The following is a 72,089-nucleotide window of genomic DNA, read 5'->3' on the forward strand; positions in this document are numbered from 1 at the left end:
CATGATCTCCACCCCGGTCATCATGCTAGCGAGAGGCACTTATTTTTCCTTGGTCTTGGCATTGGTGGCCTCGATCTCTAGCATCTTGGCTTGCTTCTCCGCCTTCATCTCAGGAATCCTCGTTTGCTTCTCCGCGTCCATCTCAAGCCTCCTCCTTTGGATCTCCATGAAGCCATTCTTTGATCTTTCTTGTCTTGCCGGCGCTTCTCCTCCCTTGAGTCCTTCTCGGTCATCGTGCCCTCCACGGTTGTGATCAAGGCGATGTACACCGCATCCCGCTTGTCCTTCTTCTTGGAGTTGGTCTTCCCCTGCGGCCTTGGCTTCCCGCCCTCCCCAACTTCCTCCATGGCTTTCTTCTCCCCATGCACCATGAGGGCAACATATTGCGCCTTGAACTTCTACTCCCATTGATGACCCTCCAACAATGGGAGAGATTAAAGGACTTGCCTTCATCTTGTACCTTGAAAGCCTCCAAAGCTTGGAACGCCTACAAGTGGATAGCATGCAAGCATATGGGCAAATGGGCATGCAAATGGACATGCAAGCATAAACGAAATGAAAACAAAGAGGACCGCATGCATACCATGTCTTGCATGCTGATGCCGCTCATGGGGCGCGCCTTGATGCTCCCAAGAGTGGCACAAAACTTGTTGCACTCTTGTTGGATCACCCTCCATCGCTTTGAAATGGACACCCACGCGCGCGTGCTTTGCATTTGGTATGGCGCAAACTTCTTGCACTCATGGTACTCACGGTAGACACGAATCCAAAAGGTTGATGCCTTTTGTTCGGCGCCAACCTTGGGGTCTTGCCCAATGTCCCTCCAACACTCACAAAGGGGCTTGTCTTCGGCCACCATGTATGCCTTCGTCCGCTTGCTCTTGCGCTCCGGCTTCGCCCCGGTGACTTGGTTGGCAAGATTGTCCTCGAACAAAGGCTCCCTGTCGATGTCCAACTCATCCTCTTCCTCTTGGCCGTGGTCCTCCGGAAACTCGTGGTCCAGCAGGAAGCCGTCCAGGTCCAGGCCGACCTAATCTTGCATGAAGGCGTCGTGCATGCTAGCTTGATCATAGGTTGCCGGCGTGAATGGCCCTCAGTCTTCCTGGCTTTGGGTCTCATCGGGGTCATAGCCAGCCGCGGTGGCAGCGCCAGCGGTCGCCGCACCACCCTCGAAGATGATGTTCTCCATGAAATGGTTGGCCGTCTCGCCGGCGGCGGCCGCCGGCATTCTGTCGAATAGGTTGCGGGCGCCGGCGAGCACATCGGCTCGCATCTCCCGCGCGCGTTTCCTGGTCCCTCCGGACGACGAGGAACCGGCCACCGGTGTGTGATATGTCTCCAACGTATTTATATTTTTTTATTGTTCCATGCTGTTCTATTATCATTCTTTGATGTTTTATATTCATTTTATAGCAACTTCAAATTATTTTTTGGGACTAACCTATTGACATAGTGCCAAGTGTCAGTCGCTGTTTTTTGCTTGTTTTTTACTTCGCGGAATATCCATATCAAACAGAGTCCAAACACGGCGAAATTTTTTGGAGATTTTTTTCTGCCCAGAAGACAACTTGGGAGCCAAAAAAGTGCCAGAGGGGAGGCCCATGGGGCCCACAAGGCACCAGGGCGCGCCAGAGGCCCCAGGCGCGCCCTGGTGGGTAGTGGGGCCCACAGGAGTCCTTTCTACCGCCTCTCAGCTCTATAAATACCCAAATATTCCAGAAACCCTAGGGGATTCAACGAAACACAATTCCAGCCGCCGCAAGTTCAAGAACCACAACATCCAATCTAGAGCCCTATTCCGGCACCTTGCTGGAGGGGAACACGATCACGGAGGGGTTCATCATCCTCATTGGTGCTCCTCCGATGATGCGTGAGTAGTTAACCATAGACCTACGGGTCCATAGGCAGTAGCTAGATCTATTCTTCTATCTTTTTTGATTCTCAATACAATGTTCTCCTCGATGTTCTTGAAGATCTATTTGATGTAATGACTTTTTGTGGTGTGTTTGTTGGGATCGGATGAGTTGCGAGTTTATGATCAGTTTTATCTATGAATATTATTTGAGTCTTCTTTGATCTCTTATATGCATGATTATTATAGCCTCGTATTTCTTCTCCGAAACTTTGGTTTGGTCAGGCCAACTAGATTGCTTTTTTCTTGCAATGGGAAGAGGTGCTTTGTGATGGGTTCAATTTTGCAGTGCTCAATCTCAGTGACAGAAGGAGAAGTGACGTGCATGTATCGTTGCCGTTAAGGATGAAAAGATGCGGTCTATTCCTACATGAATAGATCTTGTCTACATCATGTCATCATTTTTATTGCATTACTCCATTTCTCCATGAACTTAATACACTATATGTATGCTGGATAGCGATCGATGTGTGGAGTAATAGTAGTAGATGCAGAATCGTTTCGGTCTACTAATCTTGGATGTGATGCCTATATACATCATCATTGCCTTGGATATCATCATAATTATTTGTTCGTATATCAATTGCCCAACAGTAATTTGTTTACCCACCGTATGCCATTTTCTCGAGAGAAGCCACTAGTGAAATTTTTGGCCCCCGAGTCTATTTTCTATCATATTGTTTTAAGATCTATTATTCCAAAAACCCAAAAATACCTTGCTGCATTTTTTTCTTTATTTATTTTATTTTGTGCTTTTGTCAGATCTATTTATCCAATCTCATACAATTTAATCTATCTCAATACCGAGGAGGGATTGACAACCCCTCTTACGTGTTGGGTTGCAAGTATTTGTTATTTGTGTGCACTATTTACATAGTGTTGCTTGGTTCTCCTACTGGATTGATAACCTTGGTTTCATAACTGAGGGGAATATTTACCATTGTTGTGCAGCAGCATCCTCTCCTCTTTGGGGAAATACCAACGCACATACAAGCAATCAGGAAGAATTTCTGGTGCCGTTGACGGGGAGACATCATCAACATCTATCAGGTACCCAATCACAAATCTCATCTCCTTGCAATTTACATTATTTGCCATTTGCCTCTCGTTTTCATCTCCCCAACTTCTAAAACGTTTTTTTGCGAAAAGCACAAAAATATTTGCCTTTTATTTGCCCTCTTTTCGTTTGTCTTTTTCTCGTTCGATCTTTTGCTTGCTTTGAACCTATCATCACGAGTGATTTTGGTATGGCAGAAACAGATGATGGCAGAACTCAAAAAATTGGGCGTTTTGATAATCTAGATGATAAAACTTTTGTTTTGGGACAAGGGAATATTATGGGAAAAGAAGCCATCCAAGAATTCTTTAATTGTGTTGGAACCTTGACTTGTGATGATGCTCCTGTACTTCAAAGAACTAAAACATATGCGGAAGCTATTTTAGCACTATTTCCGAAACTTGAAAGTAGATTTATCCGTATTCATCCTACCATGCAAAGATTGTTCTATGAATTACCTGTTATAAAAGATTCTAGAGCTAAAAATATAGACACCCTTGTTCTTATGAATGAATTTTATCACATAGTACGGAAAGCTAGAGAGATTTTTGATTTTTATGGTATGAACCGTGAAACCGGTAATAGATGAGATCCTTTACAATAGTGATTATGTATTAGGCCAACCCCACCATGCGACCCAATTCTGTCTAGCCCCGTCCGTTTGGGGTAAAAGGGACAAACCGATCGGCCCAGCGTGCGACGGTCCGGATTCATCCTGTCCGTTTTGTGTCCAGGCCGACCCATCTCGAGCGCAAACATGCGCCAGTTTTGGGTCGCGGCGAACAGCAAATGGACGCGCGCTCGTTCGCGTCGAGGCCGCGTGGCAGGCGGCCACCTACCTCCCACCCACCCACATCAATGCGCACACGCGGCCGGGCCCGCCTGTCATCCACCCAGGGAAACGTCGCGGTTGTACTTAAATGCGGAAGCCGTGGACCGGTCGTCGTCCACACTCCCCACTCCACCCCGCGGCCTCCTCGAAACCCGACACCTCCAAACCCTAGGCCTCGAACTCGCCGACCGGCCGCCTCGCAGCCATGGGCCTGTGGAACTGCGGCCGCAAGAGGAAGCATGACCGCGAGGCCGGCTCCTCCCCGGGCCGCCGCCGCAGCTCCGTGAAGAAGGAGGAGCCCGCGTCACCGCCGCCCTCCTCCCATCGATCCCCTGCGCCGGCCCCCTTCACCATCACCCCTAGGCCCACCGGCGAGCGCGACCGGCAGTACCTCAGCGCCGACATGTGACGGCGGTACTGGGAGACGAGGACACCGGTCCCGTAGAGCGACGTCCACCTCCCCAACAACTGGCACCTCAGCGTCGACCGGGTCCCGATCCCGCCGGTGCCGATGGCGGCCGTGTGCGCCGCGATGAGATCGAGCGCCGCCGCCGCCTCCTCCCCGACGACCTCTACTACGACGACAGGTGCACCCTCGATTCCGTGCTCTGGGACACGTGTCTCCAAGACGAGCACGACGTGCGGCGCGCGTCCTACTTCGCCGGCACAGTGTCGGGGCCGCGGCGATCACGTCGAGAGGTGCGCGGGCGTACGTGGGTGCGCGGCCTCACGCCCATGCCGTCGCCGTCCCCTTCTCCGTCACCACCTCCACCTCCTCGCATGACAGTGGAGGAGGAGGCCCGGCTCATGCAGCGTGTCATGGAGGACTCCATGAACATGCACGACGAGCGCCAATGGGACGGCTTGGAGGAGGCGCTGGCACTCTCTGCCGCCGGCGACGTCGCCTTCCCCGAGCTGGAGATGGTGGCCGTCAAGGAGGAAGAGAGGAGGGAGGAGGTGCTAGAGGAGGAGCCCGTCGCCGCGTTTCACCCGGGCCTGGTAGGCCAGCGGTGGAGCTGGTCGTGCACGGTTCCGGACGTGGCCGACGCCGTGGGGGGCGTGAACTGGTGCCCCACGCCGCCGCGGTCACTGGAGCGGGAGGCCTCGCCACGGGAGGAGGTGGTGCAGGCACCTCCGGCCTTCCAGGCCGCCTCCGTGTACCACGCATCGCCGTCCCACCTCTGGATGCCGCCGGCCTACGTCGACCTCGTCAGCGACGACGACGACACCGGCGGCCACTGAAGACGGCGAGGGCCATGGCATCGACGGGCGCGGCAGGATCGCGCTGCGGCGTTAAGTGAACTGCTAAACTGGGTCATTTTGTGGCCGTGACCCCTAACTAAATTTTATGTTTTTTAAACTGCATTTATTTACTTTTTAGCCATTTTATTTACGTTTTTCTTTTTTTTAAATCATGTCCAACGCGAACGTGATTTGGGATGCGGCCGCGCGATGGGCGCACGCACGACCCAACGGACATGACCGGACACGGGCGAACCTATCGCCGCCCCAAAGGGACAAAATCCGGCCAAACCGAACGTCCGTTTGGGGTCGTGCGGTGGAGTTGGCCTTAAGACATTTGCTTGGTAATAATAAAAAAGGGGCCGAGAATTGGTCGGTGGGCGGACAAAAAGCATATGCGTGTCTGTCTGGGTCGGCACGTTGGGCCGACTTTTCTGTCCGCCGCGGCTCAAACGGACACATGCGGATGAAATGGGTCGGCGCGGTGGAGTTGGCCTAAGCACATACGCCTTTTTGTGGGTGCCAACATGTCACGATTATTTGACCTGGAACAAAACAGTCTGGTCCTCTGTTTGTAGTACATGGTGATTGAGGTTTGGGTGGCTACGTAGGAAGAATATCACAACAACCAACCAAACAAACCTAAAGCTAGTCAGTCAATCAGTTCTTCCCCCGTCACGGCGTGATCAGGTGGGGGCGTCGCCCCAACAAGGGTATATATATGTATCCGTGCCATGAAAACCGGACCGCCCGCCCGCCCACATTCGGCGCTGACAATAGACATCCTCTGCTGCTGATTTTGTTGTGTTGCTGCGAGGATCTTGTATCCATCGCAACCACTCCTCGACGACCCGAACCACGACCCGCCGTGTCACTGCCTTTTTCTATCTTTTATTTATTTAGACGGTGCAGTAGATACAAGAGGGGAGGGTGAGGAAGAGGCAGAGACAGCAAGTAATCCATATTTGCTTTCTTGGTCTGTTGTTTTGTTTTCTCCTTGTTACCAAGACAAATTTCATCATCCTTTAGGAGACCAAGCAAAAGCATCATCATCCCTCTCCAAAATCCGTCCCCTCCCTCCCTCTAAAAAAACACGTAATCACCAACCTTTACCACCTTTGATCCATTGCCTTTACCTTTCCTCGCCTCTTCTTTTTCCCTTTATTCCCTGCCTAGTTGCTACTACTACTCCTACTGCTTTGCGAGCAGCCAGCGAGCATTGCTTGCACTCCGCTCACACACGGCACTGCCATTGCACCACCAAGAACCCGACCGTAGGTCAGTCAGTAGGCAGGCAGGTAGCAACACGCCAAGAGCATGAAGGAGTTTTCCTACCATGAGATCGGGGCGGCGACCGGCGGCTTCGCGGCCAAGAACGTCGTCGGCAAGGGCAGCCACGGCTGCGTCTACAGGGCCAGGCTCAGGGGCGGCGCTGGCCACGGCAGGAGGCTCCTCACCGTCGCCGTCAAGAAGGCGTCGCACCCGCAGGGGGAGGCCAAGCTCGCCAACGAGATCGCCGTGCTCACGGCCGCGTGCCACCACCCGGGCGTCGTGAGCCTCGTCGGCGCGGTAGCAGCGGGGCGGTCGCCGCTTCTCGTCATGGAGTTCATGCCCAACGGCTCGCTGCACGACCTGCTGCACCGGTCCCCGAGGCCGCCGCCGTGGCCGCGCCGCGTGGAGATCGCGCTCGACGTGGCGCGGGCCATGCGCGCGCTGCACGGCGCCGCGCCCCGCGTCATACACCGGGACGTCAAGACGGCCAACGTCCTGCTCGGCCGCGACGGCCGCGCCCGCCTCGCCGACTTCAGCCTCGCGGTCAGGGTCGCGGCCGCGGGCGCGCCGAGGCCGGCGCCGGCGGGCACGATGGGGTACCTGGACCCGAGCTACACGGAGCCGGGCCGGCTGGGGCCCGAGAGCGACGTGTTCAGCTTCGGCGTGGTGCTCCTTGAGCTCATCAGCGGGCGCAAGGTGATGGACGTGAACGCCTCCCCGTCGTCCATCGTCGCGTGGGCGCTGCCGCTGATCGGCGCCGGGCTGGCGCGCCAGGTGTTCGACGGGAGGGTGGCCGCTCCCCGTCCCGGCACCGACGCCGAGGCCGCGATCGCCAGGTCCTGTCCGTGGCAGCGCGGTGCGTGTCGGAGAGCGTGGAGCGCCGGCCAGCGATGGCGGAGGTGGCCGGAGCTGCGCGGCGCCCTGGAGAGCGGCAGGTGGCACCGCCGCGGGAGGGACGTGGTGGAAAGGGTGTGCAGGCGCGTCGTGTCATGGGGGATACAAGTGCGCGTGAAGACGACGCGGCGGAGCAAGGTCGAGTGCACCGAGCTGTCGGGGTCGTCGGAGGGGGGCGTGATAGATTGAGATATTGGAGAAGTAATTGTTGTATTGATCGGGGCCTCAAGGGCTATTTATATAGATTACAAAGCTTGGGCTCCAAGACTAGACTAATAGAGATAGAGTACAATTTGAACTACCAAATATACAAACCGAAGATATACTCTAATACCCCCCGCAGTGTCAACATCCGGTGTAACAATGTTGAGACTGGATCGAATGCCAGTGAATGCTGCAGTAGGGAGCCCCTTGGTGAAAATATCAGCAAATTGCGCAGTGGTAGGAACATGAAGCACACGGACCTCACCAAGAGCCACTTTTTCACGAACAAAATGAATATCAATCTCGATGTGCTTGGTGCGTCGATGCTGAACAGGATTGGACGCCATGTAGACTGCAGAAATATTGTCGCAATACACAATAGTTGCACGCTCGATTGGTCGATGAAGCTCAACCAAAAGCTGACGGAGCCACGCTGCCTCGGCCACTGAATGAGCAACAGACCTGTATTCAGCTTCTGCAGACGATCTGGAAACTGTAACCTGCCTTTTGGAAGACCAAGAAACAAGATTGTCACCCAAATAAACACAAAAGCCGGATGTAGATCGTCGAGTATCTGAGCAACCCACCCAGTCTGCATCAGAATAAACTGTCAAGCTTGTTGGAGAGGAAGAATTAAGAAGAAGACCATGATCAATAGTACCTTTGAGATACCGAAGTATTCTCTTGACATGAGAATAATGAGGAACACGAGGATCATGCATATATAAGCAGGCTTGTTGAACAGAATAAGATATATCAGGGCGAGTGAGGGTGGCATACTGGAGAGCACCAGTGATACTGCGATATAGAGTAGGATCAGAAAAGGGTTCACCGTCGGCCGACAGCTTAGTACCAACGTCGACCGGCGTACGACAAGGTTGACAGTCAGTCATCCCTGCACGAGAGAGTAAATCAAGAATGTACTGACGTTGAGATAGAAAGAGTGTAGATGAAGTGCGGGAAACAGTGATCCCAAGAAAGTGATGAAGAGGACCGAGATCAGTCATGGAAAATTCACGATTAAGAGAAGATATAATGTGTTGTAAAAAGGAATCAGAAGAGGCAGTGAGAATTATGTCATCAACATATAAGAGAAGATAGGCAGTATGGGAGGAGGAATGAAAAATGAAGAGAGATGAATCAGATTTAGACGCGGTAAAACCTATTGTGTGAATAAAGGTGGTGAAGCGATGAAACCAAGCACGAGGTGCTTGTTTAAGACCGTACAGAGATTTGTGAAGAAGACAAACAAAATCAGGAGAAGAGGAATTCTCAAAACCCGAAGGTTGTTGACAATAGACAGTTTCATTGAGAGTGCCATGGAGAAAAGCATTTTTAACATCAAGTTGATGAATAGGCCAAGAAGAGGAAACAGCAAGACTAAGAACAACACGAATAGTGCTTGGTTTAACAACAGGAGAAAAAGTCTCATCAAAGTCAATACCATGCTGCTGGGAGAAACCACGACACACCCAACGAGCTTTGTAACGAGCGAGAGTGCCATCGGAATGAAATTTATGACGAAAAACCCATTTGCCAGAAACAATGTTAACACCAGAAGGTTTGGGAACAAGAGTCCATGTATTATTTTGCTGAAGAGCTTCAAATTCATCACGCATAGCGGAAAGCCAGAGAGGGTCAAGAAGAGCTCGCTTATAACTGGTTGGAATAGGAGAGATGGTTGGGGTGGCGGTAAGATTGAGACGTTTGGTGGGGAGAAGAAATCCTCGTTTTCCACGGGTGCACATGACATGATCATTGGTGAGCGGTGGTATAAGAACGGCATTGGGTGGCAGTGGGTTTTCGGTTAAAGAAGACGGTGAGGAAGAAGAATCAGAGGTGGTGGGTGTTGAGGTGGTTGCCGTGGTAGGATGTGGTGAGGGAAAGACGGATGGGGTAGAGGATGCAGTTGCGGGAGAGGTGGGGGATGGGGCAGGAGGGTGGCTGACGGTGGGCGATTCCGGCGGAGAGACGGAACAAGATTCCATGGCAGCAGAGATGACTGAAGGACGAACTAGGGAAGGGGTTTTGGTGGTGGCGGATTGTGGTGGAATTGGTTTTGTGGTTGTAGTGACGGAAAAAGGAAAAGTATTTTCATCGAATGTGACGACGAGAGAGAATGATACGACCAGAAGATGGATCGAAACAACGATATCCTTTGTGACCATCAGAAAGACCAAGGTGAATGCAAGGTAGTGAGCGTGGTTCTAGTTTGTTGGAGGCGGTAGAGGCAATGTTGGGAAAGCATAGACAGCCAAAAACACGCAGAAAAGAATAGTCGGGGTGGGAGAGAAAAAGAGATTGGAAAGGCGAATAAAGAGGGCAAGTTTTAGTTGGTCGAATATTAAGAAGTAGTGTGGCGGTGCGAAGGGCTTCAACCCAAAAACGGGAAGGAAGAGAAGCTTGTAAAAGCAATGTGCGAAGAACATCATTAATAGAGCGAAGACAGCGTTCAGCTTTACCATTTTGAGAAGATGTATAAGGGCATGAAAAACGAAGAAGGATGCCTTGAGAGAGAAAGAAGGTGCGGTTTTGGGTGTTATCAAATTCACGACCATTATCACATTGAATAAATCGAATTGGCAAGCCAAAGTGTGTGATTACATATTGTCGAAAGTTGAGAAAGATTGCAGGTACTTCAGATTTAGCGCGAAGAGGAAAGGTCCAAGTATAGTGAGAATAATCATCCAGGATCACAAGATAATATTTATAACCAGAAACACTAGGGACTGGAGAGGTCCATAAATCATAGTGAAGTAACTCAAAAGGAAAAGTACTAATGGTAGTAGAGGTTCCAAAAGGTAATCTAACATGTTTGCCACATTGACATGCATTACAGAGAGAGGGATTATGAGGACTGCTAGAACTAGGGATACAAAATTCTTGGAGTAAAGACGTCAAAGTGTTTTTGCTGGGGTGACCGAGACGACGATGCCATAGATCAACAGAGGCGAGCATGGCACGAGAGGTGGATGTGGGCGCGCCATGAAGAGGATAAAGATCGCCCGTGCTATTGTACCGAGCGAGGACCGCCCCCGTTGTCAGATCTTTCACAGACAAACCAAAAGGGTCAAAGGCCAGGATAACTTTGTTGTCAATGCAAAATTGTCTAACAGAGATAAGATTTTTGATGATGGAAGGAACCACAAGAATATTGCGTAGAAGAAAATTGGCATGAGAGGAAGGGATGTAAGAGTGACCAGTGCATGAAACAGGGATGGTGGAGCCATCGCCAATGGTGATAGTGGAAAAAGCAGAAGGAAAACAAGCTGACAATAAATTCATATTTGAAGACATATGCATTGATGCACCAGAATCGAAAATCCAATCCGTACCTGCGTCGTTGAGGACAAAATTGTTCATGGCGTTGATGAAGGCGGCTTGGTCCCAAGCCGGCTGTTGGGGAGGAGCAGAGGGGCCAGGAGCTTGCATGTTGACGTAGGGGATAGCGGATGGGTAGTATGCGATTGGGGCCTGCATGTTGCCGTAGAAGGCCGGCATGGTGTTGTAGGGCGACGGTGGTCCTGGCGTGCTGGTAGGCGGAGTAGGAGTGGCGGTGTAGACGTGCGCCGGCGGCCTGGGTCCAAGGAGTCCCGGAGAGCCTGTGGCTGGACGAAGACCGGGGCTCCACGTGCCCGTGTACGCAGGAGGAGCACCATACGGCGAGGGGGCCGACCATGGCATCGACCAAGCCTGGACGAGGCCAGTCCAAGGATCATGCTGAGGAGGCCATGGCGACGGAGCTGGTGGCGCGGGAGCGGTGGATGACGAGGCTGGTGCAGGTCCGGCAGGAGGAGATGCAGGAGGCCGGTAGACGGGATTCTTGCCCTTGTAGTTGTGGATGCCGAGGTCTAATGAGATTGGTATGAAGGGAGAGACGTCGGTAATGGTGTCGGCTAGGGAGAACATAGGGTTTGGAGGGGGAGGTGTTTGAGTAGTTGTAGAGGTGGAGGTAGGGGGTGGTGCACCGGCGGCGCGGAAGTCGGCCATGGAGAAGAGGGGCTGAATCGGCCGGGGCGGCGGCGTAGGTGGCGGAGCCATACCAGGTGCGGAAAATCTAGGCGTCGGATACCATGATAGATTGAGATATTGGAGAAGTAATTGTTGTATTGATCGGGGCCTCAAGGGCTATTTATATAGATTACAAAGCTTGGGCTCGAAGGCTAGACTAATAGAGATAGAGTATAATTTGAACTACCAAATATACAAACCGAAGATATACTCTAATAGGGCGGCGCACCAAGCCGCGCGGACTCGTGCCATCTACCATCGCGGTCCAACAACAATGCATACGAGTCAGATAGGCTGACCCAGCAAAACTCAATGCTTTAGGTGCCCGTTCCACAATATTTTTTCTACAAACCGTGCAAGACTTGGATTGTTTCGCGTGATCAGTTTACTGGGATTGCTGTTGTTAGTTAGGTTAATTATTCTCGGAGTAGTTCATCTACTCATCTGCTGGATTAATTAATGTATGACTGTTTGACTGGGCATGCACATACACACTGCCTTGGAATTTGCTGATGAGATAACTTGTAAAGAGAACCCACCCACACATGTTTGAATCTCCGGGCCTCCAGATTTTGACTTCATTTCTTCATCTCTGAATGCGTCACATAAGTCTAAAGAACCCTTTGCGAAACTCTCGAAGCAGGAGTATTGTTTCTCTGTGTGACAAAAACATGGTAGTATCTGGCTAGCTGGGCTAGTACTGCATGTCAAACTAGGGCAGGTTCTGCTGGAAGCTGGAAAATTGGGCACGGGAAGCTCATGGATTCAGGTTAACCCAGGGTTGGGCAGTAGCAGGCAGCTAGTAGACTTTTGCTTTGGCCATGCATGAGATGGAGGCGGATCCTCTAACTTAGAGAAGCAAAGTCACGGTGCTACAGTATAATTATAGTGTAAAATAAAGAAGGAATGTTAGAAGCGTTTAGCGGATTATTTACTATTCATATTTACTGTAGATATAAATAATTTATAATTAATTTTATTTCACCATCAAATTGTTTGTATGTAATAATTATGAATGTACACATTAAATCTGTAATTTGCATATTAATTTAAATTATTTTAGCCTTAATCATATGGGTTGCAAGAAGGAAAGTTAAGAGATTGTAGCTTCTCTAACTTTCCTTTTTAATGTTAGAGGATCCGGTTCCGCATGAGATGGCCATTATTTTGCTCCAACTGCAGGCACAGTGCGCATACTGTACATGTGTAACTACAAAAGCTGACTGCATGCACTTCTTGGCCTGATACGCTCCCAAAGATGATGGAGTTAATCTAGTCTGATCGAGGCACTGCCCACCCGTTAAAGTTTGCCTATTAAGTAGTAGGAGTATATATAATACTGCTGAGGGTCTGCTTTTCTTAATGCAATCTGCTTTCTCTTTCTTACAATTTTCTGCTACATTTCTCGAAGAAAATGAGTTTATTATCTCAAAACGTCCCGTCGAGGAGACGCAACTGACAAGAGATTATACCAATCGAGAATAATAGATGCATGCCACCATTTTCGGTGAGAAATGGGATGATTTCTTCTTGTTGGATTAAGGGTGGAGCTAATGACATTGAGGAAATGTACATGGACATCATGTAAAATCCATCAGAGTTATACTTGTTTTTGTGTGTGATCAGAGGACAAATGAGTGTTCCAGATAAGATGGAATAAATTACAGGGAATGGAACTTATAACTAGGTTCGCTGTGATTGAAAAAACACTGCAAATGGGCGTGTAAAATGGATTCCCTCTTAGAAAAGAAATTTGACAAGCCTTTCCGTGCAGGTGCATCTTATTTTGTTTTGTTTAATAGCTATAATATTATAATCTACTACTCATTTGGTTTGTCCATTATTTGTTTATCCAAGGTTGAAAAGTATTTTATTTGCTGGGGAGAAAAATAAAGGCGGGAACTCCGTAGATGATTCGGTCGGCAGGACATAATTGATTTGACAAATTCCTACTAGTTGAATAATGCTTGCTTGAGATTTCTTGCGCTCTTTTTGTACGAAGGAAAAATCAGTGACTGTCGTTTTCCAGCAACTGTTCTTTAGAAAACAAGAGAACCAACGCGAATTCCAGCATTATTCCCACCTTTTCCAATTTAATACAGGTGACCGAATTTTAAATCGCGAGATGCAACAGGGACAGAAGAGCCATACTAAATCGCTGGAGAAGATGTAGAATAGAATGCACAGATTGATCTTTTGCAAAAGAGGAAAGGCAAGAGAAGCAAAGTAGTCGTATATGTGAAGAAGACTGGCTAAGGCATAATTTCGACGAAATGCGCAATCACGATATCTGCAGTCAGCTTTTCAAACAAAAACTCCATGACCGAGCATTTATGTGAGATGTACTACATTGTCTACATCATTACTGGTAAACCACAACGAAATCCTGCACCCCAAGGAGTTGATAACACACACGCACACAAAAATATCAGACATCCATGCAACTTGATACAATGAAAGAATAAGCTAGAGCAAATTCATGATCTCAATTTGGAAGGAAAGCTACATTGTACAAAGGTAATACAACTGCAAGAAAATCCAAACGAAATTCTCAACATCCCTGAGAAGGAAGCACGCGCAATATGTTCATTCACTGGACTTAACAGTAGTACCGAGTGCTGTCAGTTTTCAAGGCTAAACTAGCTGCTAACATCAAGAGAGAACTAGCTTAGTTCATCTAAAAAGAGAGAACTAGCTTAGTATGGCAGCTCACTTGGCCATCATCACCTTCACAAACTCTTCGTAATTGATCTGGCCGTCACCATCCACGTCAGCCTCACGGATCATCTCATCCACCTCCTCGTCTGTCAGCTTCTCACCAAGGTTGGTCATGACATGGCGGAGTTCAGCTGCCGAGATGAAACCATTCTGGTCCTTGTCAAACACACGGAAAGCCTCCTTAAGCTCCTCCTCGGAATCAGTGTCCTTCATCTTACGTGCCATCAGGTTGAGGAACTCAGGAAAGTCAATCGTTCCATTGCCATCAGCATCCACTTCATTGATCATATCCTGAAGCTCTGCCTCAGTGGGGTTCTGCCCCAGCGAGCGCATCACAGTTCCAAGCTCCTTGGTGGTGATGCAGCCTGTTCAGGAGGCCAACAGTTTTTTAGTCTAATAACTTAAACTGCTTCTACAAATATACATAGAATGGTAATACTGTGCAAGAATGAAATGCCCCAGAGATTTATGTAAGCAATTCACTTCTGTATGCAATATAAGAGGTCTTAACACGGACTATAGGAATGTTTTGTTTGCAGCCAAATCAACCCTACTGATTGTTTCAGTCATGACTGAAATTTTGGTTCTTGCTTGGATGTCTGACAAAAATTTGGTATGACCTTGCTCCTTAGCCCACTTTCAATTTTCTTGCCAACAGTGTCCAAAACATAGGCAGGCAAAACCTAAGCCAAATTTTTGGTGGGGTTTGGCTTGGGCTCAAACCAGACACACTAAGTATGACTCGAAAACCTATTGCCAGCCTGTCTAAATGCCCTGACTAGCAGGCCTGGCTAATTGTCAAATAGACAGCATCTAGAGTAGTCAGACTACCTGGCCACAGTCAGGTGCAACTTGATTTGACTTGCCCGCTTGAAACACTGACTATTAGGTGGGAATACAAAAACCCACAAGGATGCAGAAAAACACAAGCAGCAATAAAATCGTCATATCATATGTGCCAGTAATGGGCGAATCTTCAAAATGATCTTGTAGAAATTTATAGAAGTAATGAACACATCATGAAGCCACATTTGCACATGCATGTGCAGTACAAGAACATAACTAACTTTCGGGTTTTCAAAGGACACAAATATTATTTACATTTATCTAACCTTTAGAGATCATTTCAGCTATGCTAATGCAAAAGACAGTAATGGACCAATGATTGGGTCCGTCAGAACAAATCTTACAGTCTCTTTCTTCATCTGGAATTTTGGGTGCATGGAATCATTAAAGGGTAGCAAACAAACACAAATACAGTTTAAGTGGACAATGATGCAATTTCATAAGAACATTCAAGGCTTGAATACTTGAAATACAACTATCCAGAAAAGTATTTACGTAAACATTCCATGGACTTGATCAGTACCAAAAGCCCAAACAGATAGAAGAATAAGACATGTGGCCTATTACAGCAAAGATTTGTTTTGACTTGCAAGTACTCCCTCCGTCCCATAATGTAAGACGTTTTTTTGGCACTAGAAGAACATTCAAGGCTTGAGTACTTGAAATACAACTATCCAGAAAAGTATTTACGTAAACATTCCATCGACTTGATCAGTACCAAAGCCCAAACAGATAGAAGAATAAGACATGTGGCCTATTGCAGCAAAGATTTGTTTTGACTTGCAAGTACTCCCTCCGTCCCATAATGTAAGATGTTTTTTTGGCACTAGTGTAGTGCCAAAAAAACATCTTACATTATGGGACGGAGGGAGTACTTCATAAATCAGTTGCATGGTTTTCTATTGCAAGAAAAACATTTTCACAGTTTCAAGACTAGAAACATATTTGAGAATCCTCTTCAAATTTACAACAGGTATTGCTTTTCATCATACAAGAGAAGATATATGGATCCTAGAAAGTTCATGTGTCATGCCTTTAACATAATCAGCAAGTTTACAAAAGGAAATCATTAGTGAATATTTCAAATATTCAAATCTACACAATCAAAGTAGCAGAGGACATTTCTTTAGACCTTCCCTACAATAAACATATGTCCTCATACACATGCCAACAAACACATTCAACAAGCTAGTGATCATGGATTTCGAGTCGCTCGACTAGTCGCGACTAGTCGACGACTAGTCTATGAGTCGCAAAAATATGGTCGACTCAGCTTAGTGTCGACTCGCGACTCTGAGTCGTGACTAGTCACAACGCAGGCTCGACTTCTTCCGAGTCGCTGCCCCATAGCGACTCGCATGAGTCGTGACTCGAAAACCATGCTAGTGATACCACAACTACCATGGGCAGCCCAGTGCACATAGCTCCTGCTTGTGCAGGGTCCAGGGAAGGGTCGGACCACTTTGGGTCTTCTGTACGCAGCCTCTAGAATAATGGTGGTGTTTTTGGAGGATCAAGGACCATCGTTGATGCATCTGATCAGCTCCTTCAAGCATTTTGGTCCTTGGCTAGGTACTTTTGCATAACCAAAATGCAATTTGGCAATGTTTTCATGGAAGAGAAATAAGAAAACCATGTACAATTAATGTAAATTTGTGAATCAATCTTAACCAGTATGATCACGGTCACGGCTCTTGTTTCCCTAGCATCAACCGTTGGCTAGAAATCTTCGAACAGAAAGCAACTCTACAGATATATTTTCTGTCAAGCAGTAAGCTGGTAACATGTAAGTTACTTCAACTGATGTTTCATAATCAGTAAACATCAAACCAATAACTATTCCAGCCATCAATTGCATTCTCCATGTTATCAGTCTCACACTAGCACCACCATAGCATGATAGGCAAAAAAGACAAACTCCGATGTTGCATTCACTGAGAAGAAAATGTGAAGTTTAAGCCATGCAAAATTTAATCATGCTATCACACTCCTATGCCCATGGCATCCATAGAAAAACACCCAGAAGCCTAGATAAATTCCAAGTCGGTAGTAGTTCCCCATTACTAACATATAAGTACAGAATTATGGGGTATTACATGATCCTATAACCCTAACACCATATCGCGGCGCACCTCGTCACTGCTATTCCAGCTAAATCTAGAGAGTAGAGACTGATGACTAGTGACCCACCATGCTCTAGCAACCTACTCAGCAGCAACAGTGCCACCGGCCATGCTGTGTGATCACCCATGAGATGTGTAGGCGGTAGACCCATGCTAACCGGAGCAGCCCCATGGTGCCGCCTTCTCTCATAATTCAATCTCTTCCTAGTAGAACTTCCTTTTTTGGAACTTTGCAAGGTCATCAGTTGCTCCACTGAAAGAGATCCGATGGAACGACCAAACAGCCAGCTGAAGCCTTCGCTAATCGCTATGACAGACAGCTCAGCGATCAGCCGGAACGGACGAGCATAAGGCGCAGCAATACCAGAACACTGCACGGTGACGGATTGACAGCGCTGGCAAGACAAGAATGTATGGAGCCAGAATCCACAAGGAATGGAGAAAAGGAGTGCGAGATCTACTGCATCTTGAGCACCCCGCAAACCAATCCCGCCGCGATCCATTCGGACCAGCAAACGCATATACGCTACGTCGATCAGATCTCCCACCCAACACATCTACACGCCAGTGCAAGGCACCGCATCAACTACAGCGAGTGCGCGCACATCGAATGAAGTCGTGCAAATCATATAGTAGTACATGTTGAAAGAGGAGAACAGAGAGGGGATCGAACCGTCTCCGTCCTTGTCGAAGAGGCTGAAGGCCTCCTTGAACTCGGCGATCTGGTCGTCGGTGAGCTGGTCCGCCATGGCTCCTACCCCAACACGCGGGCGAGACGGAGGAGAAGGGATCTGAGAGCGAAGCGCGAGTGGAGGAAAGGAAGAGTAAAATGCATTAGTGCACCCTAAACTTGCTGGTTAGGACCAAAACGGTCCTCAAACTCTGAAACTGTACTAGTACGGTCCTAATATTTGTTCATACGGTGCTCATACGGTCCTCCAATTTGATTCACAGGTCCTGGCGTACCTGAAACATACGAGTTCGCTGTACAGAGGCTGGCCACGTCAACATGGGGAAGTAAACTTTGTGTTCGGCCCCACTAGTCGTACAGAATTTCCCATCTGCCCTCATCTGTACGAGACTCGTTCTCTTCTTCCCCTGTTTCGAGTCAGGAGCAGGGACGCGAACATGCGGTGGAAGGGACGGTTGATCGGCGCCTCTGCCGGTCCATGCGAGCAGCGGGGACGGCGGAGGAACGCAGGGCCGCACTGCAGTAACTGCAGGCGGCGGTGCACGGCAGCGATGGTCGGCCCTGTACAACGCCATGAGAAAGGGGCGGCGCCCTCGTACGGTGAGTGTCAAATTTCATTTCACTCATAAACTAAAATCACAAGTTGCTCCATACATGCAACAACTGGTTTACAAAAGCCATAGCAACTTGACACACACAAGTACATGATCTTCATGCACTGGACACAGAAACAGGACACACACTTGATGCACTCCTCAAAGAGCATCACCTGAGCCGTCATTGCCATCCACACTACCCAGCATTGTGGTGAACTAATGGGTCGTGTTGCACTTGTCTGACGACGGGAAGTATAGCGACAGGTCACCTCCATGCCCACCTCTGCGGCAGGACAGTGCACTTTTTCTCCATGGCCGCCAAAAGCGCTGAGCGTCACCGCTGAACTACCATCGCCGACAGCCGTCGCGAGCACCAACGAGCTCATCCAGGGAAGCCGGCCGCGGAAGGAGAACGTGGCCGGTCTCCGGTCGGAAGCACGGCTGACGACGGGCGGGGCAGCGACGACTACGCCCGACGGGAGAGACGATACGAGGCTGCCGCCCTCGCCTGAGACCGAGCTCACGGTCACGCTCGCGCCACCCATGGGTGCGGGAGTCCGGCGAAAGGAGGTATTTGGGGCGGCAGTGTGGCGCCGGCTACGCGAGTACGGCGGCGGATGGAGGGATTTGGGCGCCGCGGGAGTGTGCAAGGGTTAGGGATTTGAGAGCGTATTGGGGATTTCTGCCCACCGGAGACCAAGTCAACTGACTAGTGGGCCCTATGAACGCTGACATGGCCAGCCCAATACGCTCTGTACAGCGAACTCGTATGTTTCAGGTACGCCAGGACCTGTGAATCAAATTGGAGGACCGTATGAGCACCGTATGAACAAGTATTAGGACCGTACTAGTACAGTTTCAGAGTTTGAGGACCGTTTTGGTCCTAACCAGCAAGTTTAGGGTGCACTAATGCATTTTACTCAGGAAAGGAAGGAGGGAGGGCGACAGGGAGGAAAATATTTAGGCGACCGGATACGGATAGGGGCGACCTGCTACGGGTACCTTTGTACCGCCGCTCAAAATCACGCTCTACTGCTTTTTCTTTTCGGGAATGTTATTACTTGGCGAACAGTCGCCAGGAACATCCCTCCAGCAACCCCTCCACACGCCACACGATCAAGATTTGATGGTGGCAGTTTTTAGATGAAAAATGCACTAAAATAAACAAAATGCCATGCCTTTTGTAAAACTGCCGTCCCCAAGCACACTTAAACTGCAATCTAGGCGGTTCGCAAATGTCAACCCTAGCTGGCGAACGGTATAACGCAGCCAACAAAACGATTCACCCTTGTAACGGCAACTTCAATGTGGTTCACCAAATCGCCTTTAAATGTCTAGACCGAACGGTCTAAATATGTTGTCAACCACACTGGAGTCTAAAATCACACAAACCGAAACCAAATGTAGGAGAGGTTTGCAGGCGTCCGGACCTTCGTCATGCCCGATCCACCCAAAAAAACCACAGGGACCACTTTTTTCCATTGCATCCAAAAACGTAGGAGGAGATAAAGTGCAAGGACACGTAGAAGGTTACACCAAACGCCTATGAAAATAAGGATTGGTACGGTAGCCGAAAAGACCTAACAAGGGATCATGAGGTGTAGTCACTAAACGCCCATTGTGTTGGCCTGGAGAAATCCTTAATAATCGAGGTAACCCCATGTGACGGTAAGGGCCTTGTTTGGACAATAGACTCACGATGCAGGTTGCTGATCGGTTGTGATATTATTTGGATGCATCCCCACATCTAATCGTTGAGAGCACATCACCATGTTGGAAATTAAGATAAGATCCTAAGTGCAACTATAATGTTGTAAGTAAAGTCCGCATGCCCATGCCTATTTTCATCTATTTGATCTCTGTTTTTTTACCGAAAAAGGCTTTCGCCCCGCTTTATAAATAAAGCAAACCGCCAGAGAGGACACATACAAGGACTAGTCCAAACACACACATCCAAGTCTCACAAAGAAGTACAATAGGTTCTGCTGAGGGCACAACTCAACAAGCCCAAACTAAATACAAGAAAAGCGTTGGAGAACAAGACAAGCGCCTAGTCAGCTTCCGGCGGAGGCGGCGGGGGCGGAGGCAACAGACGAACGACCATCGAGCGGAGGTCGGCGATGAAGGCGGAGATGGCGTCGCGGTCCTGAGGGCGGCTAAGCGGCCGCCAAAGCTGCAAGAAACCAGACAGTTTGAAGATAGCGTCAGTAGCCCGTCGAAGAGGAGTGCGCTGGATCACAAGCTTATTGCCGATCCTCCAGAGGGTCCAAGCGATGACCCCAATCTCAAGCCACCTAATGTGGCGAGAAGGCAAGGGGAGGTTCTCGAGTTCGGCAAATAGGTCGGGGAAGTTGGTGTGGCACCAATTTCCACCCACCACTTCTCGAAAGCAGCTCCGCACGAATTGAGCGGGCACGCAGGAGAAGAAGATGTGATTCGAGTCTTCGGGATACCGCAAAGCGGGCAAAGGCCGGTGCCCGGGCCATTACGCTTGCGAACCTCGACCCCAAACGGGATCCAACCACGAATCCATTGCCACATGAAGATCCATTGCCACATGGACCACACCGTCGTAAGGGGGAGGGGCGGAGGAGGGGGCGATGGCCTGGTAGAGAGACTTGGTGGAGAATTGGCCTGAAGGCTCGAGGCGCCATCTCACCTGGTCCGGGCCACCGTCCACCACCGGCTCGTGGAGAGCGACGCAATCCAGTAACTCACGCCACGCGGCGGAATCCGGGGGCCCAAATGGCCTCCGAAAAGCTAGGCGCCCTAAGTCAATAAGGGCCTTCTCAACTGAGATCAAAGGGTCGACAGCGATGGAGAAGAGGTCGGGGAAGCGCGCAGCGAAGGGAGTGTCTCCGGCCCACCGGTCAAACCAGAACAAAGTCGCTACCCCGGATCCCACCGAGATGGAGGTCCAGATGCGGAGGACGGGGAGAAGTTGGACGACCGACTGCCAGAACTGGGAGCCACCAGACCTCTGACAGAAGGCTATGGGTTGTCCACACAGGTACTTGTTCCTGATGATGTTGAGCCAGAGGCCACCGTGGCCTTGCGAGATGCGCCAGAGCCATCGGGATAGGAGGGCGATATTCATGCGCTTAGAGCACATGATATTGAGGCCTCCTTGTTCCCTGGGCTTGTGCAAGTTAGGCCAGCTGACCATATGGTATTTCTGCTTATTGTTGTCGCCAGCCCAATAGAACTGAGACTGGACTTTGGCATCTCATGGTGCAGAGTCTCGTGAAGGCTGTAGAAGCTCATGAGGAACAAGAGAAGGCTGGAGAGGGATGAGTTAATGAGAATTGTCTGAGCCGCCTTTGACAACCATCTACCCTGCCATGGCTCGATGCGTGTTTGAAGCTTGGCCACGGTCGGGCGCAAGTCTGTGACGGTGAGTCGGGAGTCACTAATGGGCGTTCCCAAGTAGGTCGTCGGGAAGGAGCCTAGGCGGCAGTTAAGCAGGTTGGCAATGGATAGGTACTCAGCCGGAGAATAGCCCATCACCATCACATCACTCTTGTCGAAGTTTATTTTGAGGCCAGACATTTGTTGGAAGCAGAGGAGAAGGAACTTGAGATTGGAGATGTCCGTCTCTGAGCCTTCGACCATAATGATGGTGTCGTCGGCATACTGGAGGAGGGAGATCCCGGAGCCGCCGGCCAGGTGGGGGATGATCCCACGAATATGGCCAGCAGCCTTAGCCTTATCCAGGATGGCGGCAAGAGCGTCCACCACCATATTGAACAAGAAAAGGGGAGAAGGGATCGCCTTGTCTAACCCCACAAAGGGTGGGGAGGTAAGGGCCGATCTCCCCATTGATGTTCACGGCAGTGCGATCGTAGGAGACCATTTGCATCACTCTAGTGATCCAACGGTCGTCAAAGCCCTTCCGGAGCAAAACTTCCCGAAGGAAGGGCCAACAAACAATGTCATAGGCCTTATGGAAATCGATCTTCAGGAATACCGCATTGAGGTGTTTAGATCGAACCTCATGGAGGACTTCATGTAGAACAAGCACCCCATCCAGGATATATCGCTCTTGAATGAAGGCGGACTGGTTGGGGTGGGTTAAATGGTCAGCAAGAAGGGTCACCCTATTGGCGTACCCTTTTGCTAGAATCCGGAAAATCACATTGGTGACCGTGATTGGACGAAACTGGCGGATGTCGGAAGCGCCAGGCACCTTAGGGATGAGCGAGATGATCCCATAGTTGAGGCGTCCGAGGTCGATGGACCCAACGTAGAACTCGTCGAAGATGGCCATGACCTCAGGTTTAATCAAGTTCCAGAAGGTCTGGAAGAATTTAACCGGGAGGCCGTCCGGACCCGGAGCCGAGGTAGGGTTCATGCTTATAATGGCAGCCCAGACATCGCCCTCGGAGAAGGGGGCCGTAAGGGCCGCGTTCTCCGCATCAGAAACCATCTGGGGGTGGACCAGCAATCAGGGGCCAGGGAAAGGCCGCTCCTAGGAGCGGCAGAGAACAAGGACCTATAGAACCTGTCTACATGGGTCCGAATGTCACGGGGGTCCTGCAGGAGGGTCGCGCCATTCCATAGGAGGGGGATGGTGTTGCATCTACGACGGCCATTCGCGATGGCCTGAAAGTATGTCGTGTTCGTGTCGCCCTTCAAAACCCATTTCTGGGCACCGCGGAGACGCCAAAAGGCCTCCTCATCAGTGTAGATGACGGAGAGCTGGTCTTCTAAATCGTAGCAAGAGAGCCACTCGTCGGGAGAGAGGCCGACCGCGTCAGCACGCAGGTCCAGGGCCTGGATGGCGGTCAACAAGGCCTTCTTGCGATCGCGGAGGTCACATCCCAGGTTGGCACCCCAACCCTTCATGAACTGATGGCCACGCTTGGCAAAGAATTGCCATGAGTCAATGGCCGAGGAAGGGCGGGGGTGGGGGTGCGCGCGAGCCTCCACCCAGCGGGCGCCAACTGCCGCCACAAAACCGGTTTGGGACAACCAGAATGTCTCAAACCAGAATCGAGGGGGAATTGGCGGCCGCTCGTCGGCAGAGGACAGGAGGAGGGGCACATGGTCGGAGCCAATCCGGGTGATGGCATGGAGGGAAGCTAGAGGGCAGCGGAGTTCCCATTTCGGGGAAACTAGGACCCTGTCCAAGACAGATTAGGTCGGGGATGCCTGATGATTGGTCCAGGTAAACTTGGCACCAATCCTATCTATCTCGCGGAGACCAAGATCAGTAATGCAGTCATTAAACATTTGCATCCGCACAAAGTTTACATTCGCATTGCTCTTGTCCTCCGCGAAACGGAGGATGTTAAAATCGCCTCCAACCACCACCGGAAGAGAGGCAGCCAAAATCTTCCGGTGGAGCTCCTCGAGGAAGGAAGCAGACCTGCTATGGTCTGCCGGGCCGTAGACGATGATGACCTCCCACTTGAAGTTAAGCGTCCGTTCGTAGAGTTCCATGCTAACAAAGAATTTTCCCCGACCATGATACCCACCTCGAAGGTGGCATCCTTTACACCTAAAAGGATGCCACCCGAATGACCGATGCTCCCACTAGAAGGGAGCAAATGCCAAGCAAAGAGGTGGGAGCTCAGACGGTCAAGCTCCGGAAGAGAGAATTCTGTAGGCATGGTTCTTGGATGGCGACAATGTCAATGTGTTCATCAGACATGTATTCAACGAGTTGGCAGCGGCGGACATCATGGCCGAAACCGCGGATGTTCCAGAAGAGGGCATGCATTAAGGCGCCATTGGGGGGCTGCTTGACCCCAGGACACGGGAAGCTCTTTGGGCGCAGAGGGCGGCGGTGCGGGAGCGGGTGCGACCACAGAGCTCGGCTGCGGCGAGCGGGAGAAGGCCACCGGTCCGCCTAGTGTTGGAAATATGCCCTAGAGGCAATAATAAAATGGTTATTATTATATTTCCTTGTTCATGATAATTGTCTGTTATTCATGCTATAATTGTATTGACCGCAAACCGTAATACATGTGTGAATACATAGACCACAACATGTCCCTAGTGAGCCTCTAGTTGACTAGCTCGTGATTCAACAGATGGTTATGGTTTTCTGACCATGGGCATTGGATGTCATTGATAACGGGATCACATCATTAGGAGAATGATGTGATGGACAAGACCCAATCCTAAGCATAGCACAAGATCGTGTAGTTCGTTTGCTAAAGCTTTTCTAATGCCAAGTATCATTTCCTTAGACCATGAGCTTGTGTAACTCCCGGATACCGTAGGAATGCTTTGGGTGTACCAAACGTCACAACATAACTGGGTGGCTATAAAGGTGCACTACAGGTATCTCCGAAAGTGTCTGTTGGGTTGGCACGAATCGAGACTGGGATTTGTCACTCAGTATGACGGACAGGTATCTCTGGGCCCACTCGGTAATGCATCATCATAATGAGCTCAATGTGACTAAGTAGTTAGTCACGGGATCATGCATTACGGAACGAGTAAAGTGACTTGCCGGTAATGAGATTGAACGAGGTATTGGGATACCGACGATCGAATCTCGGGCAAGAAACATACTGATTGACAAAGGGAATTGTATATGGGATTGTTTGAATCCCCGAAATCGTGGTTCATCCGATGAGATCATCGTGGAACATGTGGGAGCCAACATGGGTATCCAGATACCGTTGTTGGTTATTGGCCGGAGATCTGTCTCGGTCATGTCTGCATGATTCCCGAACCCATAGGGTCTACACACTTAAGGTTCGATGACGCTAGGGTTATAGGGAAAGTTTGTATGTGGTTAACGAATGTTGTGCAGAGTCCCGGATGAGATCCCAGATGTCACGAGGAGCTCCAGAATGGTCCAGAAGTAAAAGAATAATATATAGGAAGTGAGGTTTTGGCCACCAGAAGTATTTTGGGCGTCACCGGTAATGTACCAGGACCACCGGAAGGGTTCCGGGGGTCCACCGGGACGGGCCACCAGCCCCGGAGGCTTGCATGGTCCAAGAATGGGAATGGACCAGCCCCTGAGTGGGCTGGTGCACCTCCCACCAAGGCCCAAGGCGCAACTAGGAGGAGAAGGGGAAACCCTAGGCGCAAATGGGCCTAAAGGCCCACCCCAGGGCGCGCCCCCTCTCTCCCCCTCTTGGCCGTCCCCTCCAATCCCATCTAGGGCTGCCGCACCCCCTAGGGTGGGAACCCTAGAGGGGGCGCAGCAACCTCCCCTCCTCCTATATATAGTGGGGGTTTTGGGGCTGCCAGAGACACGAGTCTCTCTCTCTCTCTCTCGGCGCAGACCTACCTCTCCACATCCTCGTCCTTCGTAGTGCTTGGCGAAGCCCTGCTGGAAACCACGCTGCTCCACCACCACCACGTTGTCGTGTTGCTGCTGGAGTTGTCTTCCCCAACCTCTCCCTCCTCCTTGCTGGATCAAGGCGCGGGAGACGTCACTGGGTTTCACGTGTGTTGAACATTGAGGCGCCGTTGTTCGGCGCTTAGATCGGAATCGACCGCGATCTGAATCGCTGCGTGTACGACTCCTCCAACCGCGTTCTTGTAACCCTTCTGCATTGCGATCTTCAAGGGTATGAAGATACACTCCCCTCTCTCTTGTTGCTAGAATCTCCATAGATCGATCTTGGTGATGCGTAGAAAATTTTGAATTTCTGCTAGATTCCCCAACAGTGGCATCATGAGCTAGGTCTATTGCGTAGATTCTATACACGAGTAGAACACAAGTAGTTGTGGGCGTTGGTTTGTTCAGTTTGCTTACCGTTACTAGTCCTATCTTGTTTCAGCGGTATTGTGGGATGAAGCAGCCCGGACCGACCTTACACGTACGCTTATGTGAGACAGGTTCCACCGACTGGCATGCACTTGTTGCATAAAGGTGGCTAGAGGGTGCCAGTCTCTCCCACTTTAGTCGGATCGGATTCGATGAAAAGGGTCCTTATGAAGGGTAAATAGAAATTGGCATATCGCCGTTGTGGCTTTTGCGTAGGTAAGAAACGTTCTTGCTAGAAACCCATATCAGCCGCGTAAAACATGCAACAACAATTAGAGGACGTCTAACTTGTTTTTGCAGGGTATGCTATGTGATGTGGTATGGACAAAAAAATGTGATGAATGATATGTGATGTATGAGATTGATCATGTTCTTGTAATAGGAATCACGACTTGCATGTCGATGAGTATGACAACCGGCAGGAGCCATAAGAGTTGTCTTAATTTATTGTATGACCTGTGTGTCATTGAATAACACCATGTAATTACTTTACTTTATTGCTAAACCGTTAGCCATAGTAGTAGAAGTAATAGTTGGCGAGACAACTTCATGAAGACATAATGATGGAGATCATAACGATGGAGATCATGGTGTCATGCCGGTGACGAAGGTGATCATGCCGTGCCTCAAGATGGAGATCAAAGGCGCAAGACGATATTGGCCATATCATGTCACTTTATGATTTGCATGTGATGTTTGTCCTGTTTACATCTTATTTGCTTAGAACGGCGGTAGCATAAATAAGATGATCCCTCATAAAAATTTCAAGAAAGTGTTCCCCCTAACTGTGCACCGTTGCGAAAGTTCGTTATTTCGAAGCACCACATGATGATAGGGTGTGATAGATTCTAACATTCGCATACAACGAGTGTAAGCCAGATTTACACATGCAAAACACTTAGGTTGACTTGACGAGCCTAGCATGTAGAGACATGGCCTCGGAACACAAGAGACCGAAAGGTCGAACATGAGTTGTATAGTAGATGCAATCAACATGAAGATGTTCACCGATGATGACTAGTCCGTCTCAAGTGATGATCGGACACGGCCTAGTTGACTCGGATCATGTATCACTTAGATGACTAGAGGGATGTCTATTTGAGTGGGAGTTCATTACATAATTTGATTAGATGAACTTAATTATCATGAACTTAGTCTAAAAACTTTGCAATATGTCTTGTAGATCAAATGGCCCACGCTAATGTCGCCCTCAACTTCAGCGCGTTCCTGGAGAAAACCAAGCTGAAAGACGATGGTAGCAACTATACAGACTGGGTCCTGAACTTGAGGATCATACTCATAGCTGCCAAGAAAGCATATGTCCTAGAAGCACCGCTAGATGAAGCACCCATTTTCCCAGCAAGTCAAGACGTTATGAACGCCTATCAGTCGCGATAGTGATGATTACTCCCTGGCTCAGTGCGGCATGCTTTAGAGCTTAGAAGCGGGGCTCCAAAAGCGTTTTGAGCAGCACGGAGCATATGAGATGTTCCAAGAGCTCAAAATGGTTTTCCAAGCTCATGCCCGGGTCGAGAGATATGATGTCTCTGACAAGTTCTACAGTTGTAAGATGGAGGAAACCAGTTCTGTCAGTGAGCACATACTCACTATGTCCGGGTTACACAACCGTTTGTCTCAGTTGGGAGTTAATCTCCCAGATGACTCGGTCATTGACAGGATCCTCCAGTCGCTCCCACCTAGATACAATAGCTTTTTGATGAACTACAACATGCACGGGATGGAGAAGTCCATTCCTGAGTTATATTCAATGCTGAAATCAGCGGAGGTGGAAATCAAAAAGGAACATCAAGTGTTGATGGTGAATAAGACCACTAGTTTCAAGAAGGGCAAGGGTAAAAAGAACTTCAAGAAGGACGGCAAGGGAGTTGCCGTGCCCAGTAAATCAGTTGCCGGGAAGAAGCCAAACAATGGACCCAAGCCTGAGACTCAGTGCTTTTATTGTAAGGGAAATGGTCACCGGAAGCGGAACTGCCCCAAGTACTTAGCGAACAAGAAGGCCGACAACACCAAAGGTATATGTGATATACATGTTATTGATGTGTACCTTACCAGTACTCGTAGTAGCTCCTGGGTATTTGATACTGGTGCGGTTGCTCATATTTGTAACTCAAAACAGGAGCTGCGGAATAAGCGGAGTGTAGGACCTTGAGAAGAGGTGTCTAGAGGGGGGGGTGATTAGACACTAAGTACCAAAGTTGCAGTTTTTAGGTTCTTTAAGTTTAAGTGGAGTTTAGGCACAAGTTTAACATTCACAATACATAGCAAGCAAGCATGCAAAGAGTATATGAGCAGTGGAAAGTAAAGCATGCAACTTGCAAGAATGTAAAGGGAAGGGTTTTGGAGGATTCAAACGCACTTGGAGACACGGATGTTTTTGGCGTGGTTCCGATAGGTGGTGCTATCGTACATCCACGTTGATGGAGACTTCAACCCACGAAGGGTAACGGTTGCGCGAGTCCACGGAGGGCTCCACCCACGAAGGGTCCACGAAGAAGCAACCTTGTCTATCCCACCATGGTCGTCGCCCACGAAGGACTTGCCTCACTAGCGGTAGATCTTCACGAAGTAGGCGATCTCCTTGCCCTTAAAAACTCCTTGGTTCAACTCCACAATCTTGTCGGAGGCTCCCAAGTGACACCTAGCCAATCTAGGAGACACCACTCTCCAAGAAGTAACAAATGGTGCGTTGATGATGACCTCCTTGCTCTTGTGCTTCAAATGATAGTCTCCCCAACACTCAACTCTCTCTCATAGGATTTGGATCTGGTGGAAAGAAGATTTGAGTGGAAAGCAACTTGGGGAAGGCTAGAGATCAAAATTCATATGGTAGGAATGGAATATCTTGGTCTCAACACATGAGTAGGTAGTTCTTTCTCAGAAAATGTATGCTGGAAGTGTAGGTTCAGTCTGATGGATCTCTCCACGAATGAAGAGGAGGTGAAGGGGTATATATAGCCTCCACACAAAATCTAACCGTTACACACAATCTACCATACTCGGCGGGACCAAATCAACAAACTCGGTCAGACCGATTTAGTAAACCTAGTGACCGTTAGGATTTTCGGTGGGACCGATATGCAACTCGGTAAGACCGATATGGTTAGGGTTAGGGCATAACGTAATCTCGGTAAGACCGATTACACAAACTCGGTGAGACCAATTTTGGTAATAAGCTTTCCAGAGAGTTGGTCAGGCAAACTCGGTTGGACCGATTACACAAACTCGGTTGGACCGATTTTGGTAATGTGTCAACCAGGAAGTTTGCATTGTAATCTCGGTAGTACCGATTGCTCAAACTCGGTGAGACCGATTTTGGTAATGGACATACACAGAGAGATTACAATCCCATCTCGGTGAGACCGAGATCCCTATCGGTGTGACCGATTTGCCTAGGGTTTGTGGCAGTGGCTATGACATCCAAACTCGGTGGCGCCGGATAGAAAGAATCGGTATGGCCGAGTTTGACTTTAGGTTTAGGTCATATGTGTGGAAGTGGGAAAGTAGTTGAAGGTTTTGGAGCATATCACTAAGCACTTGAAGCAAGAGGCTCATTAAGCAACACCTCATCCCTTCTTGATAGTATTGGCTTTTCCTATAGACTCAATGTGATCTTGGATCACTAAAATGTAAAATGAAGAGTCTTGAGCTTGAAGCTTGAGCCAATCCTTTATCCTTAGCATCTTGAAGGAGTTCCCACATCCTTTAGTCCATGCCACTCCATTGTTGAACTTATCTGAAACATACTAGATAAAAGTGTTAGTCCAACGAGAGATATGTTGACATTAATTACCAAAACCACCTAGGGAGCACTTGTGCTTTCACGGAGACTGGCGAAGGACAAGGTGATGATGCGCGTCGGGAATGGTTCCAAGCTCGATGTGATCGCCGTCGGCACGCTACCTCTACATTTACCCACGGGATTACCTCAATAATTGTTATTTAGTTCCAGCTTTGAGCATGAACATTGTATCTGGATCTCGTTTAATGCGAGATGGCTACTCATTTAAATCCGAGAATAATGGTTGTTCTATTTATTTGAGAGATACGTTTTATGGTCATGCCCCGCTGGTCAATGGTTTATTCTTATTGAATCTCGAACATGATGTTACACATATTCATCGTGTGAATACCAAAAGATGTAAGGTTAATAATGATAGTCCCACATACTTGTGGCACTGCCGCCTTGGTCACATTGGTGTCAAACGCATGAAGAAACTCCATGCAAATGGACTTTTGGAGTCTCTTGATTATGAATCATTTGACACATGCGATGCCTCATGGGCAAGATGACCAAGACTCCGTTCTCCGGAACAATGGAGCGAGCAACCAACTTGTTGGAAATCATACATACTGATGGGTGCGGTCCAACGAGCGTTGAGGCTCGCGGTGGCTATCGTTATGTTCTCACCCTCACTGATGACTTAAGTAGGTATGGGTATGTCTACTTGATGAAACACAAGTCTGAGACCTTTGAAAAGTTCAAGGAATTTCAGAGTGAGGTGGAGAATCAACGAGACAGAAAAATAAAGTTCTTACGATCAGATTGTGGAGGAGAATATTTCAGTCACGAGTTTGGTACGCACTTAAGGAAATGTGGAATTGTTTCACAACTCACGCCTCCTGGAACACCTCAGTGTGTCCGAACGTTGTAATCGCACTCTATTGGATATGGTGCGATCTATGATGTCTCTTACCGATTTACCGCTATCATTTTGGGATATGCTTTAGAGACAGCCACATTCACTTTAAATAGGGCATCGTCTAAATCCATTGAGACGACACCGTATGAATTATGGTTTGGGAAGAAACCTAAGCTGTCATTTCTAAAAGTTTGGGGATGCGATGCTTATGTCAAGAAACTTCAACCTGAAAAGCTCGAACCCAAGTCGGAAAAATGCGTCTTCATAGGATGCCCTAAGGAAACCATGGGTATACCTTCTACCTCAGATCCGAAGGCAAAATCTTTGTTGCCAATAACGGATCCTTTCTGGAGAAATAGTTTCTCTCGAAAGAAGTAAGTGGGAGGAAAGTAGAACCTGACGAAGTACTGCTTCTTGAACTGGAAAGTAGCGCAGCTCAGGAAGATGTTCTGTGGTGCCTGCACCGACTAGATAGGAAGTTAATGATGATGATCAAGGTACTTCGGATCAAGTTGCTACTGAACTTCGTAGGTCCACAAGGATACGTTCCACACCAGAATGGTATGGCAACCCTGTCGTGGAAATCATGTTGTTAGACAACGGTGAACCTTCGAACTATGAAGAAGCGATGGCGAGCCCAGATTCCAACAAATGGCTTGAAGCCATGAAATCCGAGATAGGATCCATGTATGAAAACATAGTATGGACTTTGACAGACTTGCCCGATGATCGGCGAGCCATAGAAAATAAATGGATCTTTAAGAAGAAGACTGACGCGGATGGTAATGTGACCATCTATAAAGCTCGACTTGTCGCTAAGGGTTATCGACAAGTTCAAGGGGTTGACTACGATGAGACCTTCTCACCCGCAGTGAAGCTGAAGTTCGTCCGAATCATGTTAGCAATTGCCGCATTCTATGATTATGAAATATGGAAAATGGACGTCAAAATGGCATTCCTTAATGGTTTCCTTGAGGAAGAATTGTATATGATGCAGCCGGAAGGTTTTGTCGATCCTAAGAATGCTAACAAGGTATGGAAGCTCCAGCGCTCCATCTATGGGCTGGAGCAAGCATCTCGGAGTTGGAACATTCGCTTTGATGAAATGATCAAAGCGTTTGGGTTTATGCAAACTTATGGAGAAGCCCGCGTTTACAAGAAAGTGAGTGGGAGATCTGTAGCATTTCTCATATTATATGTGGATGACATACTATTGATGGAAAATGATATAGAACTTTTGGAAAGCATAAAGGCCTACTTGAATAAGTGTTTTTCAATGAAGGACATTGGAGAAGCTGCTTACATATTAGGCATCAAGATCTATAGAGATAGATCGAGACGCTTCATAGGTCTTTCACAAAGCACATACCTTGATAAGATATTGAAGAAGTTCAATATGGATCAGTCCAAGAAGGGGTTCTTCCCTGTATTGCAAGGTGTGAAATTGATCTTGGCTCGAAGCCCGACCACGGCGGAAGATAGAGAAAAGATGAGTGTCATCCCCTATGCCTCAGCCATAGGGTCTATTATGTATGCCATGCTGTGTATCAGACCTGATGTAAACCTTGCCGTAAGTTTGGTAGGGAGGTACCAAAGTAATCCCGGCATGGAACACTGGACAGCGGTCAAGAATATCCTGAAGTACCTGAAAAGGACTAAGGATATGTTTCTCGTTTATGGAGGTGACGAAGAGCTCGTCGTAAAGGGTTACGTCGATGCTAGCTTCGACACAGATCTAGATGACTCCAAGTCACAAACCGGATACGTGTATATTTTGAATGGTGGGGCGGTCAGCTGGTGCAGTTGCAAGCAAAGCATCGTGGCAGGATCTACATGTGAAGCGGAGTACATGGAAGCCTCGAAGGCAGCACATGAAGCAATCTGGATGAAGGAGTTCATTACTGACCTATGAGTTATTCCCAATGCGTCGGCCCCGATGACTCTCGTCTGTGACAACACTGGAGCTATTGCCCTTGCCAGGGAGCAAAGGTTTCACAAGAAGACCAGGCATATAAAGCGTCGCCTCAACTCCATTCGTGAAAATGTTCAAGATGGAGACATAGATATTTGTAAAGTGCATACGGATCTGAATGTCGCAGATCCGTTGACTAAACCTCTTCCACGGGCAAAACATGATCAACACCAGAACTCTATGGGTGTTCGATTCATCACAATGTAACTAGATTATTGACTCTAGTGCAAGTGGGAGACTGTTGGAAATATGCCCTAGAGGCAATAATAAAATGGTTATTATTATATTTCCTTGTTCATGATAATTGTTTGTTGTTCATACTATAATTGTATTGACCGGAAACCGTAATACATGTGTGAATACATAGACCACAACATGTCCCTAGTGAGCCTCTAGTTGACTAGCTCATTGATCAACAGATGGTTATGGTTTTCTGACCATGGGCATTGGATGTCATTGATAACGGGATCACATCATTAGGAGAATGATGTGGTGGACAAGACCCAATCCTAAGCATAGCACAAGATCATGTAGTTCGTTTGCTAAAGCTTTTCTAATGTCAAGTATCATTTCCTTAGACCATCAGATTGTGTAACTCCCAGATACCGTAGGAATGCTTTGGGTGTACCAAACATCACAACGGAACTGGGTGGCTATAAAGGTGCACTATAGGTACCTCCGAAAGTGTCTGTTGGGTTGGCACGAATCGAGACTGGGATTTGTCACTCCGTATGACGGAGAGGTATCTCTGGGCCCACTCGGTAATGCATCATCATAATGAGCTCAATGTGACTAAGTAGTTAGTCATGGGATCATGCATTAAGGAACGAGTAAAGTGACTTGCCGGTAACGAGATTGAACAAGGTATTGGGATACCGACGATCGAATCTTGGGCGAGTAACGTACCGATTGACAAAGGGAATTGTATACGGGATTGCTTGAATCCCCGACATCATGGTTCATCCGATGAGATCATCGTGGAACATGTGAAACCAACATTATTGGCCGGAGAGCTGTCTTGGTCATGTCTGCATGATTCCCAAAGCCGTAGGGTCTACACACTTTAAGGTTCGATGACGCTAGGGTTATAGGGAAAGTTTGTATGTGGTTACTGAATGTTGTTTGGAGTCCTGGATGAGATCCTGGACGTCACGAGGAGTTCCATAATGGTCCGGAGGTAAAGAATAATATATAGGAAGTGAGGTTTTGGCCACCGGAAGTATTTCGGGCGTCACCGGTAATGTACCAGGACCACCGAAAGGGTTCTGGGGGTCCACCGGGAGGGGCCACCAGCCCCGGAGGCTTGCATGGGCCAAGAGTGGGAAGGGACCAGCCCCTGAGTGGGCTGGTGTGCCTCCCACCAAGGCCCAAGGCGCAGCTAGGAGGAGAAGGGGAAACCCTAGGCACGGATCCCATCTAGGGCTGCCCTATCTCCCTCTCTCCCCCTCTTGGCTGCCCTCTCCAATCCCATCTAAGGCTGCTGCACTGTTGGGGAACGTAGTAATTTCAAAAAAATTCCTACGCACATGCAAGATCATGGTGATGCATAGCAACGAGAGGGGACAATGATGTCTACGTACCCTCGTAGACTGCAAGCGGAAGCGTTATGACAACGCGGTTGATGTAGTCGTACGTCTTCACGATCCGACCGATCCAAGCACCGAACGTACGGCACCTCCGTGTTCTACACACGTTCAGCTCGATGACGATCCCCATACTCAGATCCAGTAGGGTGTCGGGGATGAGTTCCGTCAGCACGACGGTGTGGTGACGATGATGATGTTCTACCGACGCAGGGCTTCGTCTAAACTCCGCGACGATATGATCGAGGTGGAATATGGTGGAGGGGGGCACCGCACACGGCTAAGGAACGATCACGAAGATCAACTTGTGTGTCATGGGGTGCCCCCCTGCCCCCGTATATCCCTCCTTTCCTAGTCCAACTAGGAGAGGGGAAGGAAGGGAAGGAGAAGGAGAAGGAAGGAGATGGAGGAAAAAGAGGAAAGGGGGGGCGGCCCCCTAGTCCAATTCGGTTTGGGCTAGGGGGGCCGCGCACCCTGCCTCCTCTCTTCCACCACTTGGCCCATGAGGCCCATTGCTTCTTCCTCGTATTCCCGTAACTCCCGAGTACCCCCGAAAATACCCGAATCACTCAGAACCTTTCCGAAGTCCGAATATAGTCGTCCAATATATCGATCTTTACGTCTCGACCATTTCGAGACTCCTCGTCATGTCCCCGATCTCATCCGGGACTCCGAACTCCTTCGGTACATTAAAACTCATAAACTCATAATATAACTGTCATCGTAACGTTAAGCGTGCGGACCCTATGGGTTCAAGAACTACGTAGACATGACCAAGAACTGTTTCCGGTCAATAACCAATAGCGGAACCTGGATGCTCATATTGGCTCCTACATATTCTACGAAGATCTTTATCGGTCAAACCGCATAACAACATACGTTGTTCCCTTTGTCATCGGTATGTTACTTGCCCGAGATTCGATCGTCGGTATCTCAATACCTAGTTCAATCTCGTTACCGGCAAGTCTCTTTACTCGTTACGTAATACATCATCTCACAACTAACTCATTAGTTGCAATGCTTGCAAGGCTTAAGTGATGTGCATTACCGAGAGGGCTCAGAGATACCTCTCCGACAATCGGAGTGACAAATCCTAATCTCGAAATACGCCAACTGTCAGGGATATACCCCGCGGTGTAACTCGGCCGGAAGTATAACCCGGCTGGACTTGGCGACTCACTAATGACCCGCCCTGGCTGGACGACACACTAAGTGACCCGCCCGATCCTGGCGACTTATGGGTGACCTGGCAAGCGGATCAGAGGAGCGACAAGACCCGGGGGCCCGGGAGGCTCAAGGCCTAGAAGGCCGGCTTACGTTATGGTAGGCCGGCTTAAGAGGAAAGGCATGAGGAATATCTTCCTTACAAGGAATCAAGACCCGGACTTGTATCCGGCTTGTAGTAGAAGATAGGCTAGTCCTAATCCTATTTGGACTCCACATGTAACCCGCCCCTCTAACTTATATAAGGAGGGGCAGGGCACCCCAAAGAGGGACAAGTAACAAGAAACAATATCTAGGGCTAGACACAAAGGGGGAGCCGGCTTATGCGGCGACTCTCGATGAGCATAATGAGACCTAGCCTCAAACAGCATGTAGGGCTATTCCGGATGATGTTTCCCAGGGCCCGAAGCTGTCTAAATCCTTGTCTTGCGTATCGTGTCTCTCATCCCGATCAACCCCTCTCAAGCTACCACATAGATGCGCTGGCCTCGCGACTAAGTCCTCACACTAAGGACATCTGCCGTGACAAATCCACGACAGTTGGCGCCCACCGTGGGGCTTGCGCATGGTGGTGTTGAGATCTTGGAGGGATCTTTTCCATGGTTTTGAGAAGTTCACAATTTTCCAGATGAAGAAGAGCTGGTTTGAAAGGATTTGCGTAAGCTTCAAATTCATCCGTCCAGGTTTAATACGGGTAAGATTTAAGGTTTAAGAGAAAGATAGGGTTGCGCCTGTGCGCCATCATAAGTCGCCGACATCGACGTTTTCTACTATGGCCTGTTTTCCGCTGGCGTGTCAAGTCTGAATCCATAACTCGCCAAAGCTGGTACGGTTGGAGTCGCCGAGTAATCATCAACAACGATGGAAAAAGTATTTTTGGAGTCACTCAAGAGTTGGAAATTTACCGGCTACTAATCGGACACAGTTCATTGAATACAACTGGATATTATATTCGGAAGTGGACAAAGATTATAGCGTATTCCTTAATGAGCGTGGAAAGACCCGTACGGCCATGTTCGGTTAATCCCCTTGCCACAGGGATTGAAGGGTATTGGGGAGGTTTGAGAAGGATTTTGACTTGCAAAGGATTTAATCCCCTTAAATCCCTTTCAAACCTCTTCAAACCCTCCCAAACCGAACAAGGCCTACAGGGGAAAGTTACCTTTCTAAAAAAACTGGCACAAGTTGTCCTCGAGTAGCGTTGGCCGTTGAATCCCCGTGGTCTGGTGTTTCCGAGCCGTGTTAGGCCTCGATAACATCGCTGAGCCGTTTCCTGCCTCCACAGCTGTTGCGGCCATTGCCGGCCGCCTCCATGTCGACCCGCCCGAAAAGATCCCTGACGAAGAATATGTCTGCTGCATGGAGCGCCTCAAATTGCCTGCTGACCCACCGGCCTGAACAGTCACCGAGCGCCTCCGCTGAGCACATGTGCTCGCATTTGAAGTGGGCTTTTTCCTCAGTACTATTTGGAAGTACAAACCATTTCACGTACTTAGTCAAGCCTCGACAAAAATTAAGCTAGTACAGATTCCATCTCAAGTCGTGGGTCACCTCTGCTGTGTTGAGCCGCCGTGGCTGTGCGCCAGCTACTGCCGGGTCTGCTCCGCTTCCCTGCTTGACCTGCCACCAAGTTGGTCTCGGCCTGCGCCTCTCAGCCGTAGAGCCGCCCGTTTTGCCAGGCCGCACTTGCCGCGAGCCGCCGACACCCCTCTGCAGCTGCAGCACCAGCCTTAACCCGCCGTTGATACAGTAATTACCTAGGTCTCTATAGTCTCAACGCTCGCTTCAGCTGTAGCCTGTCGCTGTGGCCACGACCCGCCACGGCCTTGTATTACTTCAGACACGCTCCGCCACATGCCGCTATTGCCGGTTCATCTCCGTTCCAAGTTACTGCTGCATCCCACATAAGGCCAAGTACTGGTAGTACTTTGTCTGTTCAAAGGTTGAAATCGCAGTACAAGACATCCTGGACAGATTCTAGCGGACATTTTATGTCTGCTGTTCAAATACATCAGGTGATATCTATCCGTTTAAGTTTATTTTATTAAACATATTGTTTTCATCAAAGAACAATTACTTTGGTCTGTATATTTTTATGTGCAGCAAAGGTGGTGCCATATTGTGCCTATGAAGTGTACGTCGGCACCATCACGCACCGGCGTCTGCGCCCGCTTACTGATGGGACAGGTGTGCCCAAGTCGCCTCCCATGCAGCTTAATCTACATCAACCCGCCGGAGCTGCTTTGAGCCGCCCTTGCTACTTTGAGCCGCCGGAACTATATTGAGTCGCTGGTCTGCCGAAGCCACCTTCTGTCGCGATAAACGGATCATCCGTCGTCCAAATAAATCATGTGATATCCATCCAAATTTGTTTTATTAGCATAGGTTGTTTTTGTCAAAGAACAAGTTTATCTTTGCCTTGGTCTGCAATATTGTTTATGTAGGGCAATTATTTATGACAAAAAGTGACATTATACCACAAAGAGGGAGGCACGCCAACATCTTTTGGCACAGGTGGTCGTCGTTACTCAACGGACTCCCGCACCGGCTTAGAACGCCGTGGCCGTCTCTCGCGACCGCGCCGGCTTACAACGCCATGGACGTCTCTCGCGACCACGCCGGCTTACAACGCCACAGCCGTTTCATCTGTCTGTGTGTCTTTACCGTCCGTCTCTCGCGACCTGATCTACATCAACACACCGGGCCGCACCTGTCTGCATGAGCTGTTCATTGAATATAAGCGAGTCACTGCTTGGGAAGCCCGGTTTTTTTCTTCCAACAAATTGGAGGCGAATTATCATGTATTATCAGCCGCCGTCTGCACTGGATGGCTCAATGGGCAGGCGCACAAGTCACCGCCACTACAAGTTTGGTTAAACTTCAAACAGCCAGTTGGAAGAAACCATTGGCCGAGTTGCTGACACGGCTCATACGGGATCATTTATAACCCGTCGCAGTCACCTCAACCTTCTGTGGATTCACATCGTGCTATCAACGCCAATGATATACACTTTCTGCTATGGTCAAATATGGAGAATATCAAGCCAACTCTTTGAGTCATCTTGAGACTCGGGGGCTACAATGGTATGGCTCGGCAAAATTAGCCGGTTTCACTGGATTCAAGAACTCCGGGTCATTGGAGGGAAGGTAACCCGGTTCCAGAGGCTACCACTATAATTGGTGAAAAATTTAAAGGCCGTCAGAAAATTTCTGGCTTAAAAAGAAGGACTCCGGTTTCAAGAGACATCTCTCTCCCACAAAGCACTGACACTCTCAATATCTGGTTTAAAATCCGGCTCAAGGTAAATTTATCTCTCACAAGGTTTTGAAGCTTTCAAATCCGGTTTAAACTTCGGGTTCAAAAAGAATTAATCTCTCGCAAGTTCGAGTTCTCAGAAAGATTAAAGGGTGCCAAAAAGAACTTGCTGCCATGATGCGCGGTTCAAACATAGGTATCCTGCCTTACAGCTTATCTTATAATGGTCATTTGAGGGCTTCCTGCTCATCGGGCATAGCTATCAGTACCTTCTTGATCGGCGCAATGCCAAAACTTATATGGTCACTTGGGGGCTTCCTGTTCAAACATAGGTCGTATTCGAACCAAAGAGAACATAGCTGTCGATACCCTTTTGATCAGCAAACCGCTGAACCTACTTGGGGGCTTCTTGATCGTATCCGAATCATAGCTCAACCCCTTTGGGAATCGACGTGGATTGTATTCGAATCAGCGTCGCTAAACAACTCTTAAGGTCACTTGGGGGCTTCCCGTTCAAACATGGGTCGTATTCGAACCAAAGAGAACATAGTTGTCGATACCCACTTTGATCGGCATCGCCAACGCCACTGGGGGCTATATGATCGTATTCGAATCTTAGCTTAACCCCTTTGGAATGGTTTACTGATCGTATTCGAATCAGAAGCCTCAAATTTTTTATCTGTTTTTATACAATCGCAAGTATTTGAGTTTTCACAAATATCATATGTGCCGGCTCTTACAGAGTTGAGTTATCAACTTCACTGTCCGGGTCACATAAACCGGCGGTATCATTCAAAGGATCATAGGGATCTTGTGATCTACTTGTGTGCAGGATAAGACTACATTTGGGTGGATACCCGCCCTGGCTTTTGACGTTAAGTCGCCAAGGCATATGCTGTTTAAACTCTGTGCAGGATTTGCAGAACTATGACTTATATAAATGCTTCAGTCCAAGCTCATCACTGAAATTGGTGTCTCAAAAGGGTTATCAATTATTGATTTTCTCAAGGGCTATAGGCCACCGGGTTACAAAAATTCTGGCTTACAATGAATGCGCATTAAGTCGTCATCGGCCAAGAGCCGCCAGGTATTTAAACTCGGGATTTACTTATCAACCGATGAGGTGTTCAAATCTTTAATAGCCAAAACTGGCTGGATTTTCATGATGATATTGAATGATTGAGGTTTGCATACCGGATTATATTATTCAAATCTTTAATAGCCAATATGGGTGGATTCTTATTATGGTTATCAATAGCCAATATTATGATGGAGGTCTTCAAAGTCGCTTCAGCGCAATGGCTATTATTTTATTAATGGATATGATTTATTCTACAATGGAAGGAATAGTCCCGAGTCGCTGCAGGCTTACGACCCGGCACTTGGGGGCTACATTATTCAAATTGAGGTTACATCAAATATGCAAGGCTCATGTCGCTGCAAGCATGCACCATGACACTTGGGGGCTAATGCAGAAGTCATTTTTTTCTCAACTTATTGAAGACCCGACTCATCACATCATAATGAGCCGGTCCTTGGGGGGCTACCAATTTCTCCTGTCAAAAATTCAAGGTCCCAGCTCAGTATTATCTTACTAAGCCGGCCCTTAGGGGCTACACATTGCTGTTCAAATTTACATGGTTATATATACAAAGTCCCTGCTCATTATTGCATAATGACCCGGCCCTTGGAGGCTACACTGGTTGAAGTTTTCATGAGCATAAAGCAATTACAAGTCCCAGGTTTCTGCAAGCATGAAAACCCGGCACTTGGGGCTACATATGGGGAATATTCAGTTTATGACTAATGATTGAGATGAATAACCCGGATTTCTTCAAGGTTGCAACACTTATATTGAAGCAAGTCTTAAGTTATCACTATGTTCTCCTCTTAAGACTTGAGGGCTATAGGTATTATGCATATAAAGAAGGAACATATTCAAATTCTCAGCTTTGAGTAAATCAGGAAGATCAATTAAATGACCCGGTGTCAACAATAATTATGACTCGACATCATCAGTCTTTTATAACTCAGAGATTTTGGAAATTATAACTTGGCAAGATCTACATATTTAAGCGAGTTGAAAATCAGATGAGTATTTCAAGACCTATATTTTTTAAGCCGGCGCTTTGGAAGCCGACTCAAATGGATTATTTGTTTACAACGTTTCTTCTACAAGCAAATTGATTGTGAAGTTGGTCATTGACCCGGATTTTCTAGAAGAAGGAAATGACAAGGACTTAAGGATGTTCAGGTGCCGGTTTACAAGAATTCTTAACCCGGAGCACAACCTGTCAAATTTGTTCTTATGTTTATTTTTGTAGCATAAGTTTACCATGGATAAATCCAAGCTAAACTTGGGGGCTAATGTCGAGGATATACCCCGCGGTGTAACCCGGCCGGACTTGGCGACTCACTAATGACCCGCCCTGGCTGGACGACACACTAAGTGACCCGCACGATCCTGGCGACTTATGGGTGACCTGGCAAGCGGATCAGAGGAGCGACAAGACCCGGGGGCCCGGGAGGCTCAAGGCCCAGAAGGCCGGCTTACGTTATGGTAGGCCGGCTTAAGAGGAAAGGCATGAGGAATATCTTCCTTACAAGGAATCAAGACCCGGACTTGTATCCGGCTTGTAGTAGAAGATAGGCTAGTCCTAATCCTGTTTGGACTCCACATGTAACCCGCCCCTATAACTTATATAAGGAGGGGCAGGGCACCCCAAAGAGGGACAAGTAACAAGAAACAATATCTAGGGCTAGACACAAAGGGGGAGCCGGCTTATGCGGCGACTCTCGATGAGCATAATGAGACCTAGACTCAAACAGCATGTAGGGCTATTCCGGATGATGTTTCCCAGGGCCCGAAGCTGTCTAAATCCTTGTCTTGCGTATCGTGTCTCTCATCCCGATCAACCCCTCTCAAGCTACCACATAGATGCGCTGGCCTCACGACTAAGTCCTCACACTAAGGACATCTGCCGTGACAAATCCATGACACCAACCCAACATGTACCTTTGGAGACACCTGTAGAGCTCCTTTATAATCACCCAGTTACGTTGTGACGTTTGGTAGCACACAAAGTGTTCCTCCGGTAAACGGGAGTTGCATAATCTCATAGTCATAGGAACATGTATAAGTCATGAAGAAAGCAATAGCAATATACTAAACGATCGTGTGCTAAGCTAACGGAATGGGTCATGTCAATCACATCATTCACCTAATGATGTGATCCCGTTAATCAAATGACAACACATGTCTATGGTTAGGAAACATAACCATCTTTGATCAACAAGCTAGTCAAGTAGAGGCATACTAGTGACACTCTGTTTGTCTATGTATTCACACATGTATTATGTTTCCTGTTAATACAATTCTAGCATGAATAATAAACATTTATCATGATATAAGGAAATAAATAATAACTTTATTATTGCCTCTAGGGCATATTTCCTTCAGTCTCCCACTTGCACTAGAGTCAATAATCTAGTTCACATCACCATGTGATTTAACACCAATATACACATCTGTATGTGATTAATACCAATAGTTCACATCGTCATGTGATCAACACCCAAAGGGTTTTACTAGAGTCAATAATCTAGTTCACATTGCTATGTGATTAACACCCAAAGAGTACTAAGGTATGATCATGTTTTGCTTGTGAGAGAAGTTTAGTCAACAGGTCTGTCACATTCAGAGCCGTATGTATTTTGCAAATATTCTATGTCTACAATGTTCTGCACGGAGCTACTCTAGCTAATTGCTCCCACTTTCAATATGTATCCAGAATGAGACTTAGAGTCATCTGGATCAGTGTAAAAGATTGTATCGTTGTAACTTTTACGACGAGCTCTTTTATCACTTCCATTATCGAGAAACATATCCTTATTCCACTAAGGATAATTTTGACCAATATCCGGTGATCTACTCCTAGATCACTATTGTACTCCCTTGCCAAACCAGGGCAGAGTATACAATAGGTCTGGTCCATAGCATGGCATACTTTTATAGAACCTATGACTGATGCATAGGGAATGACTTTCATTCTCTTTCTATTTTCTGCTGTGGTCAGGATTTGAGCCTTACTCAATTTCATACCTTTGCAACACATGCAAGAACTCTTTCTTTGACTGCTCCATTTTGAACTACTTCAAAATCTTGTCAAGGTATGTACTCATTGAAAATCTTATCAAGCATCTAGATCTATCTCAATAGATCTTGATGCTCAATATGTAAGTAGCTTTACCGAGGTCTTTCTTTGAAAAAACTCCTTTCAGACACTCCTTTATGCTTTGCAGAATAATTCTACATTATTTCCAATCAACAATATGTCATTCACATATACTTATTAGAAATGCTGTAGTGCTCCCACTCACTTTCTTGTAAATACAGGTCTTTCCAAAAGTCTGTATAAAACCATATGCTTTGGTCAACTCATCAAAGCGTATATTCCAACTCCAAGATGCTTGCACCAGTCCATTGATGGATTGCTGGAGCTTGCACACTTTGTTAGCATCTTTAAGATTGACAAAACCTTCTGGTTGCATCATATACAACTCTTCTTTAATAAATCCATTAAGGAATGCAGTTTTGACATCCATTTGCCAGATTTCATAAAATGTGGCAATTGCTAACATGATTCGGACAGACTTAAGCATCGATACGAGTGAGAAAATCTCATTATATTCAACACCTTGAACTTGTCGAAAAACCTTTTTGCGACAAGTCGAGCTTTGTAGATAGTAACACTACTATCAACGTCCGTCTTCCTCTTGAAGATCCATTTATTTTCTATGGCTTGCCGATCATCGGGCAAGTCCACCAAAGTCCACACTTTGTTCTCATACATGGATCCTATCTCAGATTTCATGGCCTCCAGCCATTTCGCGGAATCTGGGCTCATCATCGCTTCCTCATAGTTCGTAGGTTTATCATGGTCTTGTAACATGACTTTCAGAACAGGATTACCGTACCACTCTGGTGCGGACCGTACTCTGGAAGACCTACGAGGTTCTGTAGTAACTTGATCTGAAGTTTCATGATCATCATCATTAGCTTCCTCACTAATTGGTGTAGTAATCGCTGGAACTGATTTCAGTGATGAACTATTTTCCAATTCGGGAGAAGGTACAGTTACCTCATCAAGTTCTACTTTCCTCCCACTCACTTCTTTTGAGAGAAACTCCTTCTCTAGAAAGGATCCATTTTTAGCAACCAATATCTTGCCTTCGGATCTGTGATAGAAGGTGTACCCAACAGTTTCCTTTGGGTATTCTATGAAGACGCACTTCTCCGATTTGGGTTTGAGTTTATCAAGATGAAACTTTTTCACATAAGCATCATAGCCCCAAACTTTAAGAAACGACGACTTGGGTTTCTTGCTAAACCACAGTTCATATGGTGTTGTCTCAACGGATTTAGATGGTGCCCTTTTTAACGTGAATGTAGCTGTCTCTAATGCATAACCCCAAAACAATGGTGGTAAATCAGTAAGAGACATCATAGATCGCACCATATCCAATAAAGTGTGGTTACGACGTTCGGACACACCATAACGTTGTAGTGTTCCAGGTGGCGTGAGCTGTGAAACTATTCCACATTGTTTTTATTGAAGACCAAACTCGTAACTCAAATATTCGTCTCCGTGATCAGATCGCAGAAACTTTATTTTCTTGTTATGATGATTTTTCCACTTCACTCTGAAATTATTTGAACCTTTCAATTATTTCAGACTTATATTTCATCAAGTAGATATACCCATATCTGCTCAAATCATTTTGTGAAGGTCAGAAAATAATGATACTTGCCACGAGCATCAACACTCATTGGATCGCATACATCGATATGTATTATTTCCAATAAGTCAGTAGCTCATTCCATTGTTCGGGAGAACGGAGTTTTAGTCATCTTGCCCAAAAGGCACGGTTCGCAAGCATCAAATGATTCATAACCAAGTGATTTCGATAATCCATCTTTATGGAGTTTCTTCATGCGCTTTACACTGATATGACACAAACGGCAGTGCCACAAATAAGTTGCACTATCATTATCAACTTTGCATCTTTTGGCATATCAATATTATGTATATGTGTATCACTACGATCGAGATCCAACAAACTATTTTCATTGGGTGTATGACCATCGAAGGTTTTATTCATGTAAACAGAACAACAGTTATTCTCTGACTTTAAATGAATAACTGTATTGCAATAAACATGATCAATTCATATTCATGCTCAACGCAAACGCCAAATAACATTTATTTAGGTTTAACACTAATCCCGAAAGTATAGGGAGTGTGCGATGATGATCATATCAATCTTGGAACTACTTCCAACACTCGTCGTCACTTCCCCTTCAACTAGTCTCTGTTTATTCTGTAACTCCTGTTTCGAGTTACTAATCTTAGCAACCGAACAAGTATCAAATACTCAGGGGCTACTATAAACACTAGTAAGGCACACATCAATAACCTGTATATCAAATATACCCTTGTTCACTTTGCCATCCTTCTTATCCACCAAATATTCAGGGCATTTCCGCTTCCAGTGACCATTTCCTTTGCAGTGTAAGCACTTAGTTTCAGGCTTTGGTCCAGCTTTGGTCTTCTTCACAGGAGTGACAACTTGCTTGCCTTTCTACTTGAAGTTCCCTTTCTTTTCCTTTGCCCTTTTCTTGAAACTAGTGGTCTTATCAATCATCAACACTTGATGCTCTTTCTTGATTTCTACCTTCGTCGATTTTAGCATCACGAAGAGCTCGGGAATCGTTTTCGTCATCCCTTGCATTATAGTTCATCATGAAGTTCCACTAACTTGGTGATGGTGACTAGAGAATTCTGTCAATCACTATCTTATCTGGAAGATTAACTCCCACTTGATTCAAGCAATTGAAGTACCTAGACAATCTGAGCACATGATCACTAGTTGAGCGATTCTCCTCCATCTTTTTAGCTATAGAACTTGTTCGATATTTCATATCTCTCAACTCGGGTATTTGCTTGAAATATTAACTTCAATACCTGGAACATCTTATATGGTCCATGACGTTCAAAACGTCTTTGAAGTCCCGATTCTAAGCCGTTAAGCATGGTGCACTAAACTATTAAGTAGTCATCATATTGATCTAGCCAAACGTTCATAACGTCTGCATGTGCTCCTGCAATAGGTTTGTCACCTAGCGGTGCATTAAGGACATAATTCTTCTGTGTAGCAATGAGGATAAATCTCAGATCACGGATCCAATCCGCATCATTGCTACCAACATCTTTCAACACAATTTTCTCTAGGAATATATCAAAATAAACATATGAAAGCAACAACGCAAGCTATTGATCTACAACATAATTTGAAAAATACTACCAGGACTAAGTTCATGATAAATTTAAGTTCAATTAATCATATTACTTAAGAACTCTCACTTAGACAGACATCTCTCTAGTCATCTAAGTGATCACGTGATCCAAATCAACTAAACCATAACCGATCATCACGTGAGATGGAGTAGTTTTCAATGGTGAACATCATTATGTTGATCATATCTACTATATGATTCACGCTCGACCTTTCAGTCTCCGTGTTACGAGGCCATATCTGCATATGCTAGGCTCATCAAGTTTAACCTGAGTATTCTGCGTGTGCAAAACTGGCTTGCACCCGTTGTAGATGGACGTAGAGCTTATCACACCCGATCATCACGTGGTGTCTGGGCACGACGAACTTTGGCAATGGTGCATACTCAGGGAGAACACTTCTTGATAATTAGTGAGAGATCATCTTAAAATGCTACCGTCAAACAAAGCAAGATAAGATGTAAAAAGGATAAACATCACGTGCAATCAATATAAGTGATATGATATGGCCATCATCATCTTGTGCTTGTGATCTCCATCTCCGAAGCACCGTCATGATCACCATCGTCACCGGCGCGACACCTTGATCTCCATCGTAGCATCGTTGTCGTCTCTCCAACTATTGCTTCTACGACTATCGCTACCGCTTAGTGATAAAGTAAAGCAATTACAGGGCGTTTGCATTTCATACAATAAAGCGACAACAATATGGCTCCTGCTAGTTGCCGATAACTCGGTTACAAAACATGATCATCTCATACAATAAAATATAGCATCACGTCTTGACCATATCACATCACAACATGCCCTGCAAAAACAAGTTAGACGTCCTCTACTTTGTTGTTGCAAATTTTACGTGACTGCTACGGGCTGAGCAAGAACCGTTCTTACCTACGCATCAAAACCACAACAATAGTTCGTCAAGTTAGTGCTGTTTTAACCTTCGCAAGGACCGGGCGTAGTCACACTCGGTTCAACTAAAGTTGGAGAAACTGACACCCGCCAGCCACCTGTGTGCAAAGCACGTCGGTAGAACCAGTCTCGCGTAAGCGTACGCGTAATGTCGGTCCGGGCCACTTCATCCAACAATACCGCTGAACCAAAGTATGACATGCTGGTAAGCAGTATGACTTGTATCGCCCACAACTCACTTGTGTTCTACTCGTGCATATAACATCAACGCATAAAACCTGACTCGGATGCCACTGTTGGGGAACGTAGTAATTTCAAAAAAATTCCTACGCACACGATCATGGTGATGCATAGCAACGAGAGGGGAGAGTGATGTCTACGTACCCTCGTAGACCGTAAGCGGAAGCGTTATGACAACGCGGTTGATGTAGTCGTACGTCTTCACGATCCGACCGATCCAAGCACCGAACGTACGGCACCTCCGTGTTCTGCACACGTTCAGCTCGATGACGATCCCCGGACTCCGATCCAGCAGGGTGTCGGGGATGATTTCCGTCAGCACGACGGCGTGGTGACGATGATGATGTTCTACCGACGCAGGGCTTCGTCTAAACTCCGCAATGATATAATCAAGGTGGAATATGGTGGAGGGGGGCACCGCACACGGCTAAGGAACGATCACGAAGATCAACTTGTGTGTCATGGGGTGCCCCCCTGCCCCCGTATATAAAGGAGCAAGGGGGAGGGGGCGGCCGGCCAAGGGAGGGTGCGCCAGGGAGGAGTCGTACTCCCACCGGGAGTAGGACTCCCTCCTTTCCTAGTCCAACTAGGAGAGGGGAAGGAAGGGAAGGAGGAGAAGGAAGGAGAGGGAGGAAAAAGAGGAAAGGGGGGCCGGCCCCCTAGTCCAATTTGGTTTGGGCTAGGGGGCCGCGCGCCCTGCCTCCTCTCTTCCACCACTTGGCCCATGAGGCCCATTGGTTCTTCCTCGTATTCCCGTAACTCCCCAGTACCCCCGAAAATACCCGAATCACTCGGAACCTTTCCGAAGTCCGAATATAGTCGTCCAATATATCGATCTTTACGTCTCGACCATTTCGAGACTGCTCGTCATGTCCCCGATCTCATCCGGGACTCCGAACTCCTTCGGTACATCAAAACTCATAAACTCATAATATAACTGTCATCATAACATTAAGCGTGCGGACCCTACGGGTTCGAGAACTATGTAGACATGACCTAGAACTGTTTCCGGTCAGTAACCAATAGGGAACCTGGATGCTCATATTGGCTCCTACATATTCTACGAAGATCTTTATCGGTCAAACCGCATAACAGCATACGTTGTTCCCTTTGTCATCGGTATGTTACTTGCCCGAGATTCGATCGTTGGTATATCAATACCTAGTTCAATCTCGTTACCGACAAGTCTCTTTACTCGTTACGTAATACATCATCTCACAACTAACTCATTAGTTGCAATGCTTGCAAGGCTTAAGTGATGTGCATTACCGAGAGGGCTCAGAGATACCTCTCCGACAATCGGAGTGACAAATCCTAATCTCGAAATACGCCAACCCAACATGTACCTTTGGAGACACCTGTAGAGCTCCTTTATAATCACCCAGTTACGTTGTGACGTTTGGTAGCACACAAAGTGTTCCTCCGGTAAACGGGAGTTGCATAATCTCATAGTCATAGGAACATGTATAAGTCATGAAGAAAGCAATAGCAATATACTAAACGATCGTGTGCTAAGCTAACGGAATGGGTCATGTCAATCACATCATTCACCTAATGATGTGATCCCGTTAATCAAATGACAACACATGTCTATGGTTAGGAAACATAACCATCTTTGATCAACAAGCTAGTCAAGTAGAGGCATACTAGTGACACTCTGTTTGTCTATGTATTCACACATGTATTATGTTTCCTGTTAATACAATTCTAGCATGAATAATAAACATTTATCATGATATAAGGAAATAAATAATAACTTTATTATTGCCTCTAGGGCATATTTCCTTCAGTCTCCCACTTGCACTAGAGTCAATAATCTAGTTCACATCACCATGTGAGTTAACACCAATATACACATCTGTATGTGATTAATACCAATAGTTCACATCGTCATGTGATCAACACCCAAAGGGTTTTACTAGAGTCAATAATCTAGTTCACATTGCTATGTGATTAACACCCAAAGAGTACTAAGGTATGATCATGTTTTGCTTGTGAGAGAAGTTTAGTCAACAGGTCTGTCACATTCGGAGCTGTATGCATTTTGCAAATATTCTATGTCTACAATGCTCTGCACGGATCTACTCTAGATAATTGCTCCCACTTTCAATATGTATCCAGAATGAGACTTAGAGTCATCTGGATCAGTGTAAAAGATTGTATCGTTGTAACTTTTACGACGAGCTCTTTTATCACTTCCATTATCGAGAAACATATCCTTATTCCACTAAGGATAATTTTGACCAATATCCGGTGATCTACTCCTAGATCACTATTGTACTCCCTTGCCAAACCAGGGCAGAGTATACAATAGGTCTGGTCCATAGCATGGCATACTTTTATAGAACCTATGACTGATGCATAGGGAATGACTTTCATTCTCTTTCTATTTTCTGCTGTGGTCAGGATTTGAGCCTTACTCAATTTCATACCTTTGCAACACATGCAAGAACTCTTTCTTTGACTGCTCCATTTTGAACTACTTCAAAATCTTGTCAAGGTATGTACTCATTGAAAATCTTATCAAGCATCTAGATCTATCTCAATAGATCTTGATGCTCAATATGTAAGTAGCTTTACCGAGGTCTTTCTTTGAAAAAACTCCTTTCAGACACTCCTTTATGCTTTGCAGAATAATTCTACATTATTTCCAATCAACAATATGTCATTCACATATACTTATTAGAAATGCTGTAGTGCTCCCACTCACTTTCTTGTAAATACAGGTCTTTCCAAAAGTCTGTATAAAACCATATGCTTTGGTCAACTCATCAAAGCGTATATTCCAACTCCAAGATGCTTGCACCAGTCCATTGATGGATTGCTGGAGCTTGCACACTTTGTTAGCATCTTTAAGATTGACAAAACCTTCTGGTTGCATCATATACAACTCTTCTTTAATAAATCCATTAAGGAATGCAGTTTTGACATCCATTTGCCAGATTTCATAAAATGTGGCAATTGCTAACATGATTCGGACAGACTTAAGCATCGATACGAGTGAGAAAATCTCATTATATTCAACACCTTGAACTTGTCGAAAAACCTTTTTGCGACAAGTCGAGCTTTGTAGATAGTAACACTACTATCAACGTCCGTCTTCCTCTTGAAGATCCATTTATTTTCTATGGCTTGCCGATCATCGGGCAAGTCCACCAAAGTCCACACTTTGTTCTCATACATGGATCCTATCTCAGATTTCATGGCCTCCAGCCATTTCGCGGAATCTGGGCTCATCATCGCTTCCTCATAGTTCGTAGGTTTATCATGGTCTTGTAACATGACTTTCAGAACAGGATTACCGTACCACTCTGGTGCGGACCGTACTCTGGAAGACCTACGAGGTTCTGTAGTAACTTGATCTGAAGTTTCATGATCATCATCATTAGCTTCCTCACTAATTGGTGTAGTAATCGCTGGAACTGATTTCAGTGATGAACTATTTTCCAATTCGGGAGAAGGTACAGTTACCTCATCAAGTTCTACTTTCCTCCCACTCACTTCTTTTGAGAGAAACTCCTTCTCTAGAAAGGATCCATTTTTAGCAACCAATATCTTGCCTTCGGATCTGTGATAGAAGGTGTACCCAACAGTTTCCTTTGGGTATTCTATGAAGACGCACTTCTCCGATTTGGGTTTGAGTTTATCAGGATGAAACTTTTTCACATAAGCATCATAGCCCCAAACTTTAATAAACGACGACTTGGGTTTCTTGCTAAACCACAGTTCATATGGTGTTGTCTCAACGGATTTAGATGGTGCCCTTTTTAACGTGAATGTAGCTGTCTCTAATGCATAACCCCAAAACAATGGTGGTAAATCAGTAAGAGACATCATAGATCGCACCATATCCAATAAAGTGTGGTTACGACGTTCGGACACACCATAACGTTGTAGTGTTCCAGGTGGCGTGAGCTGTGAAACTATTCCACATTGTTTCCGGTTAATACAATTCTATCATGAATAATAAACATTTATCATGATATAAGGAAATAAATAATAACTTTATTATTGCCTCTAGGGCATATTTCCTTCACGCACCCCCTAGGGTGGGAACCCTAGAGGGGGCGCAGTAACCTCCCCTCCTCCTATATATAGTGGGGGTTTTGAGGCTGCCAAAGACACGAGTCTCTCCCTCTCTAGGCGCTGCCCTACCTCTCCACATCCTCGTCCTTCGTAGTGCTTGGCGAAGCCCTGCTGGAAACCACGCTGCTCCACCACCACCATGCCGCCGTGCTGCTGCTGGAGTTGTCTTCCCCAACCTCTCCCTCCTTGCTGGATCAAGGTGCGGGAGACGTCACCGGGTTGCACGTGTGTTGAACGCGGAGGCACCGTTGTTCGGCGCTTAGATCGGAATCGACAGTGATTTGAATCGCTGCATGTACGACTCCTCCAACCACATTCTTGTAACGCTTCCGCATTGCGATCTTCAAGGGTATGAAGATACACTCCCTTCTCTCTTGTTGCTAGAACCTCAACAGATTGATCTTGGTGATGCGTAGAAAATTTTGAATTTCTGCTACGTTCCCCAACACCTAGGTGGCGCCGGAGAGGCATCCACCACAGATGGTGGGGGAGCAGAAGGCGAAAGCAGAGCCGCACGGGCTTCCGCAAGCCTCCCGTCGAGAATCTCACGGGCCCTAATGGCCTCGATCTGGACTAAGGGGGAGCAGCCTCCCCCCTGAAGAAGATCGTGGAGTCTGTCGCAATCTTCACAAGGTGACCAAGTGGAACTGACTCGAGAGCAGAGAAGGAACAAGTAGAGGCCGAGGGTGGGACTGCAGGCTTACCTGGCTCCAGGTTCCGCGCAGCAGCACGGAGCTCCGCCCGCTCGTGGATGGGCAGAGCCGAGCTGCCCTCGGGACGCGCAGCGTCAAGCCACGCGCTCCAGCGGAAAGCTGTCACCGGAGAGGAGGCAGATCGGCCGCGTCGAGAGTAGGCCACGGATCACTGAGGGGGAGGCTGGGCGGCCGTGGCAGTGGTCACCCGGGTCTCCCCATCTGTGCCGGGATCCGCCGCGGGAGGGAGCTGGAGAGCTGGCCCAACGCAGCTGAGGAGCATCGGAGTCGGAGTCGGAGTCGAACACATCGGAGGAGGAACATGGGCGGCGACAAGCGGGGCCGGCTCCACCGGCGGCATCGGGGGCGGCGGGGGGGAGGGGGTCTCGACCGGAGGTGGCCGGGTGACCACGGTGAGAGCCGCCAGAGAAGGGGCCATGGCCGGGGTCGGCATGACGGCTCTGGGGGGTCGCCGCAGGTGGGGGGTGCTGAGAGGAGCCATCGGGGTATCCATGAGCGAAGCACCAGGGGAGGGGGCCAGAATGGACACAACCCCCGTGGGAACCGGCGAGGGCAGGCCGGGGGCCAGCGCCACAACCTGGGGCAGCATCGTCTCCCGGACCGACCCAACATGAGCAGGGGTTGCGGGGGAGCGCGGGGAGGAGGCAGGGCAGACGACCATGCCGACACTGGAAGTGTCGCTCATCTCCGAGGACTCGGCCACCGAGTCAGATGGAGCATCCAGGAGCAAGCCGGGCGCGGCCTGGCGCCCCTGCCCCCCGATGGCCGGAGGCGTAGGCGAGGGGGACAGCAAGCGGGAGTGCGAGTCATCCGAGCTCCCCTCCTCCGACCGGCGGGAGCAGGGGCGGTGGCGACCGTGGTAGTCCCCGTCGGCCCCCGGGTTGTCACCGGGAGGGCCATCGTTGAAGAAGCGGGGACGGCCGACGTGGTTGGGAGGCTCGGGGGGGGATCCTGAGGTCAAAGCCCTGGTCGTTGAAAAACACGTAAGCTGTGGCATGGAGCTTGGAGGAGTCTAGGCATTTGACCTTGACCCGGACCTCCTCCTCCTTGCGAAGGGAGAGCTCGTCCACCACCACCACCTTGCCCAGAATCTAGGACATCTGGCAGATGACGAGCTTAGACCAAGAAAAGTCGGGGAGACCGGCCACGAGGATCCAGGCGGTATCCAGGACGGCCACGGCCTTGGCGTCGAGGATCGGCTCGGTGATGTCGACGACGAGCTGGTTGAGAGCGAGGGTGATCCGGCCACTACGAGTGTCGTAGCCGTAGCTGACGGTGTCGGGGAAGACCACGGTGAAGATGTGGCCAGCGGTGGGGGTGACCACCCAGTCCCACTGGCGATGGTAGAAGTGGTTGAGCTTGGCCTCAATCATCTCCAGGAAGGCCACCCCGTCGACCACAGTGACGATTTCCTGGAGGGTGGGAGTGGGAGGCGGGATGTCGGGGACCTCAAGGTGGAAGAAGCCCAGCCCCTCGATGTCGTGGTCGTACATCATGAGCTTCGACGTCACCGGTCTATCAGGGAACAGGAGGGCGGGATGCCCAGGGTCCTTGCAGAGGTAGCAGCACTGGGAGTTGACGCAGTTGACTTGTGAGTGACCCACCACCCTGCAATTGAAGCTGGGGGCGGGGGAGGTTGGAGACGGGGCCCGGGGCGGAAGAGGTGCCTGGGGCCAGCGGGGGGAGCGTGGGCTGGTTGCCACGGCCCATGCCGCGACGTTTCTTCTTCTTGGCAGGTCCTTGGCGACTGTGGGACTGGCCGCCGCCCAGGGTGGCAGTAGCGGGCGGAGCCGAAGGGGCGGCAGCATGTGGCGGAACATATTTCCGAGCAGCATGTGCGGACGGTGGAGCTTGGGCGCGCGAAGATGGGGGGTGCACCAACCGGGACGAGGAGGGGCTAGGCCATGTCGGGGGTCCGGGGACGGCGAGCGGCGTCGGGGGCACCAATCTCCCGAGGCCACAGGGCGGGGGAAGCGGGATCGGCCCCGAGCGTCGCGGCAGGCCGGGGAGCGCCGGTCGTCGCGGCGGCCCTCGCGGATGTAACATCCCAAATTTTCAATTTGGAATGTTATACATAGGACGTCATATGCATATCATATTTTATTTGCTTTTCGGTTGTGATCTTAAATTTTTTAAGCAACTCAAGGACCCGCGGAGAGAGTTGGGGATTTCATTATTTTCATATTTGGATTTTCTAAAATATTGAAAAGAGGATCACTTTGGTTTTAGTTATTTTTCCCTCCAAAAATATTTCAAATAAAAAATATATGAGAGGAGATAATATCACTTCTCCAAAATAAAAGAAATATTGGAGGAAAAATATTTAAAATCAAATAAATTATTATATTTGGATTTTATTGCTATTTTATTTGAATTAGAAAAAATATGCATTTTTCAAAATTGCATTTTTAGGCCAAGAAAATGTTCACTTTGTTCTAAATATTTCATTTAGACGGTGAAAATTGTTTTTGACATTTTTATAATTTTTTTATAATTTATTAGGATTCTTTTTCGTTCAAACGAAATTATTTAAAAAAAATTGTTTCGCGGACAGAACTGGGCCAGCGGCCCAGCCGGCCCACAGCACGCCGCCTCCTCCCGCTTCGGCTCGGGACTGGAGTCCCGAGCATCACCGCCGCCTCCCGAGGCCGCCCCCCTTCCCAAGTCAGCCGCCACGCCACCCCCCAATAAATAGTGCCGCCGCCGCCCCCTTGCCTCACATTGCCCCACCGCCGCCGCTGCCTCGCGCCGCCCCGCATCGCACCCCGCCGCCCCGCCAACGCCCGCGTCATGCTGCCGTCGCCCCGGAGCCGCGGCCCCAGCCTCGCCGGACTCGCCAGAGCCGCCGCCATCGACCGCCGTGTTTTTTCGGTTTAGGTATAAAACCGTCGGTTTTTTAGTAAACTCTAGATCTGTTTTTTTATAGATCGGTTTGGTTTTTCATCGGTTTATTTATCTAGCGAACATTCGTCCGTTCGTTCGTCTTAACGAACATTGTTCGCCGGTTAGGTTCAGACAGCGAACGTTCTTTCGTTAGTCTGTTCGTTTTATTTCTTTTTCCAGGGATTTCTCTGCGATTATTTTTATCGCGATTCAGCCCTTATCTTCAATCTAGTATAACTTTTTACCCGTTTGTCCAAATTAGATGAAACGAGTGCCTAAATCTTCGTCTCGAAGCCCTCTTTCTATTTAATCAACTTGAACATGGTTTTGACAATTTAAAATTTGGTTTCAAGCAGATTTGAATTCGAGGTTCTTTTGATCGTAGTTTCAGTTTCGTAGCTCCGTTTCGATTGATTCTTTTTGCAGATCGAATCTCTTCAGTTGAACTTCCAGATTCAATCTTCTTATTTGAGTTTTACCCTTGCATCTATGCTTGAGTGCTTATGTATTCTATTTTTTGTTTGCGATAGAATTCCCGGAGTGCGAAGCGTGCTACTACGAGTCTCTAGGGTTTGCGGATCGTCACCAAGGTAAGTAACGCATTGATCATACTCTTTTCGTACCCAGTTTTTATGCATTAGTTATAATCATCAAACACTGCATGATTAGGATGTGATTAACTTGCGGGTATTGGGAAGTAGTTGAAGAGGTAGAATCTATTACCTGTTTTATTATCAAACCTGGGGTGTTACTTCTACGTTATGCTTATATTGCCATGCTATGCTCGTAGACGTGGGTTGGGTTTGAGTGTATCCATGACAGATGTGAGATTGATAATTAATGGTTAACTTAAGGTGGGTACTTAAATACACATCTGGGTGGATTGGTTGTGGGCACCTGGAGAATCCAGTGTTGTCCTAGGATATCCCGGAGTACCCGTGTGATCATCCTATGGTTCACCACCTAGGCTCGAAGGGATCACAAGATTATTCATGCTAGAAACTTCCGTGTGCAGTCACAAGCTATTATGGGCTCTAGCATAGTTGAGTATGTTGCATGACCTCTTCCAGTGGTAGGCTAGCAGATGTAGGGGATGTAGGTTGGTACTGTCTACCCAGGGTTAGAGTTAATGCTTCGGAAAGACTGTGTCGCGGTCATCCGTTTCTCAAACACCCTGAAGTGCGAGAGATCCAACAAAGGAGATCGAGTCTTGTGGGGAAAAGTGCGCAAACCTCTGCAGAGTGTATAAACTAATCATGGTTAGCCGTGTCCCCGGTTATGGACATCTTGAGTATCTGGTACATGAATTGTTGGGTTGTTAATCACTCTTAATTGGGATTGAGTTGGAGGAACCTTCTCAATGTTTCAACCACCATGATAGTTAAATAAAATATATTCCTTTGTTGTAGGAAAAAATTGGCTTTATGCAAAACCTATAACCATAGAGCCTCCACCAGCCATATATGCATATAGTGATAGCATTTACCTGTTCATTTGCTCTACTATGTTATATTGCCAGCATATTCCATGTTCTGGCCCGTTTCAGGCTGCAACATATCATGTTGCAAACTTTTCAGACGAAGAGTAAGGTGCGCTAGGTCGTTTGTCGTGCACTCAGCTATGTCGTTGGAGTTAATGGACTCACTTTATCTTACAAGCCTTCCGCTGTTATCGCATTTAGATGGCCTTAAGCCATATTTATTGTAATCAGTTCTCTTTTGAGACATTCGATGTAATAAGTGTGTGGTTGCACTCCGCTATAAATCTTTCAAGTATTGTGTGTGTCAGCATTACCGATCCATGGATGACACTGAAGCACAGAGATTCGATCATTTGAGGTCAGATCGCTACAAGATGGTATCAGAGCACACGCTGATTGTAGGACACGACCTCTAAGATGAGCCATAGGTCACTCTTCTCTACTCATTTCTGACTCCTCTCCATTTTCCACTCTCTAGGATGGACTCAAGGAACAAGTTTGCCCAACCGGATGAAGACACACCCTTTGGACAACACTTGAAGGAAGTCACTAGGTACCTGAACATCAGAATACCAAGCTTCACCGGGACCTACACCGCCACTTTACCAGAAGAAGAGCGTTGGATGATTCGAGTTCAAGTTCCAGGAAGGACATTCATGCCAGCCACCGAGCCCATAGAGTTTTCCTTTGATGCACCAACCTGGAGTCTAGGAAAGAGCATGGCATCCCACATCGCCATGGGACGTATCGGCGAAGTTTATCACAAGGATCTTAAGGACACTATCTACCAGATATGTGGGCGCCAAGATGAGCAATGGGAGATGATCAGCACCAGGAGGGACATGTCCGTTGCAGCCTTCATCCAGGAGTTAAACCAGCACATTCATCGCCAGGAGAACCAGACATGCGCAAGCATGATAGATTTGAAGAAGGTGATGACCAGGAACATGGAGCTAGAGGAGGAACTCAAGTCTACACACGACGGATATGAGGAGGAAATCGCAATAGTAGTGGAGAAGAATGACGACCTGACAAGGAAGCTAGGAGTATTCATGGGAGACCCCGCGCCAGGAGGAGATTACGATCATCCCGAGGACTACATCATCATCGACGACACCGACTGCGACCCCGACAGTAGTGATGATGATTACGAAGACGAAGCTGGAGCGGATATCATGGAGTCTTCCACTGATCAAAATTTCTAGTAGACCACCATATTATCAGTAGTATTACCCCATGTATATAGTAGTAGTCCGATCACTTTTGAAACAATAGTTAGATCGATTGTATGCCCTTGCTTGAATTGATATGGTGTGATATGAATGTGTTTGTCTCATGTGCATATGGGTAGTGCTTTCTCATTAGGCCCCACTCTATTCTAATCTCTCCCCTCTAAACCCATCAGATGCCTCCGAGACATGACCCCAGATTTGTCTTCCCACTGGAGCTCACTCAGTTGATCCAACAACAGAATGCCTTGATGCAGCTACTAGTCCAGAACCAAGGCAACAACAACAACAACCCACTGCTAGCACCTCCAGTTGACAACTTAGCCCGTTTTCTGAGGTTGTAGCCGCCGGTGTTTTCCAGTAGCACCGAGCCAATAGTTGCTGATGACTGGCTATGCAGGATTGGAAGGGAGTTGACCACCGCAGGTTGCACAGATGTTGAGAAGGTGCGTTTTACCGCACATCAATTGGATGGACCCGCAATCTCATGGTGGGAGAATTACACAGCCACCTTCCCTATAGCCAATATCACTTGGGATCAGTTTCAGCAAGCGTTCCGCACTGCACATGTCTCAACTGGAGCTATCAAGATGAAGAAGCGTGAGTTTTGCAACTTACGCCAAGGAAATCGTACTATGGGGTAGTACGTGGATGAGTTTAGTAAGTTAGCTCGTTATGCCTCGCATGATGTGGCCACAGATGCCGCGAAGCAGGAGAAGTTTATGGAAGGGTTGAATGATGAGATGAGTATGCAATTGATGGTAGCAACATTCGCTAACTACCAGGAGTTGGTAGATAGGGCTCTTATGATTGAAGGGAAGCAGCAGCAGATTGAGAGCCGCAAAAGGAAGTATGGACAAGGGAAGTACAATTCAGGAGCTCAGCAGAGGCCTCATTTCACCCCGCACTCGGGAGGATTTACCCATAACCATGGAGGCCACACTCACAATGGAGGAATTTCGCATAACCACAGTGGCCCAAGAGTGGAAACGGGAATGGAGCAAGCAGCAGCCAGAACCGCTCTAACCCCTCAACGCCCGCCAAGAAGGACCTAAGTCACATTACTTGTTTCAAGTGCGGGAAGACTGGACACTACGCCACCGAGTGTTCTGAAGCAAAGAATGGTAATGTCAATTAAGCTCTGGGAAAAAGCCCAACCCTTTCAACAGGAGACAAGTGAACCACGTGAACATGGAGGAGGTTGAAGAGCAGCCAGATGCAGTTATCAGTAAGTTTTTGGTTAAGTCATTTACTGCTCTTGTTCTTTTTGATACTGGTGCATCGCATTCATGCATTTCAAGGGGATTTGTGGACAAGTTTAAGCTACCCACCTTAGCCCTTAGGACACCCTTGTTAGTAAGCTCACCAGGTGCAGAGTATATGGCCAGCCGATGGTGTGATCGGTTACCCTTAACCATCGGTAGCCATTCCCCTCAAACCTAATAATTTTGGAGTCACAAGGATTGGATGTGATACTAGGTATGGATTGGCTATCGAAGTATGGAGGAAACATTGATTGTGCTAGTAGGTCAGTTCTGCTCACCACCCCGGAGGGAAAACAGATCAAGTATGTATCTAGGCATGCGGCGAGGAGGACCCAAGTAAATTCCCTCTCAAGAGTTGTTCGGGAGGAAGTGCATGTAGTGAAGGATTACCCAGATGTATTCCCAGAGGAGTTACTAGGCATGCCGCCGGATCAAGACATTGAGTTTTTGATAGAGCTGTTGCCAGGCATCGGACCGATATCGAAGAGACCATACCGGATGCCTGCGAATGATCTGGAGGAGATTAAGAAGTAGATTAAGGAGTTATTGGATAAAGGTTACATTCGATGAAGTTCGTCACCGTGGGGAGCCCCAGTGCTCTTGGTTGAGAAGAAGGATGGATCATGGTTGTTGATTATCGTGCGTTGAATGAAGTGACGATCAAGAACAAGTACCCACTGCCGATGATCAATGATTTGTTTGATCAACTGCAAGGAGCTAAAGTATTCTCCAGGATCGATCTGCGATCAGGATACCACCAGTTGAAGATCCGAGAACAGGATATACCTAAGACAGCCTTCACCACAAGGTATGGGCTATATGAGTATACGGTTATGTCATTTGGATTGACTAATGCCCCTGCCTATTTTATGAGCATGATGAATAAGGTGTTCATGGAGTTCTTGGATAAGTTTGTCGTAGTGTTCATTGATGATATCTTGGTATACTCGAAAAATGAAGAGGAACACAAGGAGCATTTGCGTTTAGTTCTCGAGAAGCTCAGGGAACATCAGTTGTATGCCAAATTCAGCAAATGTGAGTTTTGGTTGAAGGAAGTTGGATTCCTTGGACATGTTATATCAGGAGAAGGTATAGCAGTAGACCCCACCAAGGTTCAATCAGTCACTGAGTGGTTGGCACCCACCTCAGTAGGAGAGATCCGCAGTTTTCTAGGACTCGCGGGATATTATCGGAGATTCATTGAGAATTTTTCCAAGATTGCGAAGCCCATGACAGAGTTATTGAAGAAAGACACCAAGTTCAAATGGACAGATGAATGTGAGGCAAGTTTTCAGGAGTTGAAGAAACGTTTGGTTATAGCCCCAGTGTTGATTCTGCCAGATATACGCAAGGATTTCCAAGTGTATTGCGACGCATCTCGCTTAGGACTTGGAGGTGTATCGATGCAAGACGGAAGAGTAGTTTCTTATGCCTCACGTCAACTTCGACCGCATGAGTTGAATTATGCCATGCATGATTTGGAATTAGCAGCCGTAGTGCATGCACTCAAGACCTGGAGACTTTTTCTTATTGGAAATCGTTGTGATGTGTACACGGATCACAAGAGTTTGAAGTACATTTTCACCTAGAAGGAGCTGAATATCAGGCAGAGGAGATTGTTGGAGCTCATAAAAGATTATGATATGAATTTACACTATCATCTAGGCAAGGCCAATGTCGTAGCAGACGCTTTGAGCCAGAAGAGTTATGTCAATACCCTCGTAAGCGGAGGATTGCCAAAGGAGTTAGCCGAGGATCTTAGGGAGCTTCGTTTGGAGATAGTCCCTAGAGGTTTTGTTGCAGCAATGAAGGTTCAGTCGACATTATTGGGAAAGATTCGTGAAGCTTAGAAGGATGACAAAGAGATCGCCGAGATAAAGGAGAAGATGAGTAAAGGAAAGGCCAAAGGTTTTTGTGAGGATGAGCATGACACCTTGTGGTTTGAGGACCGAGTTTATGTACCCAATAATGCAGAGATCAGGAAGTTGATACTACAGGAAGCTCATGACTCGCCATACTCGATACACCCCGGAAACACCAAGATGTATTTGGATTTGAAGGAGCGTTTCTGGTGGACTGGTATGAAGAAGGATATTGCCGAGTATGTAGTTGTGTGTGATGTATGTCAGAGAGTGAAGGTAGAACATCAGAAGCCAGCAGGATTACTGCAGCCTATGCCGATACCCGAATGGAAGTGGGATAAGCTTGGCATGGATTTTATCACCGGATTACCCAGAACCCGATCGGGATATGATTCTATCTGGGTAGTAGTGGATATTTGACCAAAGTGGCTCACTTTATCCCAGTGAAGACCACCTATACCAGTGCGATGTTGGCTAAGATATATATGACCAGGATCGTATGTCTGCATGGAGTTCCGAGGACCATCATATCATATAGAGGAACACAGTTTACCTCAAAGTTTTGGCATCAGCTGCACCAAACTTTGGGTACCAGGCTAGAATTCAGTACAACTTTTCATCCGTAGACAGATGGACAGACCGAGAGGGTCAATCAGATTCTGGAAGACATGTTGAGAGCGTGTGCGCTAGATTATGGATCTAGTTGGGATGACAATTTGCCTTACGCGGAATTCTCATACAATAATAGCTACCAGGCCAGTTTGAAGATGGCACCTTTCGAAGCTTTGTATGGAAGGAGGTGCAGGACACCATTGATGTGGGATGAAGTTGGAGACCGTCAGTTGTTTGGACCAGATTTGATCAAAGAGTCAGAAGAGAAGGTTAAGTTGATTCGGGATAGACTGAAGGTAGCTCAGTCCAGGCAGAAGAGTTACGTAGATTCAAAGCGCAAAGAGATAGTTTATGAAACCGGAGACAGAGCATATCATCGTGTATCACCTCTGCGAGGAGTTAAACATTTTGGAGTTAAGGGAAAGTTAGCCCCGAGATTTGTAGGACCATACCGAGTTTTGGAACGTATGGGGGAAGTAGCCTACAAGTTGGAGTTACCGGAAGGACTGTCAGGAGTTCATGACGTGTTTCACGTTTCTCAGTTGAAGAAGTGCCATGTTGAGATGGCCGATATTCCTCTGAGAGATACAGTTCCCCTGGAAGCAATTCAGTTGGATAGTGACCTGACCTACGAGGAGAAACCAGTCAAGGTTCTCGAGTTTGCCAGCCGAATTACACACAACAAGGTTATCAAGTTTTGCAAAGTTTAGTGGAGCCACCATACCGAGGATGAAGCCACCTGGGAACGAGAGGATGATCTACGGAAAGACCACCCACACCTATTTTCTAACCAACCCGAATCTCGAGGACGAGATTCATCTTAAGGGGGGTAGGTTTGTAACATCCCAAATTTTCAATTTGGAATGTTATACATAGGACATCATATGCATATCATATTTTATTTGCTTTTCGGTTGTGATCCTAAAAAATTCTAAGCAACTCAAGGATCCACGGAGAGAGTTGGGGACATGATTTTCATATTTGAATTTTCTCAAATATTGAAAAGAGGATCACTTTGGTTTTAATTTTTTTCCCTCCGAAAATATTTCAAATATAAAATATATGAGAGGAGATAATATGACTTCTCCAAAATAAAAGAAATATTGGAGGGAAAATATTTAAAATCAAATAAATTATTTTATTTGGATTTTATTGCTATTTTATTTGAATTAGAAAAAAAATATGCATTTTTCAAAATTGCATTTTTAGGCCAAGAAAATGTTCACTTTGTTCTAAATATTTCATTTAGACGGTGAAAATTGATTTTGGCATTTTTAGAATTTTTTATAATTTATTAGGATTTTTTTCCGTTCGGACGAAATTATTTAAAAACAAAATTTGTTTCGCGGACCGAACTGGGCCAGCGGCCCAGCCGGCCCACAGCACGCCGCCGCCTCCTGCTCCGGCTCGGGACCGGAGTCCCGAGCATCGCCGCCGCTGCCCGAGTCCGGGAGGGACACGCCTGCCGAGGACGGACCCCTCCTCAAGCCAGCCGCCACCCCGCCCCCCAATAAATAGCGCCACCGCCGTCCCCTTGCCTCACATCGCCCCGCCGTCGCAACCCGCACCGCCGCCTAGCGCCGCCGCTGCCGCCTCGCGCTGCCCCGCGCCGTACCCCGCCGCCCCGCCGACGCCCATGCTGCGCCGCTATCGCCCCTGAGCCGCCGCCCCTCCCTCGCCGGACTCGCCGGAGCCGCCGCCGTCGACCGCCGTGTTTTTTCCGGTTTAGGTACAAAACCGCTCGGTTTTTTAGTAAACCCTAGATCTGTTTTTATAGATCAGTTCGGTTTTTCGTCAATTTATTTATTAAGCGGACGTTCATCCGTTCGTTCATTTTAACGAACATTGTTCGCCGGTTAGGTTCAGACAGCGAACATTCGTTCGTTAGTCTGTTCGTTTTATTTCTTTTTCTAGGGATTTCTCTGCGATTATTTTTATCGCGATTCAGCCCTTATCTTCAATCTAGTATAACTTTTTACCTGTTTGTCCAAATTAGATGAAACCAGCGCCTAAATCTTCGTCTCGAAGCCCTCTTTCTGTTTAATCAACTTGAACATGGTTTTGACAATTTAAAATTTGGTTTCAAGCAGATTTGAATTCGAGGTTCTTTTGATTGTAGTTTCAGTTTCGTAGCTCCGTTTCGATTGATTCTTTTTGCAGATCAAATCTCTTCAGTTGAACTTTCAGATTCGATCTTCTTTGAGTTTTACCCTTGCATCTATGCTTGAGTGCTTATGTATGCTATTTTTTGTTTGCAATAGAATTTCCGGAGTGCGAAGCGTGCTACTATGAGTCTCTAGGGTTTGCGGATCGTCAGCAAGGTAAGTAACACATTGATCATACTCTTTTCATACCCAGTTTTTATGCATTAGTTATAATCCTCAAACACTGCATGATTAGGATGTGATTAACTTGCGGGTATTGGGAAGTAGTTGAAGAGGTAGAACCTATTACCTGTTTTATTATCAAACCCTGGGGTGTTACTTCTATGTTATGCTTATATTGCCATGCTATGCTCGTAGACGTGGATTGGGTTTGAGTGTATCCATGACATATGTGAGATTGATAATTAATGGTTAACTTAAGGTGGGTACTTAAATATACATCTGGGTGGATTGGTTGTGGGCACCTGGAGAATCCAGTGTTGTCCTAGGATATCCCGGAGTACCCGTGTGATGATCCTATGGTTCGCCAGGCTCAAAGGGATCATAAGATTATTCATGCTACAAACTTCCGTGTGCAGCCACAAGCTATTATGGGCTCTAGCATAGTTGAGTATGTTGCATGACCTCTTCCAGTGGTAGGCTAGCAGATGTAGGGGATGTAGGTTGGTACTGTCTACCCAGGGTTAGAGTTAATGCTTCGGAAAGACTGTGTCTGGGTCATCCGTTTCTCAAACACCCTGAAGTGCGAGAAATCCAATGGAGGAGATCGAGTCTTGTGGGGAAAAGTGTGCAAACCTCTGCAGAGTGTATAAACTAATCATGGTTAGCCGTGTCCCCGGTTATGGACATCTTGAGTATCTAGTACTTGAATTATTGATTTGATCTCATCACCCTAAATTAATTTGTTGGGCTGTTAATCACTCTTAACTGGGATTGTGTTGGAGGAACCTTCTCAATGTTTCAACCACCATGATAGTTAAATAAAATATATTCCTTTGTTGTAGGGAAAAATTGGCTTTATGCAAAACCTATAACCATAGAGCCTCCACAAGCCACATATGCATATAGTGATAGCATTTACCTGTTCATTTGCTCTACTGTGTCATATTGCCAGCATATTCCATGTGCTAACCCGTTTCGGGCTGCAACATATCATGTTGCAGACTTTTCAGACGAAAAGTAAGGTGCGCTAGGTCGTTTGTCGTGCACTCAGCTATGCCATTGGACTTGATGGACTCACTTTATCTTCCAAGCCTCCCGCTGTTATCGCATTTAGATGGCCTTAAGCCATATTTATTGTAATCAGTTCTCTTTTGAGACATTCGATGTAATAAGTGTGTGGTTGCACTCTGTTATAAATCCTTCAAGTATGTGTGTCAGCATTACCGATCTAGGGATGACACTGAAGCACAGAGATTCGATCGTTTTGAGGTCGGATCGCTACAGCGGATTTCCCGCAGCTCGCGCCGGAGCTCCTCTTCACAGCGAAGCGCATCGGGAGACGGACGGGAGGAGTCACGCCGATCCTTGGCGCGCCGCTTGTGCCGGGCCACGCCGTCGTCCCAATCGCGGGGCATGGCCTACCGCGGCGGGGGAGGAGGGGCCGGGGGAGGGACAACAGCGGTGGCCGAACGGGAGGGAGGGGAGGGCGGCGCTTCGAGCCGGAGAGCAGGGGAGGGGAGGGCTGGATCGGGGGGAGGGCGGCAGGGGTGGAAACAAAGGCGGACAAGAGGCCATGGGGTAGCCAAACCGAGGCTACCGGAGGCGTGGACCTAGGGCACAGATGCGACCCAAGATCCACATGTCGGCCCAACCGAGGTGACGAAGGCCCATAAGGAAGGATCCGCAGTTGGACCAGGCCAGGGCCCAGGATGCCCCGCGCGGGTGCGACACGGCCCAGCGAGCGGAGCGGACCCGAGACCTGTAAGGTTTCCCCCGAAGGATAGGATGTCACCGCCGCCGCCGGCGTGTCACCGGAACGGGCAAGCTAGGGGCTGTGCAGGGGAAGGGGAGCCCGGAAGCGGAGCAAGGAGGTCCCGAAGGCGGCTATGAACGGCCGGAAGGGCGAGGAACGCACGAACGGGGCCGCGGGAGAAAGGCCACGATGTGTTGCAGGCGATGCCGGGGTTATCACCGGGCACAGACCGGCCACCGGATGGCGCCACGTCGAGCGGGTGGAGCCCCTGTCGGAGCGACCCAACACACCCCAGGCCCGAACCCATCGGTGGCGAGCCCCTCCATCCCGCAAGACCACGCCTTGAATCCCATCCACCCCGAGTCGAGCTCGAGGGCGGCGTCGGCGACCGCAGCAGCCGCGTGCCAGCGGCAGAGCCCCGCACACGGGGGGCTGAGCCACCGGCCCGGCCGGGCTGCGCGGTGCGACGGGTAGCGACTGGAATGGGCGAGGGAGGCTGGCGGGGGAGGGCAGCGGATCCTCGTCCACGAGGTCGGACCAACGGACACGGGGGCGGGGGCGGGAGCGGGCGAGGGAGGCGAAGGCCCGAGCAGAGCGGCCGACGCCGGCGGGAAGGGAGGGGCCGCGGACACCGGAGCGGTGCAGGGGCTGGAGGAAGCGGCGGGGGCGACAACCAGCACGGGCGGGCGCGGGTCGCCATCGCCATCACCAGAGCACGCGGGCGCCATCATCAGTGATGTTCCTGATCTCTGTTTTAATCACAACTACTATTTTTCGGTCTAAGAACTGAAATTTCTTTCAAGAACAATAGCTTGCTTGAATCCTTGTCTAATAGCAGAACTCCGCGTGGGTTTGATGCCCAAGGTCATCCTTGGAAAGAGGTGAACACTATCTACATCCATAGCCGGGTCAAAGGTAATCAACCCTTTTGTTGGCGTTGTTGCCGAGAATCATCATCACTACCCTAGCCAGGTGACTAAAGGTATTATTTCAGTTTTTTGTTTCAGTTTTAGTTAGTTTTGTCTTTTGTTTATTTTTCTTAAACCCAAAATTTGTCATGGCGAAGAAACTTAGGAACTTTGCAACTCCCGATGAGAAATTTATGTGCGCTCCTGTCGCTTTACCTGATATTGCTGCCAAGCAATTTGAGATTAAACAACACTTGGTCACCATGGTTCAATGGAACCAATTCGGTGGCTCCCTGTCTGAAGATATCATCATGCATTTACATACTTTCACTGAATTATGTGATATGACACGTACAAAAGATTATGAGCCTGACGCATTGAAGTTGCATCTTTTTTTTAGATAAAAGGCCGAGGCCCAACTTTATAAATAAAGCCACCAGGCAGAGTTAGAACAGACCCTTGAGACCAGCACAAGAACATGCAAAGTATCAACCGAAGCAGAATGAGAGAATAGTCTAAGTACATGGCTCCCAGGCTAATACACGGCACGCGGGCCGGAGATAGAACTAAGACGAGAGCCGACCACCAGCGACTAAGTGCCTGCTTGAACTGGGGAGATGGAGATAGCAGAATTGCGGATCTTGGCCAACAAGGCATCGAAGGTGTCCCTGTCTTCCTCCTTAGTCAATGATCTCCACTGCTGCAGGAATATACAAGTTTTAAATAAGCAATCAGCCGGTTTAGCAGGGAAAACATGTTCGATGGTAAATTTATTCCTTGTTGTCCAAAGGGACCAGCACATGGCTGCGAAGCCCACCCAAAACAATCTTCTCTGGGCCCCAACCAAAGAATTGACCAGGACGCGCAGGTCAGAGAAGGAGGTCGGAGCCCAAGAAACATGCAGCCAGGATCTAATACAACACCAAAACAAATTAGCCAACACACAATTGAAAAAGACATGTGACGTGTCTTCTCTCATACCACATAAAGCACACCTATCAGATCCTGGGCCATTACGCTTTCGAATTTGATCACCCGTCGGCAAACGCCCACGGGAGGCTTGCTAGAGGAAAACCTTAACCTTAGGAGGGATAAGAGCCCTCCAGATCCAATTGAATTTGGAGGTGGTGGATCCAGCAATAAGCTTACCATAGAGGGATTTCACCGAGAAACGAGCAGAGGAGGAGTGGGGCCAAACAACTGTGTCTTCCTCCTCCGAGAGCGATGGGAAGAAAGCAACAAGACGCTGCCAGTCTTCCAACTCTGCGGGAGAGAGGGAGCAACGTAGACGCAGGTCCCAATTATTCGACGCGAGCTCAGAGATTGAGATCTCAGGGTCCGGGCGATAAGAAAAAAGGACAGGAAAGGCAGTCGCCAGCGAAGAAGAGCCACACCACCAATCAAGCCAAAACCTAGTGGACCTACCATTGTGGACAACAAATTTGACGAGGCCTTGAAAGATCGGTCTGAGCTTAACAAGATTTCTCCAGAATTGAGATGCCCCCGAGGCCCGGGCAAACATTGGGCTAGAAGAGGGGAAGTACTTCGCTTTGAGAATGGTGAACCAGAGGGGCTTCTCCTGGGGGATGGTCATGATTTTCCACCACCATTTTATGATCAGACATTTGTTCATAACAAGAGTGTTAATAATGTCCAGCCCCCCAAGGCTTTTTGGCTTACAAATATGGTCTCATTTGACCAAGTGATATTTGCACTTGTTATCAGCCGCGTTCCAATAAAAGGCACCTCTGTGTTTATCAAAGCCAGTATGGGTTCCCATAGAGAGAAGATAAAAGCCCATCAAGAACATCGGTAGAGAAGAGAGGCATGCATTAATCAAGGCTACTTTACCTGCCTGAGTGTTGTATCTTCCCCTCCAGGGCATAACACGATTACCCACCTTGGCCACTGTTGGAGCAAAATCTTTAGCAAGGAGCTTGCCAGAGGTGATAGGTAAACCCAAATACTTTATAGGGAACGATCCAAGAGAACAATTCAGGAGGCGGGCCACCCGCAAGGCCTCGGTATCCGGCACACTAGTGACAATAACTTCACTTTTGGAGAAATTGATCTTAAGACCCAAGAGAGCTTCGAAGCAAAGGAGCAGAAATTTGAGATGGAAATGCATTGATCATTCAGTTCCACCAAAATAATAGTATGTCTGCATATTAGAGGTGAGTAATACCCTCTGGAATGAGGTGTGAGCTAACAGGAGAGATATGGCCGGCCTCCGTGGCTCTAGATAGGATATTAGACAGAGCGTCCGCCACAAAGTTAAAAAGGATGGGTGAGGCCGGATCGCCTTGCCGGAGGCCTCGAGAGTTCTTAAAGAAATTACTAACTTTCCCATTGACATTAATGGCAGTATGGCCCCCATGACCAACTGCATAATACGGTGAACCACCCCACTATCAAAACCTTTAGCCAGTAGGACTTGTTTAAGGAAGCCCCAACTTACCCTTCTCAAAATCCAATTTTAGAACAACAGCCTTGGTGCCTGATCTATGGATGTCATGGATAATTTCATGCAGGCAGAGAACCCCCATCCAGGATAAAGCGCCCCTTGACAAAAGCCGACTGAGTAGGGGAGAGGGTCCGATGAGCCACCGGGTTAAGGCGAGTGGCCAGACACTTGGCAGGGAATTTGGCAAAGTTATTAATCAGCGCAATAGGTCTAAACTGCTAAATGAGTTCGGCACCCTTAATTTTAGAGATCATGCAAATGACCGCATAATTGAGCCTGGAAATATCTACTGTCCCCAGACAGTAGCCCTGAATGACCGCGCAAATAAGCTCTTTAAGAGTAGGCCAGAATTTTTTAAAGAAAGGGATGGAAAAACCGTCCGGGCCCGAGGCAGAGTTAGGGTTCGAGTTGGAGATCGAGGAGAAGATCTCCTCTTCAGAGTAAGGAATCATCAAATCAGTGTTTTCTTCCGAAGAAACCAAGACCCCTGGTCCCAGAAATTAGAAGATAGCCTGAACCTCTGGTCAGGTTTGGCAGAAAGGAGAGAGGAAAAGAAAGACACAACATGGTTTAGGATGGCGCCTTGGTCAGAAGATCGCACCCCGTCGATAATCAGGCTATCAATAAGACATCTTCGCCGCCTCCCATTTGCAATAGCAAAAAAATAAGCAGTGGTAGAATCGCCTTTAAGCATCCAGTTAATCGAGCCCCTCTAGCGCCAATAAATCTCATTAAGGTGGTGAATCTGCACCAGAGATCGTTCAAGGGAAAAGCGAAGGGACCAGTCAGCATCGGAAAGACCAGAAACGTCTGCCCGAGAGTCAAGGGCCTCAATCTGGGCCAGGAGAAGGGCCTTATCTCTACGCTCCTGGGCCGAGTAATTACGGGACCATCCACGGAGGAATTTACGCAACAGGGCCGAGCACTTATGCCAATCATCCAAGGGCCCAAAGGAGCGATGAGTCGCCGCAAGGAAGTCACTAATTTTAGAGCCGAGGAGATCGCAAAAGCCATCAATAAGGAGCCAAGACGCGTCAAATTGAAACCTAGGGGGGAGGAGATGGGTCGAATCCTAGCATCAAGGATTAGAGGGGCATGATCCGAGCCCACAATCGCCTTAGATTTAAGCGTAGCTAGCGGGAAGAGCGAGTCCCAATTTGAGCAGACAATGACTCGGTCCAGAACGGAGCGGATAGGGGAAACTTGATGGTTAGTCCAAGTAAATCTAGAGCCCACCCTAGGGATCTCACGAAGGGCGCAGGAGCTAATGAACTCGTTAAAAGCGTCGGCCAACGTCCACGAGAAGATGTTATTCTTCTTATCCGAAGGGGAGAGAAGCAAATTAAAATCACCTCCGATCACAAGAGGGAGGGTGCAAGCTTCGACTTTGTTCGAGATTTCGTTCAGGAAGATAGGGGAAAGGGAGTGATCCGCCGGGCCATATACAACCATAAATTCCCAAAGTGAATTGAGCTGACGGTGAAAAAGCACCGAGCTGGCCCAGAAGATACCATGACCAAAGGTAACAAAATCAAAAACATCGTGTTTCGAGCCTAACAGAATACCACCCGAGTGGCCAGAAGAGGGAAGGAAATTCCAGCCAAAACGGTCGGCCCCCGCAATAGAAGAGAGCTCATGGGGGGAGAAGGAGGGTTTGAAAGTCTCGACTAAGCCAATCAAGTCAATATTATCACCCTTGACAATATCTTTAATTTGATCCCGGCGCCCCCGAGCGCCAAAACCTCTTATATTCCAGAAAAGGGCTTTCATTTGAAAGATAGATTTTTAATGCGCAGACTCGACCTGCAGGGTGCCAAGCAGGATTTAGCACGTTTAGAAACACCCTTCTTCACAGAAGGTTGAGGAACAACATCGCTAGCAGAGCCCCCCTCCTCCGAAACCCCAGCAGCCACAACTGAGGGGGCGGGAGGAGCCGCAACGACCTCTTTAGCCTTGGCCAAAGCCGCCTGGGCCACCTCATTGTCCCTAATGAGAGCGATCATGGAAGAAGGGGACCCAAAATTATGGTCAAGAGAGATGCCAGAATCAGCGAGGACCTTAGTCAAATGTTCATCCGAATAGGAAGGTAGGACAAGCCTAATGGGGGAAGAAGAAACATGAACCAACGGAGCGTGGTCGGGAGTCATACCTGAAGCAGGGAGATCACGAGCCGCAGCACGCCTAACCGCCTTGTCCACCACCCGCAGCCCACTGTCGCGGATCCGGCCACTTTTGCGCATCGTAGAGGAGGGAGATCGAATCGGAGAAGCTCGAGCCTCCACCGGAGACGCTTGGCCCGCCACGGCGCCCATATCACCATCGAGGCAGCGACATAGGCCCGCCGCCGACAGCTTGGTCCCAGATGAAGCCCGACTGCGAGCAGAGAACTTGCGAACCGAAGACTTGCGCTTGGGAAGAGAGCCCGTTGCAGCGCGACGCGGTGAAGCAGGGAGATCCTCAATGCCCGAGAGCGACGGAGAGCCTGGCTGGGCCGACAAGTTGGAGCACACCCCCGACACAGGAGTACCAGCAGGGGGGGCAATCGGGGCAGCCTGAGCAGAAACCTGAACATTCGCATCAACATCCATCTGGTCCTTTCCTCCTTCCTTGGCCTTCGGAGCACTATCCTTGAAAAGGTCGCGGCTAACTGAGCCCATTCCCTCCCACTCAGAGGTCGTGAAGCGCGGAAGCGAGCCCCCACTCATATTGCCAGCATTGTCACCCTCGCCCCCAAGGTTGTCGGTAGGAGGAGGAGGAGGCGGGAGTGGGGATTGGGTAGTGGCGGCACCTTCCACACGAACCCGAAGCCTGAAACCATCCGCAGCAGGGAAAACATCGACACAACCATGGATGCAGAGGGGGTCCACGACCCAGATCTTGAGGCGCACAGGTCCAAGGACAGAGAGGGAATCTTGGTCAACCAAGATCGGTTTGCTAATGGGAACACCGAAGGCCATGACGAATTCTGAAGAGCGTAAGGTGGGAGGGACATCATCCACAAGGACCCAGATCTCTGAGAGAGGATGAATAGGTTTAGCTCCATTAGTGGCCGCCTTCACCGAAACTACCAACTGGTTAAGAGGGAGAGTGAAACTAGTGCAAGAAGAAATCATTTTGAGGCTGCTCTTAGAGGGGAAGACCACCGCGAAATCAAAATCGGACAGCTGTCGG

The 72,089-nt window shown here is 47.9% G+C and overlaps 1 protein-coding gene and 1 pseudogene across 1 annotated transcript; one reads left to right on the top strand and one right to left on the bottom strand.

Annotated features, from left to right (window-relative positions):
* The first annotated feature begins 5,832 nt into the window (after window positions 1–5,832).
* LOC123065335 (serine/threonine-protein kinase-like protein At5g23170) lies at window positions 5,833–7,537 on the top strand (annotated as a pseudogene).
* Window positions 7,538–13,891: 6,354 nt separating this feature from the next.
* Window positions 13,892–18,027, bottom strand: LOC123069653 (calmodulin-1). The gene is made up of 2 exons (XM_044492566.1): window positions 17,785–18,027; window positions 13,892–14,507 (listed from the first exon to the last, which is right to left on the bottom strand). Exons 1-2 carry the CDS (start codon window positions 17,858–17,860, stop codon window positions 14,134–14,136), a joined length of 450 nt encoding a protein of 149 aa, XP_044348501.1. The 5' UTR covers window positions 17,861–18,027; the 3' UTR covers window positions 13,892–14,133.
* Window positions 18,028–72,089: the final 54,062 nt, after the last annotated feature.

Source organism: Triticum aestivum, chromosome 3B (genome assembly GCF_018294505.1).
Source record: "Triticum aestivum cultivar Chinese Spring chromosome 3B, IWGSC CS RefSeq v2.1, whole genome shotgun sequence".
NCBI lineage: Eukaryota > Viridiplantae > Streptophyta > Magnoliopsida > Poales > Poaceae > Triticum > Triticum aestivum.

Bases quoted from the DNA above. Each gene is read 5' to 3' on its own strand.
- LOC123069653 (XM_044492566.1), bottom strand. From the start codon at position 17,860: ATGGCGGACCAGCTCACCGACGACCAGATCGCCGAGTTCAAGGAGGCC. The intron at 14,508-17,784 runs GTTCGATCCCCT...CCTCCTGAACAG, and splicing joins CTTCGACAAGGACGGAGACG to GCTGCATCACCACCAAGGAG.